The 72,089-nt window shown below is 36.2% G+C and overlaps 3 protein-coding genes and 1 non-coding gene across 10 annotated transcripts; 1 reads left to right on the top strand and 3 right to left on the bottom strand.

The window, feature by feature from the left end:
• Nucleotides 1-16,856: 16,856 nt before the first annotated feature.
• On the top strand, nucleotides 16,857-29,891 carry LOC122030263 (dynamin-2A-like). Its single transcript, XM_042589441.1, has 22 exons — nucleotides 16,857-17,311; nucleotides 17,405-17,455; nucleotides 17,548-17,668; nucleotides 17,833-17,940; nucleotides 18,047-18,108; nucleotides 18,208-18,325; nucleotides 18,474-18,816; nucleotides 19,862-20,009; nucleotides 21,614-21,715; nucleotides 21,821-21,940; nucleotides 22,341-22,424; nucleotides 22,516-22,643; nucleotides 23,128-23,212; nucleotides 23,323-23,461; nucleotides 24,119-24,195; nucleotides 24,289-24,345; nucleotides 25,529-25,670; nucleotides 25,862-26,022; nucleotides 27,627-27,740; nucleotides 27,819-27,886; nucleotides 28,550-28,722; nucleotides 29,305-29,891. Exons 1-22 carry the CDS (start codon nucleotides 17,171-17,173, stop codon nucleotides 29,547-29,549), a joined length of 2,787 nt encoding a protein of 928 aa, XP_042445375.1. The 5' UTR covers nucleotides 16,857-17,170; the 3' UTR covers nucleotides 29,550-29,891.
• A 5,284-nt stretch (nucleotides 29,892-35,175) lies between these two features.
• On the bottom strand, nucleotides 35,176-35,249 carry TRNAT-AGU. Its single transcript has one exon. It is a non-coding gene; the product is annotated as a tRNA-Thr (tRNA).
• Nucleotides 35,250-38,155: 2,906 nt separating this feature from the next.
• Nucleotides 38,156-42,572, bottom strand: LOC122030535. Its single transcript, XM_042589747.1, has 8 exons — nucleotides 42,473-42,572; nucleotides 42,284-42,382; nucleotides 42,087-42,167; nucleotides 41,816-41,992; nucleotides 40,950-41,063; nucleotides 40,567-40,776; nucleotides 40,331-40,419; nucleotides 38,156-39,084 (listed from the first exon to the last, which is right to left on the bottom strand). Exons 2-8 carry the CDS (start codon nucleotides 42,366-42,368, stop codon nucleotides 38,422-38,424), a joined length of 1,419 nt encoding a protein of 472 aa, XP_042445681.1. The 5' UTR covers nucleotides 42,369-42,382; nucleotides 42,473-42,572; the 3' UTR covers nucleotides 38,156-38,421.
• Nucleotides 42,573-45,068: 2,496 nt separating this feature from the next.
• Nucleotides 45,069-59,690, bottom strand: LOC122028817 (protein MODIFIER OF SNC1 1-like). 7 transcript variants are annotated; one of them, XM_042587744.1, is made up of 11 exons: nucleotides 59,527-59,690; nucleotides 57,892-57,970; nucleotides 53,234-53,308; nucleotides 53,079-53,123; nucleotides 52,561-52,972; nucleotides 52,316-52,406; nucleotides 50,477-50,554; nucleotides 50,371-50,396; nucleotides 48,901-50,289; nucleotides 45,494-47,910; nucleotides 45,069-45,420 (listed from the first exon to the last, which is right to left on the bottom strand). In XM_042587744.1, exons 2-10 carry the CDS (start codon nucleotides 57,921-57,923, stop codon nucleotides 45,508-45,510), a joined length of 4,551 nt encoding a protein of 1,516 aa, XP_042443678.1. In that variant the 5' UTR covers nucleotides 57,924-57,970; nucleotides 59,527-59,690; the 3' UTR covers nucleotides 45,069-45,420; nucleotides 45,494-45,507. The 7 variants fall into 7 exon arrangements, with proteins under 7 accessions (XP_042443678.1, XP_042443679.1, XP_042443680.1 ...); XM_042587745.1 differs by having other exon boundaries at nucleotides 50,477-50,551; XM_042587746.1 differs by having other exon boundaries at nucleotides 50,477-50,551; nucleotides 52,325-52,406.
• Between the last annotated feature and the right edge of the window lie 12,399 nt (nucleotides 59,691-72,089).

The raw sequence follows: 72,089 nt of genomic DNA, 5'->3' as shown, positions 1-72,089 counted from the left end.
CGACATCTTAAACACAGGGAGACTAACACACTCATAATAAGAAGGAGCTCAAAAATATAATTTGGGATTGGTGCGGTAGTTCAATAATAGTTCTCTAGTGGAATGAATTATTATTGATAAAATTAAGTTGTGTGTTCGGGGCGAACACGGGATGCTTAATTTTATCGGGAGACCAAAACCAATTCCTCCTCTTGGTCCCTATCGTAGCCTCTTATTTATAGAGTACTATACCCACCTATACCCACCTTCGTACCCATGATGTAGGGGTCGACCAAGCTAGCTTGTGGTTCAAGCTAGGGCCTGCCAAGCCTTGGTTCATGGGTGGTCGACCCTAGCTTGAACCCAAGCTTAGGTGGCCGGCCCCCATTAAATTTAAAAGAATTTTAATTTTAAATTTTTTTTATGTGAAAGATATAATTTATTGGAGAGATTAAAATTAAAATATCTCTTTTAAAAGGATCTACAAAAGATTAAAGAAAGATATTAGATCTCTTTCCTTATTTGTAGATTGGAAAGATATTTTATTTTTCTTCTTTATAAATTATTCACATGTAGAAAAATTAAAATTATAGAAATTTCTTTTTATCAACCATGAAGGGATTTTAAAGGGAAATTTTATTTTTTAAAAATTTTCGAAGACAAATAAGGAATTTTAATTATTGATTGAAATTGTCTTGTTTGCTCTTATTGAGGTGGCCGGCCATGATATAATTGATTAGGAAATTTTATTTAATTTTTCTTAATTAATTGTTGTCAAGGAAAGTTAAGAAAATTTTATTATAATTAAATTTCCTTATTTTCCAAAGCTAAGGAATATAAAAGAGGGGGTTGGGGTGCCTTCATGAGACACAACCTCTATTATTCTCTCCCTCTTTTTCCTTGGTGTTGTGGACGGCCATCCTCTCTCCCTCTCTTCCTCTTTGTGGTGGCCGAAACTCTTCCTTGCTTGGAGCTTTTGTGGTGGCCGGATACTACTTGGAGAAGAAGAAGAAGAAGGAGAGAAAGCTTGCATCCCTTGGAGCTTAGTTGGTGGAAAAAGTTCTTCATCCTTGGATTTTGGTGCTTGGCCGAAACTTGAAGGAAGAAGAAGAAGGTGCTAGGTGGTCCTCATCTTGGAAGATCGTTGCCCACACAACGTCCGAGGTTAGAAGAGGAATACGGTAGAATATCAAGAGGTCTTTCTAAAAGGTATAACTAGTATTTTTCCTTTCCGCATCATACTAGTTATTTTTGGAAATAATACCAAATACAAGAGGCATGCGATTCTAGTATTTCGAATTTGTTTTCGATGTTGTGTTCTTTTGTTTTTCTTTTCCTTGTGATTTGATTGTTCTTTTCGGTTGACCTAAAGTTATTTAAGGAAATTAAATATTAACTTTCCTTAAAAGGCTTTGTCTAGGCGGTGGTGGTTGTTCTCATATCCAAGAAGGTCATGTGCCTCGCCATGCAGTCCTGGAAGCCAATTTTGGAAACTAATATTTAATGAAATTAATAACTTAGGTGATTTGGATCGAACGTGTTAATTTCCGCAGGAGATCCGAGTCTAAACCTAAAAGAACAAATAGATTAAACTTTGGATCAAACGTGTTAAGTTCCGCAGGCGATCTAAGTTTAATTTAAAAGAACACATGGTAGTTAGGAAAATGTTCAGACCTTTGTACAAAATTTTTGTACAGTGGAACCATTATGTTTTCCGAGTAGCAACCAACAGATATGTACCCAACGCAGCACATGTTCTGTCAGATATATCAGTTCCCATTAAGCCTGACATTACCTACGATGAGGTTCCGATACGGATTCTGGACCACAAAGAGCGTCAGCTACGGAACAAAACTATCCAGCTGGTTAAAGTCGGATGACAGTATCATTTTAACGAGGAGGCTACTTGGGAGCTCGAGGATACGATCCTAGCTCAATACCCCATCTTTTTACATGAGGTATGTGGGTTAATTTTCGTTGTTGATGGTAATTAACGAAAATTTAGGGATCAAATTTTTATTAATGAGGGAGAGTGTAAAATACCAAACAAAATAGTAATAAAATAATATGGTTATTTGAGGAATAACCTTAACTGAATTTTTAGAATTTTTTGAGAATTTTTCGGAAGTCGTATGACGAGTTTAATGGGATCAATTATTGGGCTAAGGGAAAGTCTATTTAAGCTACCCCATTTAAACGAGGAAATGTTGAATTTCTTTAAATAATTTTTATTCTTTTTCTTTTCTTTTTCTCACCCATGCCCTACATCCTCACCCGCGCCATCTCCCTCCCCTCTCGCCCGACGCCGCCTCTCCCTCACGCGGCGCGCAACGCCTTCCTCTTCCCCGAGCCGATCCCTTCGTCTCTCCTCTCGCGATGCCTCTTCTCCCACGAGTACAAAAGCTTCGATCCCGAGCCTCCCCCTTGCATCGATTCCTTTTTCCTCCTCTCCCGACTCCTCTTCATCACCTGACGACGTCGCATTGATTATAGACAGCTAAATGTAGTGACCATCAGAAATAAGTACCCCTTACCATGGATCGAGGATTTATTTGATCAGCTCAGAGGTATATTAGTGTATTATAAGATTGATCTGCGGTCCGATATTATAAGTTGAGAGTCAAAGATTCAGATATTCAGAAGACAGCATTTCGCACCAGATACGGACATGCATTATGAGTTTTTGGTAATGTCATTTGAGCTTACCAATGCTCTAGCGATATTTATGGATTTGATAAATCGTGTCTTTTTGGAGTATCTAGATCAGTTCATTATCATTTTCATCGATGACATTTTGATCTACTTGCATTCCGAGAAGGAACATGCACAACATCTTCACATAGTCTTGGAGACTCTTCGACAACATCGTCTATATGCGAAGTTCAGCAAGTGTGCTTTCTGGCTATCCTCGATCGATTTTTTGGGACATGTGGTTTCTAGCCGAGGTATTTCCGTGGACCCTCAGATGATCGAGGCGGTCACCAGTTGAGAGATGCCGAAATCAGTTCAGGACATCCGTAGTTTCTTGGGATTGGCTAGATATTACAGACGATTCATTGAGGGTTTCTCTCGCATCGCTATGCCATTGACACGCCTGACCAGAAAATGCATGAAGTTCCAGAAGATGAAGCGAAGATTGGTGTCGACACCAGTTCTGGTTTTACCCTCTGGAGAGGACGAATTCGTACTCAACACCGACGCTTCTCTACAAGGTTTGGACGTTGTTTTGATGTAGCACGGCAGGGTAGTCTCCTATGCTTCTCATAAGTTGAAAGAGCATGAGAAGAACTACCCAGTACATGATTTGGAGCTAGCCGCTATTATCTTTATTTTAAAGATTTGGCGGCATCATCTTTATGGTATTACATTTGAGATTCTCACTGATCATAAGAGTCTCAAATATCTTTTCACTCATAATGAACTTAATCCCTGACAGAGGAGATGGATGGAGTTACTAAAGGATTATGACTGTACTATTAGCTACCACCCAGGAAAAACTAATATGGTTGCCGATGCACTTAGCCGGAAGTCTAGAGGGACTTTAGCTTGCCACCGAGCTTTAGTCATGGACTAGATTCAAGGTTTCTCCGAGTTGGGCCTTGAGGAGTAGGGACGGATAGAGCAGGGTATTCTGGTTACCATGGTTGCTCAGTCATCGATCAGGATGAGGATCCGAGAAGCCCAGGCTGATGATCAGCACTTACAGTCCATTGGCAGTCAGATAGCTTTCGGGCAGCAAACGGAGTTCACCCGAGGGGACGAGAGTGTTATTCATTTCCGAGGCAGGTTATGCGTACCTCAGTCTCACCCGGTCTTGGAGAAGCTACTTTAGGAGGCTCATCGCTCCCGATTTTCTATCCACCCAGGCAGGACTTGTTGGAGCAATCTAGGTGCCCTAGGTTTTGATGTTTGGACAAAGGTTTAAGTTAGGTTTATTGTTGTATTTGATATGCATTGTGAGTGTGCAGGATACAGGTACAACAAGGAAAGTCCAAGGGTGAGTCTTGGCGGTGTAAGTCCAAGCATGTAGTCTTGGCAACGTAAGTCCAAGTGTGATCTTGGCAAAGGAGGAAAGTCCAAGGATGAGTCTTGGCGGTGTAAGTCCAAGCATGTAGTCTTGGTAACGTAAGTCCAAGTGTGACTTGGCAATGGATGAAGTCCCGGAGGCGCGACCTCTTGGCAAAGGAAGACCCGACAACAATGACAAGGCCGATGGAAGCTCCAGAAGGCAAGACGTGAAGGATGGGAAGGCATCCGAGGGACGCAAGGCTGATGGAGGAGGCTAGAAGGCTAGGTCTAGGTTGGTCGGGCGAGAACGAGTGCTGAGTGAATGTACTCGGGGTAAAATCCAAAATTAGGGTTTACTGTAGCAGTCGACTGGTGGTTTCATCAGTCGACTGGTGCACTGTAGCTTGACTAGTAGAGAGCCGTTGAGAGAGCCGTTGGGCTGGCACCAGTCGACTGGTGCAAGGACCAGTCGACTGGTAACGGGAAAATCATCTTACTGATTTCTTCCAAGCTCTATAAGAAGGAGCTTGGGATGGTCGGCCAAGGTGACGAAATTGGACTTGGTTAAAGTCTAATTAGTAGTCTACTTGTGCTCAAGAGATCTTTGTGTGCCAAGAGATCTTGGTTGGAGTTGTGGTGAGGTTTCTCCACCCACAAGGAGGTTGAACTAGCCGGAGTTTGCCGGGGACTAATCCACCGACGGATTGAGGGATCGTCCACCTTACGGACACGCCGTGGAGTAGGAGCAAGTTATCTCCGAACCACGTAAACACCTTGTGTTAGGGTTTGTGTTCGGTTTGTTGTCTTTTTCTTTCTTGTTTTAGGTTAACTTTTGTATTTGTTAGTTTGTTTTTGTATTCCGCTGTGCACTAACATTATAGGAAGTAAAGTTTTGGGTGAGCCGCTATTCACCCCCCTCAAGCGGACGTCAAGGTCCCAACAAGTGGTATCAGAGCTAGGTGAGCTCTTGTTGGACTAATCGCCAAGAGAGCGGCTAGAGGAAGGAGATGGAGTCGGAGGGACCTCTCGGATGGGACATCCGAATCCCACCTCCATACGAGCGCGAGGACTTCGACTATTGGAGGAAGCGCATGGAGATGTGGTTCCAAATGAATTGGAACCAATGGATTGCGTTGGAGGAACCGTTTAAAGTTCCAACGGACAAGAAGGGAAAGCGTCTCCGACGTCGATATTGGACCGATGAGCAAAGGGAGCAATCGGAGACGGACAAGGAGGTAACTAGAATTTTAATTAATTTATTACCTCTTAATACGATATTGAATGTAGGTGAATACGAGAATGCAAGTGACCTTTGGAAAAAGGTAATTGCGCTTCATGAGAGTCATACACAAATCCAAGAAGAGGAGGAGCCCAAGGAGAAGGGCTCATTGGTCCAAGAGGAGAAGGACCAATCGAATGTTGACACGAGCTCAACATCCGAGGAGGAGAAGGAAGATGAGGAGGTATCATCCACATCTTCTAATGAAGATGAAGAAGAGCAATCCAAGGATGAGGAGATCTTGGAAGCTCAAACCTCCACCTCAACTACCAAGAAGAGCACAAAGGACCATATCAAATGCTTTGAGTGTGGTAAGATGGGGCACTACAAGAGTAGGTGTCCTTCGCTCAAGAAGGTAAAGGAGGTAAACCCTAAACTCACTAAAGTTAATTTAGAAACTAATGTGAGTTGTAGGAAGAAGAAGGAGAAGAAGCACATTAGGTGCTTTACATGTGGTGAGTGGGGTCACTACCACACAAAGTGCCCAAGGAGAGGAGAGCTCAAGAAATTGGCGCACTTGAGAAAGTGGGAGAAGAAAAGAGCTTCAAGGGTAAGGGAGGTAAACCCTAACTTGAATTCAAGTTCAAATTCAAATTCCTCCATGCATGTTAGAAATAATATGAATTATTTGCCCATGCATATTTATGGTTTTAGATATAATGATAGGAATAGGGTTAATGTAAGTGATAACCCTAGGAAATCATTTTCAAATGATAGACCTAAAAAGAAACAACCTATCTTTCCTAAGGAGAAGAAGGTGGTTGAAAACCTAAGCATTAATCCCAAGAAAAGGAGACATATGCCTAGGAAAGTGGGTAGGTCTAAGGATGTCCAAAGTGGACATGTTGACTCTAGGGTTAGAACCCTAGAATTAGAAAATCAAGCCTTGAAGGTAAGGCTTGAAGAAATGGAGAAAGTCCTAGAGAGGTTCATTATTGGACCTAAAGGACTTGACATGTATTTGAGTGGTCAAAGATCCAAAAATACCAAATTAGGTCCCTCCAAGACCAAAAGGAGGTCAAGTGCTAAGGTAGCACATGACATTGGTAAGGGAGGTGTGACCAAGGACAAGGGAGAGTCATCCAAGGCCAATAAGAAGGAATATGCTAGGGTGACATATAATTATGGCAAGGATGATGTGTCTAAGGTGAAGGGAAAGAAGAAACTAACCAAAGACAAGATGTCTAAGGTTAAGAAGGTGAGTTTTGTAGGCCAAGTGTCACCCGAGGTGCACCGAAGTGGCCTAGCCATAGTAGATGAGTCACCAAGGGAGGTGACTAAGGTTAAGAATCCTAAGGTTAGGAAGAACCTTTGGGACCCATGGTAGATGGGTTATCAAATGTGCTAAGTGATTTGGAGACGGACTTAAGTCTCTAACATAGTGGGTTGGCACAATTGAGTTGAGTTTCATGCATAGAAATATGAATTGGGTTCATATTGCATGAAAATTAGTTTTTGATGTATAGATGCCATATAAACTAATGCCAGTGATGCATTGTGGGTTGGTATGGGCAAATACATCAAAAGGAAGCCAAAACTAGGACTTTAGGTCAATGTTCAATTGAACTATTTAGCTAGTTTTGAATTTTGTGTCAATCTTGGGATCTGTGATAAATATATTTTTATATATATTTTTCCCAAGTAGACAAGGGTACAATAGACCTCTTCACAAAATTTGGGGATTTTTGGAGGTTTAGGGAATTTCTGGTGCATTTCTGAAGTTGGCCTGAAAAGGCTGATTTTTGTAAAAATAGGGTGCCAGTCGACTGGTGCAGATACCAGTCGACTGGTAACAGTAGATTTCGACCACAGAATGCTTCTGTAAGGTTCTGTCGAAGGGGCAGTCGACTGGTACCTAGTTCAGTCGACTGATACCAGCCTAAAAGTGTTTTTCAATGTTGTTCTTGACCGTGTCAACTCGTTTAAATGTATGAGACCTATGGGGGATAAATACATGAGTTTATGGTCAATTTGGATGACATGTTTTCAACAATTGGGATATTGTTGGAGCTCTTTTTGATGTATGGCAAAGGGGGAGAAGTCTAGGTTTAAGTGGGAAACCTATACACCTTTGCAAGAAATCCTAACTCGAGGGAGAGCTTAGGTGAAGGGGGAGCGATTGTTTAGGCAAAGGGGGAGAAGTTTACCTTTGCGGGAAATCCTAGCTCAAGGGGGAGCTTAGGTGAAGGGGGAGCCTAGGGATTTAGGTTCCATTATTTATGTATGAGTTTATTTGCATATTTATTTGCATATGTATTGCATTTATGTTTCCCTAACTTAAACAGGTTGCCAAACATCAAAAAGGGGGAGATTGTTGGAGCAATCTAGGTGCCCTAGGTTTTGATGTTTGGACAAAGGTTTAAGTTAGGTTTATTGTTGTATTTGATATGCATTGTGAGTGTGCAGGATACAGGTACAACAAGGAAAGTCCAAGGGTGAGTCTTGGCGGTGTAAGTCCAAGCATGTAGTCTTGGCAACGTAAGTCCAAGTGTGATCTTGGCAAAGGAGGAAAGTCCAAGGATGAGTCTTGGCGGTGTAAGTCCAAGCATGTAGTCTTGGTAACGTAAGTCCAAGTGTGACTTGGCAATGGATGAAGTCCCGGAGGCGCGACCTCTTGGCAAAGGAAGACCCGACAACAATGACAAGGCCGATGGAAGCTCCAGAAGGCAAGACGTGAAGGATGGGAAGGCATCCGAGGGACGCAAGGCTGATGGAGGAGGCTAGAAGGCTAGGTCTAGGTTGGTCGGGCGAGAACGAGTGTTGAGTGAATGTACTCGGGGTAAAATCCAAAATTAGGGTTTACTGTAGCAGTACTGTAGCAGTCGACTGGTGGTTTCATCAGTCGACTGGTGCACTGTAGCTTGACTAGTAGAGAGCCGTTGAGAGAGCCGTTGGGCTGGCACCAGTCGACTGGTGCAAGGACCAGTCGACTGGTAACGGGAAAATCATCTTACTGATTTCTTCCAAGCTCTATAAGAAGGAGCTTGGGATGGCCGGCCAAGGTGACGAAATTGGACTTGGTTAAAGTCTAATTAGTAGTCTACTTGTGCTCAAGAGATCTTTGTGTGCCAAGAGATCTTGGTTGGAGTTGTGGTGAGGTTTCTCCACCCACAAGGAGGTTGAGCTAGCCGGAGTTTGCCGGGGACTAATCCACCGACGGATTGAGGGATCGTCCACCTTACGGACACGCCGTGGAGTAGGAGCAAGTTATCTCCGAACCACGTAAACACCTTGTGTTAGGGTTTGTGTTCGGTTTGTTGTCTTTTTCTTTCTTGTTTTAGGTTAACTTTTGTATTTGTTAGTTTGTTTTTGTATTCCGCTGTGCACTAACATTATAGGAAGTAAAGTTTTGGGTGAGCCGCTATTCACCCCCCTCAAGCGGACGTCAAGGTCCCAACAGGACTCACATGTATCAAGATTTGAAGCGTTCATATTGGTGAAACGACATGAAGAAAGACATCGCGGAGTTTGTAGCTAGATGTCTAATCTGTCAGCAGGTGAAGGCTGAGCACCAAAGACCTGCCAGATTACTTCAGAGGATTCCTATTCCAGAGTGAAAATGGGAGTACTGAAGGGCGCTGGAATTCCGTTTTGTTTAAATTTCCCTGTACAAAAAAATTATACAAGAACAGAACTTTTCCTAGCAACTTGCATATTCGATCAAACATGTGTTTGATCAATCAAGCAAGTTCTTGCATGATCAAATCACACCTTGATCAAATTACAAGATCGTTGACCTCTTGTGTTGGTATTCAAAATTAGGGGTGTCAATTCGGGTGGGTCGGGTCGGATTGGGTCGGGTTGAGTTTTTTTTTTTTTTTAACCCAACTCGAACCCGACCTGAACCTGAGTTCAACCCAAAACACCTCAACCCGAACCCGAACCCGAACCCGACCAACCCGATCAACCCGAACCCGACCCATACAACCCGAAAATCTGATTCAAAACGACTTTTTTGAGCTATTTTCCTTATAATTCTTCACTTTTATCTCAATACTCCATCATTATCATACAAACATGATATTAATACACATAAAAACATCTAAATTTTTAAAATAAAATTTGATTTAACCCCCAAAAAACTCACAAAACCCTATATTTAAGTCAACCCGGGTAACCCGAACCCGACCTGACCCAACCTGAAACTTTTTTACTCTCCAATCCTCCAACTCGAACTCGACCCGAACCCAAAAATGCCCAACCCGAACCTGATTTTTTTCGGGTTGACTCGGGTTGGGTCGTCAGGTCGGGTTCATTTTTGACACCCCTATTCAAAATCGATATGCAAAATTGATACAAAGAAAAACGAAACTAGATACGCAGCAGAATTAAAGAACTAGTTGTACATTTTCTTTGTAGCTAAAGACCTCTTGATCTTCTGCCGTATTCCTCTCCTCTCCTTGGACGTCGTGTGAGTGACGATCTACCAAGAACAAAACTACCATCCTTCTCTTCTCTTCCAAATCCGCCGGTTATAAAAGGAGTCGCTAGGATGGGACACCTTCTAATCTTCTTCCTTCTCGTCTTCTTTCTCTTCTTCCTCTTCTTCCTCTTCTTGCTTTTCTTCCTCTTCTTCAAGCCGCCGCCCACAAGGAGGAGAAAGAGGGCTCCAGCCACAAAGAAGGAGGAGGAGAAGGGGAGCATCAGCCCTAGGAGGAGGAGAAGGGGCCCGACCCTTAGTGGAGGTGGCGCCGGCCATAAGGAGGAGAAGAAGGGGTTGTGCCGCTGCCCCTAGCAAGGTAAGAGGGGACGACAACCATAAGGAGAGAAGGGAGTTGTGGAATAATTAGAAGATTAGGTTTTAGGGGCCACATCCTACTCTTTTTTATAGATTTGCCGTTGGTTACAAGGAAAGAAAAATTAACAAAATTTTGTTTAGAAAAAATCTAAACAAACTATGTTAAACCAAACCAAGTTAAGTTAAACTAAACCAAGTTAAGTTAGACCAAACCAAGTTAAGTTAAACCAAACCAAGTTAAGTTAAACCAAACCAAGTTAACTAAAACCAAACCAAGTTAAACCAAACCCGGTTATGGATGGGTGGATGCGAGACTTTATATATAGAGGCTACAACAGGGACCTAGAGGAGGAATTGGTTTAGGTCTCCCGATATGCTTGGGTTTCCCGTGTTCGCCCCGAACACCCAACTCATGTCCATCAATAATAACTCATACAACTAAAGGGTTATTATTGAACTACCGCACCAATCCCATATTACAATATGGGCTCATTCTTATTATGAGTGCGTTAATCTTCCCGTGTTTAAGATATCATATGTCCGTTAATTAAATGAGTTACTGACAACTCAATTAATTAATATATGATTCCAAGAGTAGTATCACTCAACTTTATTATCATGTCAGACTAAGTCCACCTGTAGGATTTACATGATAATCCTTATGAGCTCCTCAAGGGGACATCATCAACCTAAATAATTAGAACACAGTTTCCTTCTATAATCAACAACACACCATATAAAAAGTATTATTTCCCAACTCATCGGGCATATTGATTTAACGAATAAATCTCACTCATTGATAAGTTAAAGAAATAAATACTAAGTATATGTGCTTGTTATTATATAGGGATTAAGAGAACGCACGTCCATAATAACAGAGGTTCTATTCTTTTATATAGTCAGTATAAATCGAACAACCTCAGATGATCCTGCTCAATACACACATAGTGTACTATTATAATTTTATAGTCAAGACAGACTAATACCAAATTACACTACAACCGTTGCAATGGTTTGTTCCAATCCATCTTGGTTGTGAGCTACTATTTATAATTTATAAGGAACCGATAACATAATCTTTTGTGTGACACCACACACCATGTTATCTACAATATAAATTAAATGGGCAACTGTATTAACATATATATAAATATAAAATGTAAATATTTGACCAAAGTGATCCTCATTTCAAGATATTTCAAAACAGATATTCATACAAAAGCTAGACTTATAGTATACATACCAACAAGCACATCACCATAGATTTTGTGGTGGGATTGCCTACGACACGATGAGGCCATGATGTAATTTGGATAATCGTTGATCGATTAACCAAATCCGTATATTTCTTAGCGATTCGGAAGACCGATTTGCTGGATCGATTGTTAGAGCTATATTGTTGGGAGATTATTAGATTGCATGGTATTCCCTCGAGTATTATATCGGATAGAGGCCCACGGTTCACATCCCAGTTTTGGCAGAGTCTGCAGCAGGCCTTGGGCACATAGCTCCGTTTCAGTACAGCATTCCATCCACAGATAGATGGACAGTCAGAGCGGACCATCCAGACATTAGAGGACTTGTTGAGGTCTTGCATTATGAATTTCAGAGGCAGTTGGGAGGATCACCTACCATTAGTAGAGTTCGCCTACAATAACAGCTATCATTCGGCTATTCAGATGGCACCGTTTAAAGCCTTGTATGGTAGACCTTGTCGGACATCCACCCTCTGGGAGGAGGTTGGGAAGGCCCAGCTGCTAAGACCTCAGAGAGCTCAGTAGGAGGCAGAGTTGGTCCGCACTATCAGACGGAGGATGTCCAAGGCGCAGGACCGTCAGAAGAATTATGCTGATCGGAGACGTAAACCCCTGGAGTTCGCTACAAACGACCATGTATTTTTGAGAGTCTCGCCCACAAAAGGGGTGAAGAGATTTGACCTCTGAGGTAAGCTAGCTCCACAATATATTGGGTCTTTCTAGATTTTGGAGAGGATTGGAGCGGTAGCTTACTGTCTAGCGCTACCACTAGCTCTGGCAGGCATTCATGATGTTTTTCATGTGTCAATGCCGAGGAGGTACGTACCCGACCCAACACATGTTCTGTCAGATATATTAGTTCCCATTCAGCCTGACGTTACCTACGAGAAGGTTCTGGTACGGATATTGGACAACAAAGAGCGTCACCTGTGGAACAAGACTATTCGGCTGGTTAAAGTCGGATGACAGTATCATTCTGACGAGGAGGCCACTTGGGAGCTCGAGCATACGATCCGAACTCGATATCCCCATCTTTTTTACTTGAGGTATGTGGGTTAGTTTTTCGTTCAACATTTAATTAGTTCTCTATTGTTAGTACTTGCTAATGGTAATTAACAAAAATTTGGGGACCAAATGTTTATTAATGGGGAGAATGTAAAATACGACAACAAAATAATAATTAAATAATAAGGTTATTTGAGAAAATAATCTTATTAGAATTTTTAATAATTTTCTGGGATTTAATCGGAGCTCGTATGACGTATTTGGAGGGGATGCATTTATGAGATTGGGAAAAGCCTGTTTGGAATACCAATAAGTGGGAGTTGATTGAGGAATGTACCTAGGGTTTGATTAAGCAAAACCTAAGTATATATTTATATAAGTATTTCCTTTTTCTCTCCTCTCACCGCCGCACACCCCTCTCGCCCGATGCCGCCTCTCCCTCACGCGACGCTGAGCCACCACCGCCTTCTTTCTCCCAATCTCCTCTCCCGACGCCGACGATCTCGTCATCTTCCTCAACCCGACGCGACTCCTCTCCTCCCATGCGGACAAAACCCCTCACACCCAAGCCCTCTTCCTCTGCCCTAGCGCCAACCGCCTCCCCTCTACCCTAGCTCCCGATCCACCGCCGATCGAGATATCTCCAATGTCACCTCCTCAGTCGACCACCATCCAGTGCCGAGCCTTCCTCTCCCGATGCTCTCGGTTTCTCCTCACCTCACACCCCTGATCCATGCCTTAGATCATTGATCGCTGCCTACCTATTCTTGGTCGTGCACACCAAGTGCTCACTGGGGCCACAGAAGCCACAAGGTTCCAACAGCAATTGGTTTCCAGCCACCACATCCCTGTTAGCCGGAAGTCTGCATCACCGGATCCTTGGTATTTACAGACAGTTAGGGAGGAAGAGGTAAGGTGCTCAAATTGTGATCAGTAACTAGGTCTGACTTCAGATGTTGGTTGTTCATTATGGATTGGGTATAATGCTCAATTGTGGTTGTGATGATTGTAATGTAGGGTACTTGTTTGGGGAAATCAGCGGATCCACCTAGCTCAGGCCAATAGTAGGTTTCTTCGGCTGCGAGTCCTACAGCAGAGCATTTAGATTTGGGTGAGTTTTGGTGTTGATGTGTTATGGTTATTTGGTTTAATTGATATAGATGGTAGTATGATCAATATTAGGATTATTGGATTGTTGTGGTGAATTGTTAGGGATGGAGTTATTACCCAATTGATATTGTGGATGAATTAAGTGTCTATTGAACGTAGAGGATTACCATGACTAAATTGATTAACTCATAAGTAGAGTTAATGTGAAAGAATCATGGATTGAGTTAAACTTAATTAGATTAATGAATTAGGTTAATTATTTCGATTGGGGATTTTTCCTAATTAATTTGGGTTTTGAATTTAGCTAGTTGTTGTGTGTATGATTAGCTAAAATGTATATCATGTATTATAGGACTTTGATTTGAGACGAGCGTCTCGACGTGAGATCTATTTTGGATACGATCTCCATTTTTTAGACGGGTACCTTTGACTTATCTCTTTTGATATTATCATTATGATATGTATAGTAATTTATAGCTAGCAGTAATGGTTGTGTTTTTAGCTACCATTGGTATGCTACTACTTGATACTTATAACATGCCTTTGTTTGTTATTATCTGTTATCCATTTAGACTTATATTCTTTTGTTCTTGTCATGTGTACTTATGATCATATAAGTAGTAACATACATTGTCTTACTGTGTACAAGACTAGTTACTAGACATACTTGACATGTGTACCTAGTTTCATGATACTTAATCCTTGTTGAATTTCTTTACATTTTGGTATATATTATGGAGGTGTCAAGATTTACATGTTGTAGTGTCATGTTCCATCTTGCATGATTGCATGCTGAATGATTGTCGACTTCATTATTGTTAAGCACATCGCCAATTACATGATCTGCACACACAACCACTCATGGGTTAGTAGTACATCAGGCAAAGTGTGTGCAGTTTGCTCTGTTAGGGCTCCGCTAGTCCACTTATGGGTAGCGATGACTGCAGCGTGTAGCGGGAAGGGATCCCTCCCCTTGACTATGATACAGGGAGATGAGAGCTTAGCCTCCTTCACTATGTTTGGGGTAGGAGGATAGATGTATTCTGACAGTATCATGTCCATTCGGTTACTCAGGAGTAGTGATGACAAAGTGCATATTTGTCATAGCCTAACCTACTCGGTCTCACCATCGTGTGTGAGATAACTGATTGCATCAGGGGTGACCATGTCATTTGCATCATATGCATGGATTGCATTTATTGCTTGTGATTGTTGCATATTGGGTGCTGCATTTCTGTGGTTGCATATAATTGACATGCATACAGAAGACATGATGGGTTTGGTCTGATGGCCTTTATGTCAGGATAAGAGGCCCAGGTGAGTACAACTTCTTTGCTTGTTCAGTCTTCGCATTTCCTATTTTTGATCAGACGACTGTACTCCATAATTATTACTGTTAGATATATCTTACTATGCATGTCAGCTTGATACTCGTTGAGTCGCTGAACTCACACCGTTGCTTTATTTTCCTATTTCAGGTTGAAGCCGTTAGGAGGTTCTAGTCGCTAGTCCTCCATTAGGTGTCGAGATGACTTTTTTGTTTCAGACTCTCTTTGTGTTCCTTGTTTTGTTATGTCTACATACTTATAATGTGTAGTTCTTGTACTTATGGATGTTTATATCGTGCTTCAGGTATGATGCCCATGTTTTCTGCTGCGAAGGTTTCCCATTGTGTTGTGTTTTTCCTCATTGTAGTGGAGTAGGTATTATTATAAACTGCGTGGTTGTGTAGTCAGCCGGAGACTGATTTATTATTAACTACGTGGATTGTTTTATTATTATATGGTATATGTTCCAGCCGTGTTGGCTAATAATTGTGAGCCCTGAGGGCTATGCAGTTAGGTCCCAGATTGTCATCCGTATATGGAAGATACTGTCGAAATTTTCTTTAACACAAACTCCCTGAGACGTGACACTAAGCCTACGATTAAAACAAAAAACAATTTATTTTTGGATTGTAATTCATATTTCAATCGATGTGAGAGTTTTGATTCTGTAACCTAATCATCTTTTGATTCTATTAAAATAATTTTAATCAAATTAACATAAATTTAAATATACTAAATTAATAAATAATATTTTAATAAAATAATACCTAATGTATTATATTTTTTTAATTATAATAACTATATTTTATAATAATATTAGAATAAAAATAATTAAAAAAATAAGATATCAGGGAAGGATCCATTATACACAGTCTTACCCTACTTTTTACAAGAAATTATTTTCAAAATTCAAATTTGTAACTTTTTGATCACAAAGTAAGAGCATCCACAGTGGGAGCTCCCAGACATGGCAAAATGAAAGAAGCTCCCTCCCATAATGGGAGGGAGCTTTTTCTCCATTGTCAAGAAGCGGTTCCATCTGTATGGAACCGCTTCTTCATCATTTTTTTTTTAATTAGAAATTATTTTTAAATTAGTAAAAAATATATATATGATTTGGAGGTTTAAAAAATGTGAGATCATGAAGTTTCATGTTAGCAATTTATAAATTTAAATTTTATAAAAATTTAATGATGTATAATGTAAAATATGGAAGAGAAATAAAAATTATATATAGTGAAAAGTGTCGACCCATGAAGGACTTGTTGAGAGGTTTTTTGATAGTGGAAAGAGATATGAGGTTTTTAACTTTTAATGTGGCGCAGACGTGGTAATGAAGGAGCTCTAACCATTGTGGATGCCCTAATAATTTTACCATTGTGTTATGACTCCCCCTTCTTTTACATAAATATATATATATATATATATATATTTATTTATAAAATTATTAGATATATTAAAAAATAATAAATTTTATATCGATATTAAAAATTAGACATGATATAATAACAACATTTTTTTTTTTTTTCAGTATATCGAAGTTTTTGATATATATATATATATATATATATATATATATATATATATATATATATATATATATATTCAAAAAATTTATATTTTACGTCTAATCAAAAATTTATATTTTTCCTCTCTGATTAGACGTATTCATTCTATTAAAAAGAATGTGTAAGCAAATTATTTTATCAATAATTATTTTATAATTAAAATAATTTGATAATTAAAAAATCATTTTGTCGAGCATCATTTTGTCAGCCACTAAAATTATATTTTTATTTTACAATATCACCCTTAATAGGAGGAGTACACGGAGAGCCGGACTCATTCCAAGAAAACGAAATAGCCTTTTTGCCCTTCCCACGGCTCGAATTCAACTTTGAATCCGCAAACATTCCCAAACTCGTCGCATCAGCCCGGTCCATTACCGGTTCAGCCGTTCGCTGGGTCGTCGCCTTCCTCCCAGGACACAAATCTAGCCATCCATATCTCAGTTCACGAATCGTGAAGCTACGTATCAACAAGTCGCACGACTCTCAAAGCTCACGGTTCAATTCAACGAGCCGGTAACTCCTACCTTTCCCATCTCCGGTCGGTTTGAGCGTCCCTTTTAAAGCATACCCCCCTCTCTTTCTGTCCTTTCCGATTCAACCATCGTCTCCAAGTCGAAGTCCGGCGACTGGGAGGGCAGCCTCCTCTCCGCCTCCTCCAAGATCCGATCTAGTGCCGCTTTCCGATACGAGGCGCCTCGGATCTCAGCCGACTCCTCTAAACTGCTTTCTCTGCCACGTATCGTTCGATCTGCTCCCGTGGTTTGAATTCGAACCCCAGATCCGGATCTCGTCGCCGCTGCTGATCGGGGTCCGTACCGGACTCTACCGCGGCATCTTCCAGTCTCGGTTAGGTTTTAACCATCACAGCTTTCGAGATCCGCTCTTTGTTGTCGCCGATGGAGGCTTTGGAGGAACTGAGCGAGCTCGCGGACTCGATGGTGCAGGCTTCCGCGCTCCTCGCAGATGAGGACGTCGACGAGGGGTCGACCAAGCGGAGGACCTCCACGTTTCTCAACGTCGTCGCTCTCGGCAACGTTGTAAGTGCTTCTAGAATAGGAATTGTGCAAGTCTAGTTTCAGATTTTTTATTTATTTTTTGTAGTTTGTTTATGTACCCGATTAATATCCCAGGGTGCTGGTAAATCAGCAGTGTTGAACAGCTTAATCGGACACCCGGTCCTGGTATGCAGTTTGGAATTGCATTTCTAATATGTTTTTTCCTCGTATGTTTTCTCTGGATTTATGCCAGTTAAATTGGTTTTAATTGCTTGCAGCCCACTGGAGAGAATGGTGCTACTCGAGCCCCTATCAGTATTGATCTGCAAAGAGATAGTTCACTTAGCACTAAATCAATTGTTTTGCAAATAGACAGCAAATCCCAACAAGTCTCTGCAAGTAAGAACATAAATCTATGCAATAGCATTTTTGATTTATCTACCATCACAATTTGCATCACTTGCATATTACCTGCTCATGGTCGGGCGTTCATTGATAACTCTTAACTATGTACTCTAGTATCTGGGTCTGGATGTAGTCCTTTGACACACGTGTGTTGTTAGGTGCTCTTAGGCACTCTCTTCAGGACAGGCTAAGTAAGGGAACTGGAGTTCAAGGGTCTGGAAAGGGCCGAGCAGATGAGATATATTTGAAACTCCGTACTAGTACAGGTTTTACCTTTTTCTTTTCCTATTTTTTCTTCTTGTTAGTGTGCAATTCGTTGTTCTTATTTATGATATTTTTGTTATACTCACGGTTTTTTTTTTCTCTCACCAGCTCCATCTTTAAAATTCATAGATCTTCCAGGTTTAGACCAGAGATCAATGGATGATTCTGTTGTAAGTTCCCATTTCTAATTGTGAAATTGCATTTAATATCAGTGCTATTTTTTTTCTCTATAATGTTCGGCTATGATGTTCTAAGTTTTCTTTCTTCAGGTCAGTGATTATGGTGCACGCAATGATGCAATATTGCTAGTTATTGTGCCGGCTGCTCAGGCACCCGAGATCTCTTCTTCTCGAGCTCTTAGACTGGCTAAGGAATTTGATTCAGAAGGTTTGTACTGCTTGTCAGAACATTTCCTCCATTTCAAACATCAAATTTTGAAGATGAAATTGCATGCATAGATCAATGGCAACTTGCATTTTTCTATTGATGTCCTGTCGTAGTTATTTTATACGTGCTATCTTCTCCTTTCATTTAGGAACTAGAACGATTGGTGTTATCAGCAAGATTGATCAAGCTGCTGGGGACCAGAAAAGTCTTGCAGCAGTTCAAGCTCTTCTTTTGTCTCAGGGGCCACCCTCTACTGCAGATATTCCTTGGGTTGCTCTGATTGGTCAATCTGTTTCTATTGCTTCGGCACAGGCTGGATCTATTGGATCTGAAAGTTCACTTGAAACAGCATGGAGAGCTGAGACTGAAAGTCTTAAAACTATACTTACTGGAGCTCCACAAAATAAGCTCGGAAGAGTAGCGTTAGTTGATACACTTTCCAAGCAAATCCGGAGTAGAATGAAGCTCAGACTGCCAAACCTTCTTTCAGGGTAAATTTTATTTTGATAAATTTTTTGTTGTTTTTACTTGAATACATGTATGTGAAAGTGGGCAAATTTTCCCCTTGTAATACACAAAATGGAAAGTTTTTATGGTGATGCTACTATTTTATCCAATGCACATCAAGGTTGCTTGTAAATCCTTTGAAGAGTAGTTTGGTGTGTCGAAGGAAGCAACTAAACCAATAAGGTCAAGATGCATATGGGTTTTGGCTAGAAGAGGTTTCCTTTTCTTATTAAATACTTTGAAGTCTTGAAACTTTGCCTGACAACTCTTGAACTGTAGATCCCTGGCTTGTTTCCTTGATTGTGACATGGAAACTGGGCTGGTTTTTTCTGCTTTTACAATTATTTCTTCACCGACATTGCTATGCAGTTTTCATTTTCTTTACTAGCAGTACGACCTTTGAGGTTGTGACTAGGCAAGAACTATATATGCCAAACTATTCTGACCTTGGGATCACCTGTCGCTCAACCACTTTCCTCTTCAGCATTACATGTAAAAAGCATGCTGAACTAGTTCAAACATGCTAAAGGAATAAACTAATATGGACAGATGAGCTAAATTTATAGATTGTTAGATTTAACTTTTAATGGGTTCTCTTTCTTATTTTTAGATCACATAAAGAAGATTTGTATCAAATTAAATTGTCATAATTTGTCACTTTCAATTCATAAATAAGAACTATATCATCTTTTGTGTGAATCGTGAATTTAATGATTATAACAAACTATGTCTGCTATGATAATCATCAGCTAATTAAGAAAGCTTGACTTAATTTGAACTTATTTGAGTTGCCCTCACTAGCTTTGACTTTGTTGGCCCTATACACTTTCTTCATATAGCTAGAAATGCTTGAGTTAAGAAGTAATGCTATATATTGGTTATTGTGCTTGTTAAGTGTCACTTGATGTATTGTTGCATCGATACATTTCTTCTATGTTATTGCTGTCATTGATACAATCTCTACTGTTTTATCTTTTTAATTTTTTACCATTTTTTCAATATTATTAATTTTGAATATGATACATGCAGATTACAAGGCAAGTCACAGATTGTGCAGGATGAGTTGTTTAGACTTGGTGAACAAATGGTGGAGAGTGCAGAAGGTACCAGGGCTATTGCCTTGGAGCTTTGTCGAGAATTTGAGGATAAATTTCTTCAACACGTTGCCACCGGTGAGGTCAGTAGGCTTCTTTTTCCTTTTATATTTTTATCTTCAGTTTGTTTTGTGCTAGGTTTAGTTCTGCTGTCTAATTAGGTTTTGATAGTGTTGCCACCAGACCCTCACCTAGGTGCTCATGTTTGTCCAAGGCTGAATGCCTCAATTGAAAACTATCTGCAACAAGGCATGTCTGAGGACCTTAGTTGACAAGTGCTCTTCAAAAATCTTAATATACGATATAGCTTGTTTCCTTCCATAACATCTAGAATTTAGGATTGCCCACAAATCTTTATAGCACATACAATGAGTTCCAGACTTCATCTGTCAATATTGCATCTTGCACACAACACACACATAGAAGTTGCTTAGCCAATCAAATATAGAAAGTTATAGATTTTTTATCTATGAGTTTGGTTGATTAAGTGTTTATGATCCTCATCATTATTGAGTCTGAATATGCACCCAATCTGTACTTGATCTATGATTATGCGTCCAATCTACATGGCTTGTGAGCTTCTGTTAAAGTGCATTATGATTTTTTAATTTAATCATATTTTTTGGTTTAGTTAGTGTTATTAGCTCTAAATATTTTTCTTGTTAACTGCCTTACTTTGCTGTGGCCTCAGCCCTCAAGCGATAAAAAGTCTCGGCATTTTAAATCAAAAACATGTGCAAGTTCTAAGGATGCTTTGAAGGCTGGCTCATCACTAAGAAACTTTCTTGGAATTTTGCAATGTTTTGAACGATGATGTTGATTCTATTTTCAAATTTCTTTGTACTTTCTGAAGCAAAATATGTTTGTGCCCTTATCATAATACCTTTAATGCGTATGTAACTTATTTGGAAAATTTTTCTGAATATCAAAATGAATAAAGCTGATAAGTTAATTCATTAACCACCTATTATTCAAATGTTGTAAACCTAAATTTTTCTTATTTTGAATAAGGTTACTTGGGGTTAAGCTGTCTGGATCAATCTTCTGGGAATGTAATTGTTAGGAACTACATTAACATGCCATATGTGTGCACAGAGGAAAACAATCTTATCTTTTCTCTCATTAACCCTCAATATGCATGGGGGAGGCACCTTGTTGAAAATGGTGAAGACATTTGATAGATAAATACCCCAGTCATTTAGAACGTGCCTTGATGACTATAAGAACTGAACCCTTTGATATAGCACTAATTGCTTACAAATGAATGTCTCACTGCCAATGGGTTTGACCATGATGTACTAATAATCCAATCATATTTAGTAACTGTATATATATAAAAGCCAAGCCCTTAAACAAATTTGGATATTAAAATTTTTTCCCCCCTATATTTCTCCTTGTGGGAGACAAGCCAAGGATGTAGAAGAGATGTAATGGGTGCCATCACTTGATCTTGTAGACTATGCCATGTAGGTGAATCCATTACCTCAATGGGACAAGTAAACAGGTTATGGCAGCCAAATCTTGTTGTGTACTTTACATACATTCAAACTTTCTCTAGTTACTGCAGTGCCTATTTAAAGTATATAATGACACTAATACAACAACATTAACAAAGCAACCAATTTATTTGAGGTCATTTTGTAGCATTGTTTGTTTGTTATATAGCACCGTCGTGTTTCTTTTACAGGGTGCAGGTTGGAAAATTGTTGCTACATTTGAAGGAAACTTCCCTAGCAGAATAAAACAACTTCCACTTGATAGACATTTCGATATCAACAATGTCAAAAGAGTATGCATACTTTTGTCATTACAGATTTTTTTTTTTTGTTGTTGTTGTTCAGTCCATGTGGTTAAGTTAATTTGTTGCTCTCCATCAATCCATCATATCTTCTAGATTGTGTTGGAGGCAGATGGTTATCAACCGTATTTGATATCTCCTGAGAAAGGTTTGCGATCTTTGATAAAGGGAGTACTAGAACTAGCAAAAGAACCATCACGGCTTTGTGTTGACGAGGTAAATGGTCCAGTATTTTATGCTTACCAAACTATTTTTTCATTGAATTGTATGAGCTTCTCACTTCTTGATACTATGTAATCAAAAAAACCAAAAATCATCCGTGTACTCAGAATTTTACCTTGTTTTCTAAGTATACTTTTACCTTTTTTGTCTTTCTGTTTTCAGTCTGCAGCATCTTTAAGTCTTTTTGATTTTCATACGCATCATGTTAGATTTAGGTGTCACTTTTTGAATGTTGTAACCTTGTCACAATTGCATGAGTTAATACAACAGACTTTTCAGCGACTTTGTTTATGATGTGACCTAGATGTTTTTATCACAATAGGCATCTATGCACCATTACAACTTTTTGTTGTAGTTTAATCTTATTCTTATTTCAAACTTCTTTATCAAATAGGTCCACCGTGTTCTGTTAGATATAGTTTCTGCTTCAGCGAATGCTACACCTGGACTAGGTCGATATCCTCCTTTTAAAAGAGAGGTAGACTACTATTGATGTTTCTTTATTTGTTGACCAAAATTATCTTGTTTGTTCTCTTCTTATTGCATGGTTTTTTTTTTCTCTGGAAAAGGTGATTGCTATTGCATCAACTGCATTAGAGAGCTTCAGAAATGAAGCCAAAAAAATGGTGGTTGCATTAGTTGATATGGAGCGTGCATTTGTTCCTCCGCAACATTTTATTCGTCTAGTTCAGCGGAGGTTTGTTTGTTTTTATATTGCTTGCAATTCTTGTATTTGGTCAAATGAATGAACCAATAAATGAAACATCTTGCTATTACTTTTAAGATTTTTTGAATTGGAGAGTATTAATTAAGGTTTCTGTATTCAACTGTTTTGTCAATGGAGATGCTTTTTGTTTGTAGTTAAGTTGTTAGGCTTTGAAGAATCATTGTTAGGTTCTAAAGTTTCAAATTCAATTTCTTATTGTTTTTATACTGACAACTCAAAAATAAAATTTGGCTCATCTTATTCTCAGTTTTTGGTTCTCATTTTTCCTAGTGTATATGATGTTTGTATTCACATGATAACTGAGAAGTGCAGTGATATAAACTCTTCTGATGGAAGTGAGCTCAGCTAGTCCTTGGAAGTTGGTAGATATGATATTTACAAGTCTAGATGTGTCTTAATCCACAATTACTGAATTGCAACTCCACTGTCTTCTAACGCAAGCGATTATTCGCAGAATGGAGAGGCAGCGTAGAGAGGATGAGCTGAAGAATCGATCATCGAAGAAAGCAAATGAAGCAGAGCAAGCCATTTCGAATAGAGTAATTTTAAAAATTTATTCTTTGAAGCATATTTTTGCAATGATGTAATGAGTTTTTCCATTTCAATTTCTTTTGGTCTTTGATCATTGGCTCCTTCTGCTGTAAGCCAGGCTTCGAGTCCTCAACCAGGAGCTCAAGGTGGTAGCTTGAAATCAATGAAAGAAAAACCTAATCAACAAGACAAAGAAACCAAAGAGGGTTCCACATCTACCTTGCAGGTTGCTGGACCTTCTGGAGAAATAACAGCAGGTTCATTTCCCAGTTTCCTAGATATTCTCCTTTATGATCTATACAAATTTTGCAATGAATTTCATGCAAAATGTTTTCACGTGCCCGAATTTATAATTAGCATAATTTCATGAGTGTCATGAGATAACTTTCAGCATTCCTTAATAGCATGTTTGGTTCATCTAGTGGAATTGGCAAGAAATGGAACAGGTATTCATGGGCAATGAGCAATGTAGAGTTAGAACTTGTTTCATTAGTTTGGTAGTCTCATTCCTATAACCAAAATATCCCTACAACTAAACTTCCAAAGGTGTTGTAAATGTGTTTCATTTGCTTGTCTAATTGTTAAAAAAATTTACTAGGAAGAACATCCTATTATCAGTTCATAGAGTTTCTTCTGTGAGCATTTCAATATATCTGACTTACAATGCTATACTTTCTAGCTTCTTTCAAAAAGTTCTAGCTCCTACCGCTTTCAAATTGTGCTGGATTTTTATTCATGTTTGAGCAATTTGGATTCACAATTAATGTTCTACCACATCTTTGTTCTAACAACTATATGATATTCATTTCTATGCACTTTTGTACAATAATCTTAATCCTGCACAAATTGAAGTTCTTTCTTCCTGATATTCACCTTTCTATGGAGTCATTTAATGTTTTGATTTTCTCAATTAGGATTCTTACTGAAGAAAAGTGCCAAGACTAATGGCTGGAGCAAGCGATGGTTTGTTCTCAATGAGAAAAGTGGAAAGGTAAATTCTACCATTTTTTATTACATATTTTGTAAATTACTTGGCATATTGGCAATTATTTATAAATTGTTCTCTGGATTGCTTCCATTTCAGCTTGGATACACAAAAAAGCAGGAGGAGAAGCATTTTCGTGGTGTCATCACTTTGGAGGTACTGATGTTTGCTTTTTCCTTCTTCAGTTTCACTTTCCATAACAAGTTTGTTGAACGTAACATATTCTTTTAGGGCTTGTTCACTGTAGAATATTAAATGAAAAGAAACTAGAGATAACAGAAATTAGGAAAGCTAATTGATTTTAAACATGAAATTAACTTGTTTCTTTCCTGCCATTTCTCAACTATTAAAGACACCCATATCGACATGCTATTTTGATGGTTAAGAAGATATACTTGTTTTAGGTCTGGAGTAATGTTTATTACTTCTTCAGTCAATTGTTTGTAACTTTGGAGCAAAAGGTGATATCGCTCACCCCAAGTGGCCCAGAATTGTTTGCAATTTTGGTTATAGTGAATCTGGTTATAACTTTTATATAAATGGAATGACATCTTGAGGGTTTTGTGCACTTTCTACTTTGTTAACAAAACTCTAAACATATTTCTACTTCTACTTGACTGCTAGTGATGTTGTTTGGTATTTGAGCTAATTAAACAATCTCCCTTCTCCCATTAAAATAACAAGAATATAAAAATGACATGGATATTTGAATATCCTTTTTAAGTACTATGGACATGTTTGGCAAAAATGAATAAGTTGAATACGTAGCGGTAGAAAGGGAATCAGATTTGGTTGTGTGGGACTAACAGCTATTGTGAAACTCCAACATGATTGTAAATACGGCTTTCTAGAGAAAATTTTCACATTATAGTTTAGCCAGAAACTAATGTTGAACAGCCTTCACAAAAAGCAACATATTGTAAAGAGCACAGTGAAACAGCATTATTTGCTGTGAGAAATTGTTACTTCATACAAAGTTGGTATCTTTATGTTTAGATAGGATAGAGGAGGTAATCTTAATGGTGGTTCCACTTGTTTTTATGGACAGCAGATTTCTACTTGAAGTTTATCTAACATTAGTTTTTTCCCCTCTGAAATGAATGCTTGCTAGTAAACCTGGATATAAAACTTTTTGCTAGTTATGTGTAGGATGTGATGCTATATGTGTTCTCGTTGTTTAAGAGCGATCCATCTTGATGATGAGTTCTATGATAACAAAAAATATAAATTAATCATCTGATGTTTAAGTCAAATCTGTTTATCCTGCAATAATTATTTTTAAGACAAATTCATTAATGGCCATGTATATCTAGTGAGTACTTATATTTTTTCCTTGCAGGAATGTAATCTTGAAGAGGTTCAAGATGAGGATGATCCACCTAAAAGTTCCAAGGACTCCAAAAAGGCAAATGGACCAGATAAAAGCCCAAGTCTTGTCTTTAAGATAACTAGTAAAATTGCATATAAAACAGTTCTAAAAGGTGACTTTCTTGTGCATACAATAACTAGTAAAGTTGCATATAAACAGTTCTAAAAGGTGACTTTCTTGTGCATACAATAATTAGGGGTAGCAATAACAATAATATGCAATGCCCCAAACTACATGGAAGATATTGAAAGTATTTTTGGCAGTATGCTTTTTCTTGTATCTGATTCATGAACATGCTTGCAGCTCACAGTGCTGTCATTTTAAAGGCTGAGAACATGGCTGAGAAAGTTGAGTGGATGGACAAGATAGGAAATATCACTGGTTCTTCAAAAGTTACTTCCTCAAAGGGTGCATCTGAATCTGGAGGTACTCCAATGAGACAAAGCCATTCAGATGGTTCACTTGTAAGTTCTGAAATATAAGTGATTCCATCTTCTTTATTTGCAGCATACACCATTATTCAGATAGATGAGAACAATAAACCCATATATATGAGGCTATAGCATAACTAGCATAACCACTAATAGAGAAATATCTGGAGACTCTACTATGTATTCTGGCACTTACACAGTCACACATATTGAAGCATGAATATGTGTTGATGCATGGCTTGTTATAAAAATCACAGTTTTTCTATTAGAAAAATACTTGGAGAGATATTTATTGTCATTGTCATATCTTTGTCACTGTCATCATCATAATTATAAAAGTTTTGTTTGTCTTAACTATGAGGTTGACTACAAAGAATGTTATCTCTTGATCGAGCTCTAAGCAAGACTTTATCATATGTAATATTCAGATTAATTAATCATTTTTTATTGGCCTCCTTTAATCCTTAGATATTCTACTTTAACAGATATCCATACCATCTCAACCTAATTTACTAAATTTTTATTGCCTACTGTAGTTACATTCAATTGTCTATGAATATCAATTTGTGGTAATCTACTGATTCATCATAATATTCTCATTTTTGCTACATTCATACATGTTACTTCCTAATAACCCAACAATATCATCCATGTATGATAAGCCATATCACAGGTTTGTAAAATATTACTTTTAGTCTAAGGGGATATGTTGACCACATAAGGCTCCAAAAGCTCCTCTGCATTTCGATGTCTCATTCTTTATTCTGTTAATGCTTTCTTCATCCTCTTCTTGTTGAATAATTATAATTTACACCATATCCTATATGTCTAAAACTCAGGGATTTTATGGATATAGATATTTATCCTCGTGTAAGAGAATCTTTACCATCATGAATTTCCTGTAGGTATTGGTTGATTCGGTGGTGGTTGGGAGACTTTTGGTATGATCGCGTATAGCTGTAGGTTAATGATATTCTGACTTGATTGATGCTTAAAAACAGTTAAATTTGTTAAAATCCCTAAGAAATAAAATCTTTGGATCCAGCTGCTTTGTTACCAAGTTAAAACTGAAGTAGGCTAGTGGGAAACTTCTGTGGGGCCGGGCCGACCATCTCAGGATTGGTCGAGCCGAAGGTTTGGATACCTGGTGCCAATTTTAAAAAAAGAAGAAATTAAAACTGAAGGAATGCTATTAAAAGAGAAATAGTACACATAGGACCATTACATGAAAATTAAATAACAGTCAACATCCCATGTTGGACGGAATTGATATATTCTAACACCTGGAATACTAAGCTTATTGAATAAAGTCACACAAGTGATTTTTAAGATTTTTATAATGTTAATAGAAAGTTCAATTTTCAAGGAAGTATTGTGGATAATGATACGGTCTACAATCAAGCAGATTATTGAATTTGAAGGTTCATATATCTTGTAATCACTATTCTTTCCTTTTAAAGATATGGATTATGATACACCTTTTCATTGCTTGTTGGCATGCTTGTGTCATTGTGTTAATGCTAGAATAGATGTGTGCTCACATGATCATGTTCTCCTATTATTATGTGCTTCAAATGCTTATGAGGTACTCTGATCGTGTTATGTTTGAGATCTCAAACTGACATAGTAAATTATAGGACACAATGGTTAGAAGGCCAGCTGATCCTGAAGAAGAACTTCGTTGGATGTCTCAAGAAGTTCGAGGTTATGTAGAGGCTGTCTTGAACAGTCTTGCTGCTAATGTACCGAAGGTAAATGCTGCCTATGAGTTGCTTTGTCTTCTTGTTTGACATGTTACAGCTCCTTGTATCTATTTTCTGATTGAACAGGCAGTGGTGCTATGCCAAGTTGAGAAAGCTAAGGAAGACATGTTGAATCAGCTGTATAGCTCAGTAAGGTTTGTTTCTTGCCATTCTTCAAACATATGCTTGCAAACTGTTAACGTATAAAAATTAAAAATTGATTATACCATTCGATACACCTGTAATATTGTCATTGAGTGGGTAAGTTGCCTTGCTTGTATCCAAGAGTAGGCAGGTAGGATACAGCTTTGGTTACGTATCTGTAAAGAAATAATCAGGCAGAAAGTTGGAAATTCTCACGCAGTTTTTTTGTTCATGATGGGTTTGTGGCGAAGATTGTCATGATCCAAATGAACCCATTTTATGGTGCATGATAATGGTCCGTTTACTTGTGTATATAGATAATGGAGCTTCATCTGTAATTTTGTGTCTCTTTCCTTTTCATATCTTCTAGTTTACCACACCTTACTTATGTAGTGCATGAGCAATTCATGTGCTAATATAGAAACATAGCAGAGTGCTTGTAATGTGTTGGCTGATTGGTTCTGATCATAAATCAGAGGTAGGCTCTAAGGTTTTAACTTTTAATACATTTTGTGAGCAAACATTTTACAAGTTGATATAATAATGGGTAAAACATGATCATTGTTATATTTTTTCTGAGTTTAATTTGATAGTTGGCTATCATCCTTGAGATTGTGTAGCAGGTACATTTTTTGAATGTAATCCTTTTCAACCATTTGTATTTTTTGGTCTAGTGGTCAAAGTAATGTGAAGATTGCAGAACTGCTCCAGGAAGATCAAAATGTGAAGCGTAGAAGAGAAAGGATTCAAAAGCAATCATCTCTCATATCTAAACTTACACGCCAACTAAGCATCCATGACAACCGAGCGGCTGCTGCTAGCTGGTCTGATGGCAGCACTGCAACAGGTAACATCCCATTATTGGTTTCTAAGGGCAGCAACTAACTCAGACTTCACTGAGTTAACATGGCATCTCTATTTTGATGTCACTTTTGCCCATACCAAACATTACTTGTAGTAAGTTTTATGTAAAGTTATACAATTCAGTTTCTATAAATATAAAAGATACTAAAATATATGTGCACTACACACTCAACCTTATTGATACTGAGATTCGCAATACATTTGTAATGAACTAATTCATCTTTACAACACAAGATACATATAGAGATTATAAAAATATTACTAAATCCTTGAAAATTATTAAATGAATCCATTCAACCCAGTATGTCTCTGCTTACAATGAGATTTTACCAACTCTTGTTCCTATAACTTTGGAATTTTGGATCTTAAGCATTAATTTGAACCGGCTTGGCATCCAGCTGTTTGGCTAGTTGATCTAATGAACTGTTTAATCTCGTCCTCATCAAGCAAGACTAAAAAGTCTAGTAGTTACCTTATTGACTTAATCTATAAGTTTGTTTCCTATAACAATCAACTTCTGGACATTGCACACTAGTGTTTGAGCATGTATTTGTACAAATTGCAGAAATTAGCCCAAGGACCAAAGGCTCTGGTGATGATTGGAGATCAGCATTTGATGCTGCGGCAAATGGATCAGTTGACAGCTCGTACACCGACTCGTCTAGGTCCAGAAGCAGCAGCAACCGGCGGCATGGCACTCCAACTCAGAATGGTGATGCAAGTTCAGGAGCAAACTCTGGTAGTCGTCGTACTCCAAACAGGTTGCCGCCCGCTCCACCACAAAGCACTTCAGCTACGTACAGATACTAGAGTCAATTGACGGATGCCTTTAGAGCAAGTATTCATCTGTTACTTGATTACTTCATCACCCTCAGATCTATATATATTTGAAGCGGAATCGAGACAGAGGAACAAAATGGATCTATAGAATTAATCCCCCATTTGCGGACAGATTGATTTATCTATTCAGTATTGTATGTGTGAAAGGGGATCAGTATACTGTGTGAATTTAGTGAGGTTTACCACCCTTATTTGCGATATCATATCCACCATCCTGTTGATGTGTAACAGCGTTTTGACAGTAGTAGATCATCGTACATTTCATTGTACCTAGAAACACCCTTGTATGTAAATTAGTGCTCCTTTAGATTTTTTTTTTGTGTTTTTGTTTTCTCATATCCCTTCAATGCAAGAGATTAAGTGAATCACTTTCGGTCTCGAATGGTTCTCCCGAAATGTGCCCAGCTACTTTCTGATCACAGTTGGAGTCCAGTGCAGGGCACCTGTACCTATGATATGCTACAGTGGGGAATTCTTTGTTGGGTAAGTGTTCATCCTCACAAAAGGTACGATGGTCTTTGCCTTGAGCCTTTCCCATGTAGAAGAGATGCCACTCTTTAGGTGGCCTCCTTGGGGCCTCTCTTTCCTGGGTAATCTAGTACTGCAAATCTTTGTCCCTTCATTCTAGTAGTTAGTGCATGCTGTGACATGAGGTCTGAGGTTCATGAAGTCTAGATTAATAGGTATGAAATATTCAGCTTGTGCAAATTAATTTTGAAATGATCAATTCAATCTTATAAAAATTTTGAAATGATCAATTTAATTTTATAAAAAAAATTTATCTATCAATAGGATAAATTAGAAAATATACAAACAATCTATTAGTCCAGAAATGTTTCAGTTACTCCTTAAAAAAAAAAAATTATTAATTTATCGAGATGGGACTCGATCTTTAATGTCTTATATAAGAACACTCACAATGGGGTGTTAAATGGGTGTTATAACACCCGTTTAACACCCTCTTTCCATTGTGAGTGGGTATTATAATGCTCACTCAGAGCATCCACATTGGTGGGTGTTATATCTCATCAAAAAGTGTAGGACCCACATGCCACATATACATCATATTAACATATCTGTTCTCTCACATTCGTTTTAACAACCACCTTCATTATTTATGGGATCCGCTGTTCATTCATCTTTATTTTTATTATAATTTCAATTATATTTACACAATTTAAATAATTATTATTTAAAATAATTAATAATATTATTTTAAAATATATTATTTATGTAAAATTAAAATATATTTATTTAAAATTAAAATAAATAATAATATTAATAATTTTATTTAAAATTAAAATATTAATATAAAATTGAAATGAAGGAGTACAACATAAAGTCGGACTAAACGGCTCATTTTTCGTCGGAGATGTAAAAGGCATACCGGTTGCATGTGGAATAGATGGATAATTTTGTGGATATGAATTATACGGATAATTTGGTGGATATGAATCGTATGGATTTGGTGGATATGGATTATGTGGATAATTTGGTGGATATGGAAAAAATGGGTAATTTAGTGGAATTTGTGAATTTTGAGGAGAAGGATTTTTTTCTAGCACATTTTGGTAATTCACAAAATTTCTAAAAAATTCTCGATTATTTTCATCCATTTCGGAGGAAAATAAGAGAAGAATTTTAGAGGGATTTAGGTGTTGAAAGATTGAAATAAGGTGATGACTATTTATAGATGAAATTTTATATTTTTTTAAAAAATTATCCGTTGAAATTTGAAATAGCCGTTGAAAATAAAAAACTATCCGTTGCGCCGTTGTTTCCCAATGTCTAATTGATTTTTTAAATTTTTTTAATAGATTATATATATTGTAGAATAAGTTTATGGTGGGCCATAGAGATAATAAGTTTGTGGTGGGCCATAGGGATTTTTTTTATTTTCCTCAACGTTATTTCCTCTCTCTAAAATGCTTGTGGTGGGCCATAGGTATTAAAAAAAAAGACATTGAACGCGTTCAATGAATTGAACGCGTTCATGCCTTTGTGTGGGCCCAACCCAATTAATTCTTGCGCTACACTGGTTTTAACGTTCATTGAACGTTATAACAGTCCATGAACGCACCAATGCAGGTGCTCTCACAAGAGAGAGGAGAGAGGGTGCTCAAAGGTTTGAACACCCTCTCTCTTAATTTTTTAATTTTTTTTTTAAATTATAAATCTTTTAATATTATTTAAAAAACTAATAAAATGGATAAATAAGTGGATGGTGGGGTCCATATTAATGTTAAAAGGGATGTGATTAAAAGAGATATGTTGTTATAATGAATATGTGGCAGTGAGCCCCATATCTTTTGATGAGGTGATGAATATTATAACGCATTAACGTTGGGATGCTTTAAGTAGTTTTCACTATAAGGCTGAGCGGAAATCAATTGTCCAATAGGTTAATCACACGAGAGACTAAGATAGTTATATATAAGTTGAATTTGTTATTGTAAAAATATATCAGAATATCTGTTACGCATCACCCGCGTAATAAGACTTATTAACCTATGTCGCTGTTTGTAATTATAATCCTTTTTTCCTCATTTTTTTAGGGTGCATATGGACCTGCGAGATATTATCCATCCACTTATTTGGTTGGCAATTTTGTTTTTATAGTTTTTAAAAAATAATGATCATTTATTATTAACTCTTTTACCCTTTTAAATTTATTTAGAAAATAATATTACTAGTTAAATTGAATTTTCAAGAAGAGTTTAATTTTTTTTTTATAATCAATCACCAGATAAATTGAGAAATATTCATGATGATAATATCCCTTAATTGTACACCTCATTTAAAGAAAAAGATTTTCTATAAATACATATATAATTAGGGATTGCATGACTAAGCTACATCATAATCTCAGAGCACATGACTAAGTTTGAGGGCAAGCTGATAAAATAGATCAGTCATTTCATTGAAGCGTAGGTTTAAAACTAGCTTTTTAAAAAATATTTAAACTTTTTGAAAGTGATGAACATTTATTTTCTTATAACTTTGTTTTTATTTTTTAAAAAAATTATAGATTAAAAAAACAACTTTCTAAACTTAAACAAATAATGCTCTTCTTTGTTTCTCAATTTGAGCGAAACAATGTTATGTGTGGAACAATGTTATGTTATGTGTGCCAATAATTTATCAGAAGCTACTAATGTAATAAAAAAATAATAAAAAGATTATAGTTCATAAAATTTTTACTATTTTCAACTTCAATTTTTAATAAAATCTTAAAATAAACTCATAAATGTTATTATTGACTCTTTGTTTTTTTGTTACACTCCTGCCCTGACTAAATCTAAAGTGTCAAATCAAAATAAAACATAATTAACCAATCAAGAAAAAATTATATCAATTTAACCTAATTAATTCTACCGAAATTAAAATTTTGTTTGATTAATTCAGGAATTCAATTTGTTTCTCCATTAAAATATCAATCATTTCGGTCAAATAGGTTTGATCTCATTTTAAAAATTTAAATTCAACTAAATTGATTAAACTGAATTCAGTTATATCTAAATCAGAATCAAAATTTTAAAATTCCTATTCTGTAATTCAAAACTTTCCTCACTTCTCGAGTCCCGATTCAATCAAAAGTTTGATTATTTTGATTTTCAACCAATGTAATTGATATTTTATTAATTTAATTTATTTAATTTTTATATTAAAATTTGGTTTTGATTATGTTAAAAAAAAAATCAATTTAGTCAGTTTCTATTTAAACGATTCATCCTACGTGATCAGAATTGATTAGGGCTAGAAATATGTGATTCATGAGTTAGGTGATTACAAAAATATCGATTGAGAGAGTGGAATGACTACATGTAAGTTCGTCAAGGTAGCACTTGCATGATTGAAACAATAGGACTGATTGATAGATTTTCAAATCTTACATATTATGTGTGATTCATGAGTTAGGTGATTACAAAAATGCCGATTGAGAGAGTCGAATGACTACACTAACTAATTAAGTTCGTCAAGGGGTAGCCCTTCCATGATTGAATCAATAGGACTAATTGATAGACTTTCTTCATCTGTACTTTCTTTATCATTCCTAAAGATTCTATCAGGGGGAACACAACAAAAGCTACCAACACCAACTATCTGCATTCTTGCACTTTGTGACGGCATGTAATACTTACAAACTGTAAATAGCTTTAATTTATTTTCTTAGTTAGTTATTAACAAACTCATAGATTCAACTTGTTAAAGTAATTACGAGGATCACTCCAATTACCATTATTTTCTTTCAGCCAAATAACAACAGTTTTCTAACTGATTTTCCTTATATCACTTTTCACAAGTTTTCTTCTCGAATTATATGCGGAAGGGAATATAGTCCCATATTTTGAATTTACATTTCACTTTTATAAAGTTCACTTGTAAAATTTAAATAATCGAAGTTTTGATTATGAGTGATGAATAATAGAATTAAAAATTAAACTCTTGATTCTGATGTAGGTATAATTGAAATCGGTTTAATTGATAACCAATTTTTAAAGTGAGAGTGATGAATTATAGAATTAGAAATTAAACTCTTGATTCTGGTTTAAATATAATTAAAATCGGTTTAATTGTAAACTTAATTTAGATTTTTAAGACTAATATTTAATCAAAATAATTCACATATAAAATTGAAATAACCGAAGTTTCTGTTATAAGTGATGAATTACAGAATTAAAAATTAAACTCTCGATTCCAATTTAGAGAAATCGATTTAATCATAAATCGAATTTAGATTTTTAAAACTGAGACTAAACTGATTTATCAAAATAATTAATATTTAAAAACAACTAAATTTTCAATACTTTGAATGGAAATAGGTTTAATTATAAATCGAATTTAGATTTTTAAATTAAGAATGGCGAATTACAGAATTAAAAATTAAACTCTTAATTTCGATTAGAGCATATCGAAATTAGTTTAATCGTAAATTGAATTTAAATTTTTAAAACTGAGATAAACTGATTTATCAAAATAATTAATATTAAAAAAAACTAAATTTTTAACGCTTTAGAATCAATATGTTTAATTTTAAACCGAATTTAGATTTTTAAATTTAAAATGACGAATTACATAATTAGAAATTAAATTCTTTTCTTATTTAATCATTTTTAAAATTGAGATTTGATCAAAATAATTAATATTTTAAGAAAAATAAACACAATTAAATACTCAATGCTTTCCTTGAGAATCAAAATAGGTTTAATTGTAAATCTAGTTTAGATTTTTAAATTGAGAGTAATGAATTATAAAATTAAAAATTAAACTCTTATTCCAATTTGAGCATAATCAGAATCGGTTTAATTGAAACCAAATTTAGATTTTTAAAACTACTAAAATGATTTATCAAAATAATTAATATTTTAAAAAACTAAATTTTCAATGCTTTATTGAGAATTGAAATAGGTTTAATTGTAAATTGAATTTAGATTTTTAAGTGATTTTCAGCTTATAATAAATATTGAGAAAATATTTCCTTTTAATTGTCAACTATCAAATATATCAAAAAAAAAAATATTATGAAATTAATATTAACCAAATTAATTGAGATTGGATTAAAATAGTTAATATTTTAAGAAAAATAAAATTTTATTGCTTTCATTGAGATTTGAACTCAAGACCTCCCGCTTACTAAACGGGTGCTCTAACCAACTGAGCTATGAAAGCTACTTAATTTAATTGTTTAACTATATAAAATATATTATTATTAATTCATAATCTTAGTGTTTTTTTTATATTTTTTTCATTCTCAATACTAATAGGGTTCACATACGACTCTAAAATTTTAAGTGGGGTTATATATGTAGACGTGTGAGTAAAACATTAAAGATTTCGTGACTTTTTTTATAAGGATTTGAATATTATTAATACAGGATAATAAACTCTTATATTATTTTTTTCAATATTATTGAATACAAAACTATATTTGGGAGATCGAATTTAAATGGCAAAGTCATCTCATCTCATACGATGAGACAAAGTCATCCCATGACCCTAGAGCTGTAGTAGGGTATATATATGTTGTGGATTGATAAATATTTTTATTTTGAAACTGATAATTTCAATGTCAAATATTAAATTGATTGATACTGATATTGTAATTGTGTGGATTTAAATGTAGTTACTGATATTATTCTAATTGGTGTGATATTATAATTTAATTTGTACCGATTTCTATATATATTAACTAGTATTTATTATATTAAAATTATGTTAAAAAAGAACCCTAATTTTAAACTTTCTATATATATTAACTAGTATTTATTATATTAAAATTATGTTAAAAAAGAACCCTAATTTTAAAATCGAATTTAAATTTGATATCAAAATATTAAATATTAATATGTTAATTTAGAGACCGAATTTATATTCGGTCGTTAAATTAGCAATCAATTTAAATTCAGTCATTAAATTTAAAGATTGATTTTATGTATCTAAATTTAGATATTAAATTTAATATTTCTGTCACTAAAAAATTTACTGGTTTTAAATTGCTCTCTTGCTTACAGCTATCTTTCTTATTTTGAATAAACATGTCATTTATGTGCTAAGTAAAAATGAATTAGCTTTATTTTAAATATATATCTCAGTTAAACCCCAGACTTCACCTCATCTGCTTTGATGATCTTTCACATTTCCATCTATTGTCGGAGTGAGCATTTTATTTAAACCAAATTAACCTTTTTAAAAAATGCTACCAATTCTCCACTTGATAAATTTTATATATTTTTTAAAATATTTTTAATAAGAAGAATATTTTTAAAAAAATGTCCTTTTAATGTATGTGGTGTAACTTTTGATTTTTTTTAAATATGCATGAGGTTTTGGTAAATTGTTTAATTTTAAAAATGAAATTTGATCTGTTATAAAGGAATGTGAACTTTTTAAATATAATTTATTTTTTAAATAAGTATAAACGATATTTTTCCTAACAATTTACTTGATTCATTCGCTACTTATTGCTAAAAATAATAATTCCTTACTACTTGATCAATTATAAATTACTCCAAATTTTATCTCTATAAAAAACACTATATAATCATTTTTACCTCATTCAATTTTTTTTTTTAAATAGGTTATAGTTCATAAAATGTTTACTATTTCATCTTCTATTTTTAGTAAAATAAACCCCTAACTAAATCCAAAGGTGTCAAATCACAAGTCAATAATAAATATTTTTTTAATCTTTCTTTCAATTTTTAAATGTTAATTTCTGAAAAATCTAATTTAAAAATAAAATATTTAAGGAAAATTTATATAGTAAAAATCGAATAATCTTAGTTTATATATATTTGAGTAAAACCGTTGATATTGCTTATTCCAGTATTCACATAAGAGACAGTGGTATAGTTAGAATTTTTAACCAGAAGAATTAAATTTAATAAATTAAAATAATTAATACAATATAAAATCGAATTATCCAACTCTAAAAATCCAAAGATAATTTAAAATATAAGATGAAATTTTTTAAAATTTTAAATATTTATGTAAGTCAATTTTCATAATCAAAAGCCTAAATTTTAAATGAAAATGACTTTAAATTTAAAATTTTCAAGTTCGCTGGAAAAAATAAAAGAAAAATCGTTACTTTTGAGAAAAAATAAAGATTCTTCATTAACAATCTCGACTAGTTTCGATGGACTCGACAACAACACAAAAAGAGTAAATCAAGATAAAATAGGATTATTCTTACCGTGTCGATAAAATCCTACAAAACATGAAAAGAGAAAGAAGATGCGAGATCATCTCTTGTTATCGAAAGAGGGCAACAACTGATGATGGGTTTCTTGCTTGCTGGAGAAAAGAGAACTCTTATGCTCGAGAAGAGGGGAGAAAAAAAATTACAAATTTATGTAGTTGGAGAAAAGGAGTAGAAAGAAATTGACAAGAAGAGGAAACGAAAAAAAAAAAAGAAAGGAATGGACGAAGGCATGACGATGACATATGGCACGATGGGGACGGTTTGTAATTATGGAGAAAAAATGAAGAGAAGTGTCCTTGAAAATACTCTAATTCATTTTAAAATGATTAAACTCATTTAAATCTTAAACTTAGTTTGATCATAATTGGGTCAAATTAATCTCAATTTGAACCAATATAATCCTTATTGTCACACCAACCCATTGAATTTAGTTTGAATCCTATCCTATTTTAATTTAGTGCCCTCATTCCGTGTTCTACGATTTAATTCATCCATTTATTGTTATATATTTTATTTTTTAAAAATTCAATGCTTAACCTTCCTTAACATTCCAAGTCATGATATTTCCTCATAAAAGTTATACGAATGGATAACTTAGGTTGAGAGCTTTCCAAATATATAATCAATTTCAATTTTTTGGCGATGAGGGGCTTGCACCCCCCATCCTGCCACTGCAGGCAGGTAAAACACGGGGGACATTTTTGCCCTAGTGTAATGGTCCTTTACATGAGGGAGATTAGATACTCAACGAAGCATTTTACACCTACTGAGAATTAACCCTAAGATATATTAGAGCAACTACTCATGCATATACCAACTGCGCCAACCCGTAGGGGCTAGTTTGTATATATAATCAATATGAAGCAATTCATTTCAAACTCTAATGAGAATTTTGTTCAAATTTCAAATCAATAATCTATCTGTTATTGATTCCAGTTTCAATATCTCTATAGTTTCCTTCTCCAGCCATCACATATATCCTAAAACTTCAGCTTGCATTCAGCTGACTATTTCCAAAACAAAAAATAAAAAATAAAAATAAGCATCAAGAGAACATTGTAGGAACACTGACCTTGATAGTCATTGCGACACCCCATTGCGATTGGCACGGTGTCGAAGACTGGATTGATCATTGTTTCAATCTTTATAGTAACTCGATTCCTGTACTGCACCAAACACAATCTCTACTGTCATCTCAGAGATTGGTTCACAGTAAGTTTGTGGAGGGTCACCATGTTTCCTAGACGACTCCTCCACCTTGTTGGGTCCACTACCAGATTCCTGTACTGCACCAAACACAATCTCTTCTGTCATCTTAGAGCTTGGTTCATAGTAGGTTTCTGAACCCGAAGAATGCTGTTGACGCTTCTGCAGATGTTGCTGTGAGTGTGGCACTCTGCTCCATCCATCGAAATATGTTGTATCATGCCGCAGTTGCTGGAGCTTCTCTGGATTATTCAACATGAATGCAGACGTCTTGTACGGGATGTGTGTATGCCTTTCCAGTGGAGGTGGTTCATCATAAGCTGCAAAACTTTCCTGCAAAGGCTGCACATTCTCCTCATATTGCTCCTGTTGAGTTCCGTCGTCACTCAGTGTCCGTCTACTTGATAAGATTTGACTAAAGATTTGAGTGAGAGAGGATGCAGAAGATGCAATGAGCTCCTTGAGCAAGGTGAAGAACCCTTCTTCTTCCTGCCTGCCTGTTTCAGTTCCAGGTGGGATTAATGGTGGTCTGAGTGATGATTTGATTGGCTGCTGATGAGGACTTGTTGAAGATCTTGTGATGGTTTTTCGATCCTGAAAGAATCAACTCGAGCATTACAAATTAATAACAGATGCATAATAAAGAACTGAAATGTAACATTATCAAAACAAAGTGTAATTCAATCTTCATATAATTTATGTAAGTACAAGATGTGCAAAAAAGAACTGAAACTTAAAAGAAGGAAAGCACGATCGGTATGATTCATTAAGTTTGAATTTCGACATGACTTAATATTGGTAAACTTCATAGCCGCCTGAATTATTATGCATGGCTACCACATATACAATCCTCAGCTAGAACAGAGTGAATGCAGGTTGATCCACAGTAGGCAAAACCAATCATAGTTGGCACATGGCTCGTAAGCATATTGCGTAGTGCTTACCTTAATGGTCTATTAAGCAGGGGAACATTATAGTTACTAGAACATTTTTTTAAAAAACTTTTTGTAGGTTTTTTTTAGATGCTAGCAGAAAGGCCATGAGAGCTTTTTGCAAGCTTCAACATGGTCGAGCAGCTTTAGCAGGTTGCAAAGTGCGAGAGAGACAAAAGGAGCCACGCCCCCTTAAATGTTCCCTCCTTGGAAGCAAAGACAACACCTCAGCCAAGATTACTTCCACCTCGAGCAAACATACCTTCGACTGAACCAATGTGCATTCACCATAGTGAGCCATGACGTATATTAACTTGTATCTGAACTACAGTTACTCTGAACAGACTACATAAGCTGAACTCTCTACTCATCCTTTTATGTCCTTGAGTTGTGGTCCAGACAAAAAAGGTGTATTTGGCAGACTACTTTTAATATGTTACAAAAACAATCATAACAATTCTATAGTTGTATGGTTGTTGAACTGGAGGGTTGGATCCTATATGACAAAGATAAGTCCATGGAGTATGATTCCCTAACAATGTATATAGCATGCTCGACAAAAAAAGGAAGTTATCATTCACAGAGAAAATGTCTTGTTCTCGGCATTCAACCTGATATCATCAACCAAAAGCATGTATCAAAAGTATGCTGTGTACATGCTTGAATATACCTTATGTGTGAGCTAGAAAGTTCCATTAGTTCAGCAAGCGAGTTTAAAAATTGTTGAAATGATTGAACACCATCAAGGAATTCAAGAAACTTGTACCCTTCTCTCCTTTCTAAGGTAATCTGGCCGATTTTTTTTTTCGAAATTTGGCACACAAGTCACTGGTGATTCATACTAACAAGTAACATCTTGTATCCATATCCATAATTCATATATTCATAGTTAAGAAATGCTAACATACATTAGATGGAGATGCCACAACAGTCCGTGGCCGATGCAACAATGCAAGCATGTAACCAAAGAAAGCAGCAGCAAACAGCACTGCGATTCCTGCAACAAATTTAGTTATCACCAAGTCATCCTGACAAAGCCAAACTCTCCATGTTCCATACGAATTTCATGGATAGAGTGAGTACTTCTACTGTTCTACATACAATCATTATGCAAAGAGGAAAAAGATGACAATTAAAAATCTACCTAGAGAAAGCCGAGCTCCATACTGGTCAGGACAATCGTCTAAATTCAATTGGATCTCTCTGATTGCCTGATTTCCTCTGTCAACCACCAGAAGAGAGCAGCTACTACTGACATACACTACCTCAAAATCATCAGAGAACATTGCATCTTCAATTTGCAGAGTTATACGACCCACTCTATATGACTGCCCTGCTGCTATTGTCGTGACACCTTTCCAGACATACAATCCACTGTTCGTTAATATGTAGTTTAACTCTTACTTCTAATTGTCGCTCTTGTTTATTTTTTAGTAGAACTCTAATTTTTTAACGAAATCCTCAACTCACCAGTATCACTGATTTTCCTAATTGCTTTGTTCTTTGTGTCAGAAACATAAATGTTACCCTTGCTATCGACTGTGAGCCCTGTTGGATGGTTCATCCTTGCTTCACATGGTTTGCCATCAACATGACCGCTCCAACCTTTAGCTGAACCAGCAACAAGCTTAGGCCTGTTGTCTATCCAAAAAATTCACAGTGGAAGTCAGTGATAATATCACAGTGGAACCAGCAACAAACCACAATAAGAGCGCATTTAGAACAATCATATTCAAGAATGTATCTGGAACAAATGCTTAAAAGATTAACTAAATTAAAAGATTAAAAATACAATGTCATATTTAAAGTGCCAACATCAGCATAGAAATTCTGGAATCAAACACATCGTGTTAACTTATTAGCAGTTATCTTCTTTGGCCCCTTTCTAATGGAAGACAATCACAAAATTGGATCATCATGGTATCAGAACAGTGAAACCATCATCACCAACCAGCAACTATTGCTGATATTTTTCAGAACAACTTAGGCTGCTCCTCTAGACCATCACTTGGCTTCACATCCAGTAACTTTAAGAACACTCAAATATTCCACTGTCAAGATATCAATCTCATATCGGACAAAATCAAACAAGTTTCATGGAGGAAGTATCAGTCATAAGTCCCTGGGACTAATAGATTCAGTAACTATTTTACAGAAACCATCTAACACCTTTAACATCTTTAATTCATATTTCACATCAATAGAAAGTTTGAATGTCTACTTAGAGCATTGAACATGGATATTGAGGAGATAGATGAAGAGTCTAAGCATTAAAATCCTTATGAAATTGCACATTGTAGGCTTCATTCATGGTGTTTCATGTGGTATCATTGGTTATATTTGTGTCATGCAAATGGACACTTCGATCTTTATGAGAGGATAAACACACTCACATTTAGACAAGGGCAAAGAAACCTTGTAGATGTTACTGTTCTTGGAATCCAGTACCAGAAGCTCCCCTCCCGGAGTGACTTCGACCGAGAACGGCTCGATTCCATGCTTACTCCCATCGAAAACAGTCTCGATGCTGTATCCACTCTCAATCCTCACAATCGAGGGGCTCAAGATCGCTGATTAATCCAAAACACCAAATCAACTAAACAAAAAGAAGAGAGAGAGAGAGAGAGAGAGAGAGAGAGAGGGAAATCAATCTTCGAGTCTTACCAATCCTCGAATCCAACGTCGCCGACCATAGCCGCCGCAGAAGGGCAGAAAAGAGATTGAAGAACAACACGCTTACCAGCCCTAAAAAAAGAGTAAAACAGAACGATCAAAGCTCAACAGGGAACCCGTGAAACCCACAGCCTCTCCCCTCCCTCACACTCGCGCACACACACACAAACATCAAAATCCGAGCTCACTAGCTGGGGATGCAGCAGATACGCAGCAAAACACCGCGAAAAATAGGAACAAAAGGAGCAACACCACCATCTTCTTCCGCCTCATCACTTCCGATTCACCTCAAGAAATATAGATAAGAAAAAAAAATAAATCAAAACTTGCAGCGACGATGAATCAGAGGACGCACTCCAACACGAATCCATCGGTACCTGTTGCCGATCCGCCTACTCCATCACTAGCTTTTGGGAAAAGAGACGAGGGAAGAGCGAGACGACGGATCGAGGAGAGATTGAGAGGAAGAATCTGTGCATTTTAAGCTGGTAATGAATGAGAAGTTAATGGCGAAAATAATTTGAAGGGAAGAGAATGCACAATTTTTAAAATACTCCCAAATCGTTTATAATAGTTTTCAAAAAAATACCATTTTAAAACTTTATTTTATTTTTCGCAAGACAAATGCATTTAAATGAAAAACAGAATAAATATTATTATTTATATTTTTTTTGATAAATTATTTTAAAATTCCAGATCATAATTTCAACTTTGCTTAGTCCTCAAAACATTTATTCTCACTTTTTAACTAAACATAATAGATATCAATTTATTTAATTATTCTTATTTTTCTATAGATATAAACAATTTAAAAGGAGATATAATTCCTCCTAAATTCAACATCATTTAAAAAAATCTAATATATTTTTTATTCAATTGTACATAATTCAACCAATCGATTGAGAATTATATTAATCGATTGACTTAAGAGCATTTACATCAGTGACCCTATCTAAAGATTTTATTTTAAATTTTGAATAGGATAACTAAAAAATCTTTACATCAGCTACCCTATTCATTATTAAAATTTAGATTCGATGAATAATGATTCTCTAAATTTAGGGAATGAAACTTCTACCCTAAAAATTAAATAATATTTTTTTAATCTCTCATTCCACTCATTCTTTTCAATCTCTCTCCTTCTACTCATTCCATAAATATAATAATAAAAATAGAAAAAAGAGAAGAAAATAATAAAACATTAAAGATGATGATAATTTTAGAATGATTGATGTAGTATGTAATGAAAAGTTATTGTCTAAATTTAATAAAGTAAATTATTTATCTTAAATTTTAGATATAGTGATAAGAAAATTGATGTGGATGCTCTAAGCTAAATCGAAGTATGACTACTAATTGATTGGTAAAAAGAATCGTGCTTAATTTAATAGAAATTATATTAAATTCTAATTTAAATATGTTAAATTTTAGAATAATTATATCTTATTTTATTTTTTTTAACTATAAAAAATAAAGAATAATTAAATAAATTGGCGTGCATTCAGAAGTTGCATGTAAAAAAATGCATGAACAAACTTTTCCTGAACGAAACAAATTGAAATATATATCCATTTATGTTCCTAAAATTAAGTTCCATCTTTTTAAAATTATGTTTTAAAGTTTTGGCCAAATATCATGCACATGCTACTTTTAATTTTAACATATTTTATCATAAAATTATAATAAACCTATCACGCTATTTTTTTCCCATTTGTATTTCTAAGTTAAGGCACCATAATGATATTAGGGGAAACCCAATCCTAATTTGTTAGTTCTCATTTTATACACAATTGACATAGAAAAAAAATAATTCGGTGTACGAAGCTCCCGCTATGTAAGATCCCAAGGAAAAATTTATTGTACACAGACTTATTCTACTTTTTACAAAATATTATTTTCAGACAATTGACATAAACAACATGATTTTTTTGATTATCATAATTTTACTATTTACATTAGGCCACTATTTTAATTATAGTAATAGGCATGAAGTATTACTATTTTGGTAAAAAATGTTTAATTCCAAGTGATAGCTTTATAATATTGTAAAATAAGCATTTTTTTAGCATATAAAAGGGGAGTGTTACGGTAATATACATAAGATAAAAGGGGAGGATTACGTTAATGATAAAATTTAATCCGATTTCGAGGTCCTAATAAGGCAAGTAAAAGTATGTATAATAAATTCAATGTAATCCAACTCGTTTTGAGACGAAAACATCATGCACTGAGCTTCCTTTACAATTTTTATACCAGGTACGCATTACACTTTACCCTTTATGTTTTTTTTTTAATAATTCATATATTCGAATCGATTACTCAAGCTATCCAATCCCATCCCACAGATTTTCCCATCCACCATGGAGATACCCTTTTGTAATTTACTCATCTAAATGACACTTTGTACTTTACTCATCTAAACTACTACTCTATGTTAATTCTACCCTTTTGTACTTGTCTAATTTTTTTTTTTAAGTTGATACTAGATATCTAATTTAATTTATATTGACTAATTCTCCACCAATTCAGTCCCACTAAAAGTATTCATCAATCATCAAAATAAATAAAAAAACGCTCACAATAGCTCATCAACAAAATCATCCATTAATATATGGAAACTAAAACTCAAATCTTAAATACTTAAAAAAAAACACTCAACCGTTGCAGGCGATAGCTCTATCCTATTGGCATTGAGTATTGCAAGCCACAATTTAATAATATTGACTGTTGGCCTCTCTAGAAAGTAGATTACCTACTGTACCAAGGCCTCTCCCCACAGCCAAATAAAATGGCATAAAGATGAACCATCTTGGCAAATGTCTTCTGTTGGAACCCACACAAATATTTTGGTCATACTCACCGACCAAGATGGTAAGGTTTCAGTCTGTCTGATTACTCATATGGTCCACTTTAATCGCTGCCGGTCTGACCGAATCCATTCGGCCCAAAGAGATATAAGAAGTTGAGAAAACAAGGGGAAAATGCAACGACATGGATAGGAAAAGTCCAATATCTGTACAAAGTTCCACACAGGGCACACGGCTAGGAGCAAGTCTTTAACAAATGTGTAAGGTAACATATTGAGATTACACCTCGTGGAAATAAACATTTGTTACCTCATACCATATTCGAAGAAGGCAAGTCATCATGGCAAAACCCCACACGTCGTTGATGGTCAACGGAGGATACAGAAAGCAAGTAGCTACATTCTCAAAATCCATGAACTCCTTTCGGTTGGATTTTACTATGCCTTAGCATGCAGATACTGAAATAACAGACTGAATCTTCCGCTACAACTATTTCCTCCTCTCGTAATGCTTGATTGCTGCCAAGTATATATCAGTGGAAAGTTTTAAAACCTAATCAGTTGGTAACAAGCAAAGTACCAGTGTAAGCACCTGTATAGCATGTTTCATTCTTCACCATTGTGAGAATCATCAACATGAGAAGTAGCGCTACGGATGAAGCGTCCTGGGTTTCTCGTTTGAGTATGATAACGTTCCTTGTACTTCTGCCTGGAAGCATGGTGACCTTGTGCCTCTTGATCAATGCTTGAGTTTGGCTGGCGATATGCATTGCTTGGCTTACTGTGAGAATCAACTGGCTGGTATTCAAAATGTGGAGTATTCTTATGTTGATCTTCGATTCGCTGAGCATTTGATTTTCCAGAAGTATGCATAAAATCCCGACCCCGATATGTTGCCTCCTGCCCTCTGTTAACACGCCCATTGCGTTGTCCATATTGGTGTGGTGGAGAAACTTGATTTTCACGCTGAGGACTCATATCTACAACTGGTCTTCTGCTATGCATTTGCTCCACTGATGAAGCAGAGTTACGAGACTGATCTTTCTGGTTCAGGGTATTGCTAGTCTCATTGCTTGGGTGGTTACTCCCAGCACCAGGGTAACCGAACTTCTCAGGCCTAGCATCATGATAGAAGTTTCTTTGCCCTCCAGTGCCCCTACCTTGCTGAATTTGAGACTTTGGTTTCCAGTGAGAGTGAGACCTAACGTGCTCACCAACAACATTCTTACCATTATCATTTATGAAAATTTTCACATCATTCTCACTTGTATCTAAATTGAGAGGATTGACACCATTTTTTTCGTTTGTTTTGTTCTTGGAATTATGATCGTCAGTTCCATAATTGCTTCCTGTAACTCTCTGAGCTTGTTGATGTTTTTGCATGCTTCTGATCCCCTGATCTTTAGTCTGGATAGGAGCCGCATCTGAATTTTTCTGCACGAGACTGTCACCACCCTCCCAGCCATCAGATCTTACCTGTTCTGGCAATGGTAGGTGCTGATTGGAAGGCTTGTCAAAAGTTTCGGTAGCATCAGAAGGTTGCACATTTTCATTTGAAGCCTGTGAAGGAAGAACAGTATCAGCTGAATTCCTCTGACGCCAAGAGGCTTGAACTCTACCACGCCTACCAGGCTTATTGTCCTCTGTCTTCTTTGTATCAGCACCAAATTCAGATGAGCCATCAAATTTACCTGGCCCAAATTTGGAATCCAAATAAGGTTTCTCAGGCATCTCATCTGAAGTCAATTGACTGAGATGGGTTGAAGACTTTTGAGTGTACTCCTGCTGCAAGTGCTCTTTGGCGACAGGTTTAGGAACATATCTCTCTATCTCAGCCCTCTTTGTTTTTGTGCCACTGATATCATTCCCAATCTGTAACGAAGAATCAGAGAAATTTCCTATTATACTATTCTGCTTGATTTCCTCCAGTTGCTCGATCTTATTTGCAGGCCTTACAGGTGCCCAGATGACCATCTCACTTCCATGAACCTTGTCGGTAGGCTTAATTGCCTGATGGTTTCTTGCCATCTTTCTAGATGGCTGAGGCTTCCGATGGTTGTTCATCCTGCCTTGTCCTTCGTCAACAACTTTAGAAGACCCTTGGCAAGAGTGTACTATGCCATCCCCACACTCCTGACCACTACCATGGTCAGAAGAAATTAGGGCAGGAACTGATGAAGTTTCCAGAACTGGTGGTGCAGGGTTGAGCTTAGAACTTTCGCTTGGGTATTCTTCAATCTTTTCATTTGAATGTGTTGAATTGCTAGAGCCAAACAAAGTATCATCCTTGTTCCTATTCTTCACGTTTCTATGATTTTTTTTCTTCTGTTGCAGAGAAGGATCCCCATTATGCGACAATATATCAACACTTGATGCAGGTGCATTGACTTCAACAAGCTTTTGTGAGTTCTGATTCTTTTCGCTGATGAAGTGCATTTCATCTGATTTGCTCTCATGGGCAATCTCATCAAGAAACTTCGAACCTGTATTTTCCCTCATCGCTGACTTCTCACCTGGGTTTTTCTCCTGTGGAACCTTCTGCCTTCTTCGGTTTCCCACCGGTCTATGCTTAGAACCACTGGAAGCATTAAACTGTGAACCTTCATGGGCCGCAACTTCTGTAGTGTTTGTATGATGCTCCATTGAAAGAGTAGGTATACTACCAGATCTAGAATCTTGGGCAACTGTTTCTGGAGTCTGAGAAACATAATCACAAGGCAAAGAGACTACTGGTCCAACTTTGTTATACTCATTTGCTTGTAGAGGCATATCTACTGCAGAGAGGGTAACATTTGAAGCTATATCTGCTCCAGGATCTTCTTGCTGCTGTGGATTATGACTAAGGGATGATACCTCATTTGACTTAGGTTTCATGCTCAATGCTGCTGAGCGTTTATTCAATTCTTCCAGCTTTGCGAGAGCTTTTGCTTTTTGCTCCCTCGTTCTCTCCTCCTCCTGTTTCTGTAACTGCTTTGCACGTTGAGCAGCCAACTCTTTCATTTTAGCACGCTAGCAGACAAGCCAGGAAAACGACATCAAAAACATTTATCAACACATGTATACCATTTTTAGAGACAGAATATTGGTGTTTATCAAGATTCAATGAACATTGTATTCTTTCATACATAAAATATCTAATATCATCTGGTACTTCTCATAACTCATAAACCTACCAATTCATTTAGATCTTCTGGAGTACATTAGATTTACCTTGCAAAAGTTTAGGAGACACATAGGAACAAGATGAATATAAGCTTAGTTACGGTTAATAAAAATGGAACAAAAGCTAGTGAATTTATCAAAATGAATTTCATCCAAAAACAACATACTCAAGATGTAATGATGTGTTCCATCAATAGTTGCAGCTTATATTTTTGCTAATACTTTTTATTTCATACAGGATTTCAAATATATACACACACCAGAACTGAATTCATACTTGCTCTATCAATTCAGTCATAATATAAGTAACAAAAAATGATCTTGACATGGGCATGACTTCTATGCTCACATATATTTTAAATCATTAAAAGCCATTGGAAGGAGTGATTAACACAATTTTAGTGTACAGATAATAACAGCATTTGCATGAGGAGAATTATATATTCAAATATGTGTATCTATTAAAAAAACAATCTTTCACACAAAATTCATTAAGAACAAACCTTATACACTTCATAGTAATTTTATCTATTTTCTGTTGAAATCACAGGTGCTGAATTATATCTGTATGTCATTCAAAAATCAAGCAGAAATCATCCAGAGCTGATGAAAGTCAAAATTTGTATATGGCATCTAACTTGTACCTATCAATTCCAAAAATTTAAAAACAAAAAAGAACAAGAAAGATGCACTATCTGCGGGAAGCAATCAGCAGTTATTTGTCAACTAACTGTAATATACATTACTTGGAACTCATAGTTAGAACTTTGATAAATGCACTATCTATCCCCTAGTTTTGCAATCACAACATTTACCAAATTAGAGGTCTACACTGACCTGGTCTTTGTGATCAAGTGAATCTGAATAGGCATCTTCAGTAACAGTTTTTTCCATGGGAACAACAAAAGGCCCTTTTTCAGAAGATTCTCTTGTCAGCTCGCCATCAGTTTGATTATCTAACCTCGAGTTGGACGAATAATCACCCCTGCCAAGTGCAGAGGGGGCTCCTTTTGAAACACAAGAACCTGATTCAATTGGAATAAAATCCATGGAGTCTGACTGTCCAGAAACAACTGTTGAATCAATGGTGTGTGTGTCCAAAGAATATCCCTCAAAAGAACTTGGGATAGCAATACCCCTAGCTTTGGTAAAATGTCCAGGTCTTGCATTGGCAACTTTTGGTTGTTTTAATCTCTCTTGTTTTGACGACAATCCTCCAACTATGCTGTGGTTTTCAGCGCTCCGAACTTTGTTATTTAAGCCTTCTATTTTTTCGATCAGTGCAACATTCTTTCTAGTAACTGAATTAGGCTTCCAATCATAAACCGGTTGAATTGAAATATTTGGTCCTCTCTTAAGTATGCCTTCAGATGTCCTATTGGAATTTACTTCCAAGTTAGAGATAATAGGATTTGAAAGCTGACACATACCATCACCAGCTACCTTCAGTGATGCTCGGTGATCGCTTACCAGATTCATGTCATTGGCAATTTCATTCTTTCTGCTACCTGCAGACTGCTCACTCTCCTTAGATATGGATGCTTCAGGTTTACTTTCAACATGACTTTGTGTTGAAGTAGGTGATGAAGATCCACTATGGGTCTTTGCTTGTGTAACTTTATATGCTAAGTCACCTTGTGGTTTTAGCAAGACCTTATAGGGCCCTGGAAAAGGAGCCTGAGCTCTGTCAGATGGTACTTGCACTTCCACCTTTTGTGTGACATCCCCACCAAGACTATTTGGAAATTCATCTGAGGTAATGTTACCACTGGAGTTAGGAGATTGTTTATAGACACTCGGTTGAATAGCCACTCCTGAAGGCATGTGTTGTTCACCAGAACTGCAAAAACTTGCTTGTTGATAGCCATAATATCCATCATAAGGAACAGGTGTATGGTAGGGCCCAGGCATGGTAGGAATAACAGGGTGGCTAGAAAACATGTATGGATTAGGCAGCACTTGGGGGCGATATACCTCTCCAGTTGTAGGGTGGTACTGAACAGGCCCAGCACTTGGTCTCAAGGCAGCCTCTGAGTTGGGTGGAAACGGACGGGGATAGCACAAAAATGGATCAACAGGAAAACTACCAGGGGGCCCTGCTGGTCGATATGGACCGACTAGAGCCCCTCCTCTATACCAAATTTTGTCAGGAGAGTGCATTGCAGAACCATGCCAAGAATCAAACTGACTAGGTGTCATATTCAAGCTATTGTGTGGTTGTGCCTGCTGCAAATTATTATTCAATTCTGGGTTATGTGAGACAGCACCTCCAGAAGATAAGTTTCTCTCAGTTCTAGGAACACTTACATCCTCTTGATCCTTGCAGATATCTCCTGAATTCACAAAGCATATCTTGAGTCCTATTAGGAAAAGAAAATTTAAAAACCGAGCTAGCTAATTCATCTTCACTCACCACTAGAAGATTTTAGGTTTTCATTGGATCTGAGAATACCAGAAGATGCATCAGAATGCTCTTGTAAAGTGTGACCTGCTAATCCGAGTTGTAAAGGATAATCAGAGTAAATGTTGCTAGTAAAATATACAAATCTTATTTACATTCATATTCAATTGTATTTTTACATGAAACTAGGTTTGAATATTGAAGAGAAAAATAAAGGTGAATCTGCTATCACCCAACAACGGAATTCAATTTTTTTTTGTTTTTTAATAAAAAGGTGTTTTTTATCAGACAAAAAACAGAATACCACATGATTAACTATGACAACCTAATCTATGAGCTACAAGATATTCCAGTTATTTGCTTGAGTCAATGAAAGAGATATCCTGTTAGAATGTCAAGGCATTATCATCGTGAGTCTTTGTAACATTATGGAAATCGAACAGACCCAATAAAAAGTCCCCTACAAACAAGCACATATATATATAAAAAATTAAAATTTATTTTCAGCATGTCAATGATATCAATAACTGGGTCGGCATGGTCCTGGAGTGTTTAAAGTTTCAGACCAACACCAATCTCAATGATCTGGGGGATAGGTAAGGTATGGATAATGTGCTACAGAAACACTAGGTAAGGTCAAATGAAAGGCCATAACATTGTGACGACAGAGTACATCCAACCACAAAGCATTAGATCCAGACTGCATCTTGCAATCACTGCACAATCCTATCAGCAAGAACTTCCTAATCAACAATAAAGGATTACTATTAACCAAGAACAAACTAACGAATTTCATTTATCCATCAACTGTTAGCCTGTTGCACTTTAAACCTACATGATAAACAAGGATTGAGAAAGATTCAATTATGCCAACCACTTCATGTACTTCCTCTTCTCCTTCATTATCTTCTTCTGCTATACTAATTGCTAACACACAAAGCAACAAAATGGAAATAAGGTGTCATTGTACTTTTCTTGTCCATTGGACAGGGGAAACATAAAGACTGACCATGATGATTTTTGTTGATGGGGGCTAAACTTCAAGGTTACTGGAGAAGGATGATGCCTGGAGACACTAACCTCAAGAAAATCTACACTTCTATCATTCAATTTTAGATCAATTATTCCTTTTATTACATTCACTTCTGCTAAAGCTTCAACAAGCCACAAACCAAGTAAATATTTATTTAATTATCCTGGTAATTGGAAGCTGAACATCAGCTTTATTAATCCATTGAGTAAAAATCACTTGGAAGCTCTGGAACTACCAGTCAGAAATGAGCCATAAATCACCTAGATTGCACCGCATTGCAGAATGTAGCATGAATATTATGATATAATTTTTTTAACAAAATGCTAATTTTCTATTGAATTTGATTAGCATATGGCTGACAATGTAATCTAAATGCTGTGGCTATTAAAAAAAATAAAGTTATATATTTATATTCTTGTTACTCCATCTTTATATGCAGGTGGGCAACACATGAACTATGGAGTATATTTTGACTTTGGACAAACACAAAATAGTCACAACTAGCACAATTAACTACATAGATCTTCTCCCTCAATTAAAATCTATGCAGGTACAATCATCATCATCTATGTGTATTTGTCCCAACTATTTGAGTTTGGCTAGAAGAATATTGTCTCCATTTTATGCAAGGATATATTATGGATATCCTAAATCACATAATTTCATTGGCCATTAGCCAATGGCCAACCATTTGTCTATCGAGCATGAACTGGGAAAAAAATCTTTTGCCACATGAACTGGGAAAAAACAATATATTTATATTATTAAAAAATAGGTTTATGAGATTTAAAGATGGAGCATACAAAAAATATAGTCACCTTGCTGACCTTCAATTCTTTTCTCCGAGCCAAGTGTTGGAAAGTCTCCAGAAGTGAGAGAAAATTCGTGATTTATTGCTGATGCAATACCCTAACCCATACAAAATCAACTTAAATACCAGAAAAAAAAAATTTCAGAAAAAGAAAAAATTACGTATTTTAGACCATATTAAAGAGGCACAAGTGCATGTACCACAAGGCGTACTAGAAACGTGTGCAAAACAGATTTGAAGATAGGGAAATACCAATTTGTCAGCAGTTTTCGGAGACCCCCATGCAACTGCAGGGTCTGCTACATTTTCTGCAAATCGAGACAATTGAGAGCTACCTGGCCTTGTTTCTGCACTTCGCGGACGAGCTGCAATGATTGGCCTTGTTTCTGCACTCCTAGGACGAGATGCAAGCACTGGTGCCTGGTTTGAGGGTAATAATCCAGATGCAGTTGATGGGCGTGAATTTGAACCCCATGCATTTGAGTCTTGGGATCTATCACTGCCTGCTGTCGATGGCCTCGTTCCACTTCCACCGGATGATGGACGACCACTATTATGACATGGTGAACCAGTACCTCCATCAGTTTTAGGGGATAATAGAGTTGATGAACCCCACACATTCGAAGTTGCTGAACAAGGTCGACTTCCCCAAGTAAGGGTGCCCCTAAATATCAATCAGCAATCATCATGCAAGCAGAATAAACTATGCACCATCCTACAGCAGCAGTATATAATAGAAAACCAAAAATTCAAGGAAACAATAAGCTCACTTTGGAACAATTTCCACATTTGGATCTAGACCATTGTTCTCCGACCTTCAAAAATGGTCAATATTTAAGTACATAAATCTATCAAAATTTAAGGACACAAACTTAACTGAGATACATAATTAAAATTATGGATTAACGTGATACCACGTTGTTACCTTTGACTAGGTAAATTAATGGGTTTTGGAACTTTGCCCAAGATAGTCATGCCTGACTTTCGTGCAGAAGCCCATCTGAGAAATAACCATTAAAAAAACAATGATTAATGAAAAATACCAAATCACAAGAATGTTTAAGTAAATAAGATCACAAGATTATATTGGTTACCAAGACAAAACTACAAACAAGACTTGGACAAGTGTGGCATATATGTTATGGTCGATGGTTTCACCTAGTACCCTTCACTCTCCATAGTATTTCAAAGAGACTAAAGGCTCAAACTTTTCAGATAGTGAAGACAACGAGTAAATTTAGGTGGCTGTCTTCCTATCAACCCTGGAACCAGAAGAAAGCACAAGGAGGTTGGAGGAGAAAATTAGGGAAACATAGAAAGGAAAGAAAGAAAGAGGATAAGTTATTGGGAGAAGATTCATTATCTCAAAATTTACCACTTAGAATTATGATAAATATTTAATGAATAGATTCATTAAACTAGTGTGCTAATGCCATGGTTTAAAGTGTTCTGCCGAGATGGTCGAAACGGGCGAAACATCTCGTTCCGCTCGACGGCGACCGACACTGGCACGACCCCGGCACCAGACCCACGACAGCTGCGACGTGTCGCTTGACCTCGTGGCTGCAACGGAGGGGTCGACACGACCCCGACACCAGACTCACGATGGTTGCAACGTGTTGCGCGACCCTGTGGCCGCAACGGAAGGGTCGACCTCGCAACAACATCAGAGGGGTCGCATAACCCTTTCGCTACAGCCACAAAAACGTTGTGCGACCCTATGGCCGCTGCAGAGGGGTCGCACGACCACCATGGTCGCGCCGGAGGAGTCACGCGAACCGCGCGGCCATGGCTGAGGGGTCGCGAACTCCACGACACCGCCGAAGTAGTGCGAGCTCGCGAGTGGTGTCGGATTTCAGATTTTTTTTAATTATACTTAGGTTAATTATTTTAATCAACTCCTAATTATGATGGAGATAATCTAAATAGGCTTTATTCAAACCTCATAAAATTTTTATTTATTTATTATCTATTTTCATATCTTTTTCTTTTTTAAAAGATTATTTTTTATATTTTTTAAATATTTATGTTAAATATTTTATTTTTTAATTAATATATTTTATATTTAAAAAATACCGAAACTATATCGACACAATACAATACGATACCGAAACTGTATCATTCTAATCCAGGACCGAAACATCAGTATGGGTCAAAATTTTAAACCTTAGCTAATGCTAAGTTGTTCTCCGGAAAGGACGCGTTGCAGGGTCCGACTGTAACGTCTCGACAAGGACCGCTACATCTCCAGAACTCAGGTGTAATGTCAAATATGCAAGAGTTCATGTTACAGGGTCCAATTATAACGTATCGGCAAAGACCGCTATATCTTCAGGAGAATTTAGGTGTAGTGTTAAATAGCACGAGTTCTCATACCATAGGTTAGATAAAAATAAATATGATAAGAAAACTAATAATCTAAAATTTGAAATATAAGAACCCTTACTGGTAAATCAATGGAGGTAGTAGATACGATAATTAAGAGAAGAATTAGTATTTTGTGTGTACAAGATACAAAATTAATAGACGAGAAGACAAAGATGATAGAGCACTCGGATTTTAAGTTATGACACAAGAAAAAGTAAAGCAAAAAATGAAGTGGATTGTTGATAATAGTGGCAAAAAAACTATGAACATAATTAATGTATATGCACTGCAAGTAGAATTAGATGAAACTATCAAATCAAGATTTTGCGACTCCTAATATTACAAAACATTTTGCCAAATGAAATGATTTTAATAGGTGATCTAAATGAGCATGAGTGAAAAATAAGGAATATAAGAGTTATGAGTTTTGGAACGAGAAATAAGGAAGAGAAAACTATATTAGATTTTGCGATAACATAAGACCTTATATTAGCTAATACGTTTTTTAAGAAAAGAGAAGAACATTTAGTCACGTTCAAAAATGAGAATAATTAATCACAAATTGACTTTCTTAGGGTTAGGAAAAAGGATAGAAAGATTTGTAAAGATTGCAAAGTCATCCCTGGAGAAAGCTTAACCCCCTAACATAGTTTAGTAGTATTGGATATAAGCCTCAAATATAGTATCAATAGAATGAAAATATATACGACTCCTAAAATTAAATGATGGAAGTTAAAAGATGAGAAGCAAAATATATTTAAGTAGAAAGTAGAAGTACAAGCATTTGATGAAATATACAGTGACTCTAATACGACATGAGATAAGATGGTATCAAAGTTGAAAATAATAACTAAGAGTATACTTGGTGAGTCAAAGGGGCATGTCCCACTAAATAAGAAATCTTTGTGGTAGAATAAGCAAGTACCAGAGAAAGTAAAGGAAAAACGAATAACTTATAAGGAATTATATATTTGTAAAAACAAGGAAAAATATATAATAACTAAGAAAATAGTGAATGAAATAAAGAATGAAACTTTTAAACGATTATATTAAAAATTGATACAAAAGAAGAGGAAAAAGACATTTATAAAATAACTAAAGTGAGAAAAAAGAAAAATAAGAGATCTTATCTAAATAAAATGTATTAAAGATGAATGTAATAGAGTACTAAGTAAAATAAAAGAGTGGTGGAAGAGATATTTTCATCAACTTTTAATGAAGGTTTAGATGACCAACTTAACTTAGGTAATTTAAGTAGGTCAAATGAGCATACAAATTTAAAATTTTATCGTAGAATTCAAACTTCAGAAGTAGAATAAACTTAAAATGGGATGCACAATCGAAAAGTCGTTGAACCATATGATATTCCGATAGAGGTATGGAAGTGCACAACGAAACAAGGTATTGAATGACTTACAAAATTATTTAACATGATATTAAAAACGAAAAAAAGTCTAATGAGGAAAAGTACTCTAGTTTCCTTATATAAGAATAAGGGAGACGTACAAAATTATACAAACTATAAGGGTATTAAACTAACGAGTCATACCATGAAATTTTGGGAAAAATTAATAAAAAAAATTAAGGAAACATCGATGACTGAAAATCAATTTGGATTCATGCTCAGAAGGTTAATAATAAAAATTATACATCTTCTTAGATAATTAATTGCAAAATATCAGAGAAAAACAAGATTTACACATGGTATCCATTAACTTAGAAAAAGCTTATGATGGAGTCCTAAGAGAAATTATATAAAAAATTCTAGAAAAGAGATGTGTTCACGTAACATATATTAAACAAATTAAGGATATGTGTGAGGATGTAACGACTAAAGTGAAGACTTCAGGCAGAATAACTAAAACATTTCCAAAAAATATAAGGTTACATCAAAGATCAATTTTAAGTCTATCTTTTTACACTAATTAGGGACGAACTCACTACTCACATTCAACACAGTACCGTGTACATGTTGTTTGCAGATGATATTATTTTGGTAGATGAGACATGCGAAGAGGTATATGTTAAACTAGAATCTTAGCGGGAAACGCTAGAAGGGAAAAACATAATATATGAAATTTTAAATTTAGCAATATTAGACGTAATAAGACAATTGTTAAAATAGAAGATAATGAATTGTCCAGAATCAAGAGTTTTAAATATTTAGGATCATTTTTGCAAAACAATGAAGGGATTGAGAGAGATGTCTTACATATAATACAAGCATGATAGTTGAAATGGAGGAGAACGTCAGGTGTTTTATGTGATCGTAAAGTACCTCTAAAACTTTAAAAAAGGTTCTACAAAACCGCAATTAGACCTGCTATGTTATATGGAGCTGAATGACTCGAGTATATGAGCAAAAGATGAGAATTACAGAGATGAGGATGTTAAGATGAGTGTGTGGGCATACGAGGATAAACAGAATAAGAAATGAGAATATTAGAGAAATGAGGATGTTAAGATGAGCGTGTAGACATACGAAAATAAACAGAATAAGAAATGAGAATATTAAAGAGAATCAGAATTGTATCTATTGAGGGAAAATTCCGAAAGACATGTTTAAGATGGTACGAGCATGTACTTAGACGACTAATAAATGCTTCAATTAGGTGATATGAAATTATGACAAACACACATATCAAACAAGGAAGAGAAAGACCAAAAAAGACTTACTTAGCAATAATAAAATAAGATAAAATTTATTTAATTATAAATGATGATATAGTCAGAGATAGAGCTCAATGATGTAAAAGGATCTATATAGCCGACCCCATCTAGTGAGATAAGGCTTGGTTGGTGTAAACATTACTTAACTACATCCTAAGTCCAATGAATAAACAATCAAAAGAAAAGGAAAATAATGTAAAAGGCAAACACCATGACAAGAAAACATCCTAAGACCAGATTAATGCTCTGAACTACATAAGATTTCTCTTCAAATAGAGTATAACTTTGCATTACATTTACAACTATGACCATTGACAAAGCATTGAGACCATAACGAGGCCTACTGCTGTCTTCAATGTTCCAAAGAGATGCATCTAGTAAAATGAAGTTACATTTACATAACAGTTATAATTTTCTCTTCTTCACGATAATTGCAAAAAAAAAATAAATAAATAACGATGCAAAAAATGTAAAACAAATGTTTGAACTTGAAAAAAGGAACATGTAATCAAGAATAAAGGTTGAACTAAAATCAGAATGATCAACCTTCGATCTCCTGATGAAATATTTGAAGCCATATGGTACTCGACACTCCTGGATCATCAATATATATGCCAATGACTACCTGAAAGCCAGATATCCAAACATAAACACTTATGCTAAAGAAACTAAAATGGCCTAATTCTTTAAGGAAATTAGTCAAAGCTAACAGTTTTTTTGGAAAGTCATCCAGAAATTAACAGGGGATATTAAAAATATATTTGAACAAAGTAAGCCCATATATGATGATGTGATATCGAAAAGTTTCTATATCATGACCAACTGAAATTCAACTCAGAAAGACACTGGTGTACCATACTTCTGTTATGCAAGCCTAAAACAACACTAAAATCACTGTTATGACCAGAAGATGGATAACCAGAAAAGGACGGTCCAGTTCTCTATGTTTGCTCTTCTACCAAAGAACAATAATATCATGACCATCAAGTCATGATTGTCCTAACAATTTGGGGCCTGCAACATGAATCTCATCCCCCCTCAGCTCTCCCTCTACCCCCTAAATTCCAAATTGATTCAACTTTATTAATTATAGAAACTGCTAAATACAACCAGCACCTCTCAAAAAAAAAAAGCTCTATTTCACATAATTTCAATACAAGATCTTCAAGTACAACCAAGCCTATCTGCAAAGAAAATTGACATAATGAAACCACTTCAAAAATGGTTATCCTAACCTCACAAAATCCCATAAATTCTAAAAATTAGGAAACTAAGTAAGAGCTACAAGGATTTTGTGAACTTTTGCATTGGCTTATAATATAGCCAATTGTTGTAGTCACTTAAAATAGTCATGTATTACAAAGGTAAAATTTCTCATTCATCATCTCCCTACCCATGATCCATGTACAGATAAGCACCTAGTAATCTAGGATCCCTTCCTATACAGATCAAAGAAAAGAACACAAGCAAAACCTATAACAAAAGGGGTTCATGTATGGTTTAAGGATTACACAGACAAATGAATTGTTTATCTATATCATATAATCCTAGGTAGGATCCAGTAATAATAGACATAAAAAAAAATTATAAATACAGAAGCAAACAAAACTGCAATTAGAAAACGAGCAAGATGTATTAAATCTCATAGTCTCAACTATGATTTTGCTAAATCTTTCTCTACCAAAGAGATCAACATTATAGGATAACGGTCCAATGCAAATTTTGGTGATTCGTTGAACTGATACTATCACATATTGAATGCATGGGAGTGGCATACTATACAGTACCTCAGGTGCCCACACACAAATCACACAAATTGAGCGTCTACAGCGTGTAAGCAACCATGCTAAACTTGTTGAATTCGGACATCAGACAGGTAACCTTCTACTCTTGAGGAAATGGCCTTTCTGATACATAACTGAAATTACTAGTCACAGATCAACCCGAGAAAAAATAGATGCACAGATCAACCCGAGAAAAAATAGATGCACGTATTAAACCCATCTCTCACACATCGACCCGCTTCTCGATAAGTTGAACAAGGCTTCAATAACAAATTCGAGAAGAAAGAAGGTAGATCGAGGATCACAACCATAAAATACTCCGATCTTCCAAAATCGTAAACGTACCAAAGTATCTTTGGTTTTAACCCTAGATTCGAAGAAGCGTCGCGATTGATACCTCCTCCGCGTGACGGAGTGCGGCGAGAGCCTAGTGCGTTGGTTTCCAGACGATCGGGGCGGCACGGGAACGACGGGGCCTCAGAGGGCGGCGAAAATCGGCAAAAGGTGGAAGGGGAGAGAGAGAAGAGGGAAGGGGAGACGAGTGGAGAAGACGGTCGAGAAGAGGAGAAGGGGGACGGGTAGGGTAGAGAATAATATAAAGTGAATGGTCGACGTGGGGTGTTTCTATTGGTTGAAATCCTGTTTGATGTAATGCGCGTGACAGGTAAACGTAAAGTTGTGTTCTTTGTGTCGACGCACGGGATGTGCATGTTTTGCGCATCCTACGGGCCTCGTAACTCGCCACGTGGCCTAGTTGGTGGAAACGTTTTAATTTTAACTTCTCTTCTTATTTTTTTTCTTCCGATTATTGATTTGAAGGAAATATTCCGTGGCTCTTTATTTTCTCATAATTGGTATTTTCAAAAAGGCCCACAAAATATTTTCTAATTATATATATTGATAAATTTATTTTTCATATTTTATTTTTATTATTGTGTCAAAAAGGCCCACAAAAATTCTCCCCCCCCCCTGTGAAACGATATAGATATTTAAGGATCTCCAAGATATCATGAATTATTTATGGATTGGAGCTTGTTTATGCTCTTTGATGGAAAAATATGGAACACAATATGAAATATGATTATCCATGGATTTCATTGGCGGATCATGCATGATTCTCATTTGTGAAAAGTAATCTATAAAGATTGGCTACCGCCTACCGATATCTAATAACATAAGTACATTTAAGATTTATTTTAATGATCACTTCTAAAATTAATTAATTCAAATGTTTTGATACTCATTATTTCACTCTCATAATTTATTTCCTCCCTCTAATTAAAAATATTTAAATTTAATAAGCAAATAATCATATATTTGTTTAGTTTGTTGATATACAAATTATTTATCAAATACCAAAGCCACTTACAAAACAAATAAATTTTAAATTATTAAAATTTTAAATATCAAACATACTCAAATTACGAATTTAATAATATCTAAACAAACTAAAAATTTGAAGCTAAGCTTATACATAGTGCAAATAAAGTTCAACTCGATTATTTTTTAAATAATATATAATTTGATTCAACTTAACTGGGTAGACCGATCAAAACGCAAAAGGTCAAAGAAATCTTGATAACTTCGCCAAGTAATAATGATATATGTTGACTAATGTTCTAGCAAGGATATGAATATTTTTGTTTTTTTTCTGAAAAAAAACAAAAGTGTTTGGATTTTGGAAAAAGATAGGATATTTATAGGGTATTAAAATAATAATATACAAAAAAAAACTCTTTATTTTTTTAATATTAATAATACTTTTATTTCAAAATATAGGGTAAAATATAGTTAAAAAATATTTTAATTTAATTAACTTACTATTGAAATATTATTATATTAAAATATAATTTGTTAATTTGATTAAAATTATTTTAATATTATTATAACTACTAATTATGATACGATACCATCCCGGGATTGATGAACCAGTTAGTGTGATTTCACTCATCCCAAGTATTTCTTATTGTTGGCCCTACAATGAGATGAAGGGAGGTAAATCATAATATCGAGAGGTCTTATAGGTGGGGGGACATTTAATCCTTAGAGAAATAAATCCTGCGGGAATCTATCCTTGCCCAATAATGCAACTCTGTCACCCAAATATTAATTCGGTTGAGCCCGTGGGGGCAACCCGCCTTAAAACTTGGTGTGATGATACGAGGCAGGGGCATTTCTTATGCAATTAGGATTCAATTACATAGGGCACACCTATGCCGATTGAGCTACTAGTGAAGTTGGGTGCCACGTCAGAAGTTATTGTGCTTTCTGAATTTATTTGGTAGCGAAATATGGGACTGGACAGTCTACCCAAAATTAATTGGGTTATATAAATACACTCGGGGTGATATGGCGCTCACCCCCATATGTGTGACACCATCCGCTCATGAGGGGCAAGCGTCCACATGGGCCCCCAACTACCTCAGTCGCGGATGACGAATGCTAACGAGGGTGACTATCATATCACCCCCTATATATAGAGAGAGTCTTGATACCCTACTTATCTTATAGTGCTCATCTTGTGAGCACCATGTACATGTTGGATTGTAAGAGTTCGATAGAGGGGGATGAATATCGATTAAAACTTTCGTTCGAAAAGAGTTAAGCGCACAGTGGAAATAGAATAAAGACAAAGTAAGAAAGCAAGGCAAGGCTAACACAGTTTGGTTTTACTTGGTTTGAAGCCTGTGTCGACTCCTACTCTAAGGCCCGCACTCGTCGAGTGCTTTCGTTGGACAATCCACTAGCAGTTCGAATATTTGATTACAGAAAGTTAAGTACAGAAGTGCTAATGAAAATAAAACAAAGCTTATACCGACAAAGGAGGAAATTAAAAGAACAGGAGCGAGTTGTCGGAGCTTCGTTAGCGTCGCTGGAGTGTAGAGTAGTAGAGTAAGCAGTCTGAGAATTCTGAGTTGTGTTTTGTGCTCAGCCTTTGACCCTCCTTATATAGGAGGCTCGGGGCGCCTAGATCCCTTCCGGGCGCCCTAGTGGGACGTGGCAGGTCCAACCAGCAAGCTCCACGTGGCGACGCGCGATCAGGATGAGTTTTGCCTCCCGAGCGCCCGGATCCCTCCCGGGCGCCCGGACCTCCAGGCGTCCGGACCTCTGGGCGCCCGGACCACCTTGAGTCCGGACGCCCGGACCACCTTGCTCCAGGAACCAGCTTTCCTGCAAGACACGGTTAGTCCGAGGCAAATAAATGGTGTATATCCTGTAAAACAAAGTGTTAGCACAGTTTATAAGTTTGACATAAAAAGTATGACTTAGATTCCGTCTTTCCGAGACCGGAATCTAGTCACGATCTCGACTTAGATATCCTAAATGGATCTAAGTCAGATCGACGCCTAATGTCCCCTTCCCGGGAGCGCGTCCTCACAGTCACTCCCCTCCAGTGACTTACCTTACTTACCTGTCAGACGTCCGATCAGCCCTTCGACCCGTCTAGACTTCTCGTCAGCTATCCGGTCAGCCCGTCGACCTAGCTGGACTTCTTGCCAGCTATCCAGTCAGCCCGTCAACCTAGCTGGACTTCGTGTCAGACATCCGGTCAGCCCGTCGACTTGTCTGGACTTCGTTTGCACACTCGGTCAGAGTGTTAGATCACGACAAGCCTAACTTAACCTGATTTGTCATTTATCAAAACCTGAGTTAGACCGTTAGTGCTAACTGCACCAACAATCTCCCCCTTTTTGATGGAATGACAACCTGGTTAAGTTAGTAAAAATATGCGAGTAAAAAGGTTAAACATTTTGTTCTAGCATGAGGTTAAGTTAGTTTTAAATTTTATTTTATTTTTCTAACTTAACCATCTATCCCTCCCCCTTTGGCATTCATCAAACAAGGATATAAGTCAAGTAATATCGGAAGGCAGACAAAGTAAAACTTGCAAAAAAAATGTCAAGGTAACTTGGAGGAGTTTAAATAGTAATTTAGCTTTTGTTTCTTAACTTTTGTAAAATAACTAAGTTTTGAAAATAGCTAATTTAGCAACATAACTTAGTATTTTGAAAGATAATTTTTGAAAGATTAATTAACTTTTCAAATTTAAGAATAACTTAGTTTAGATATTCTAATTTCTAAACATAAGGTTATAAGTTACAAATAAGTAAGTTTCAACTTTAAAACAATTTTCAAACACGAGTTTTTAAAACTAAAATTTCAAGGTTTAAATTTTCAAAATAAGTTTTAATTTTGAAACGTTTTTCAACCATGAGTTTTCAGAATCAAAGTTTTAAAACTGAGTTTGAAAAAATTTACTTTTTAAGACTAAGTTTGCAAAATCCAGATTTTCAAAATGAAGTGAAGTTTAATTTTCACATCACACTTTAAAGCTAGATCCAATTATTGGAATTTTCAAAATAAGCTTGTAAAGTTAAAACACCTTTTTAAACATAAGTTTTATAGAGATAATTTTGCAAAAGTAAGATTTTCAAAACCAAGTTTATCAAATTAGATTTTACAAAGATAAGTCAGATTTGTTAAACAGATTTAAAATATTTTTAAGAAAGTATTTTTCAAAAACTAATTTTAAAATATTTTTAGTAAAGGAAAAATAAATATGAGACTAATTAATCCTCCCCCTGAACCTGACATCATTTTAGAATATTTTTTTTAAAAAAAAATATTCATAGAAAAGTATTTAAAGTGAGATTTTTAATGTATAATTTTTTTTAATTGAGGTAGGATTTTCTAAAGAGATTTAAATAGAAATTTGATAAAAATAAAAAATTGAACCCCCTGAATTTGTTACTCCCCTTAATTTAATATCTCCCCCTTAAGTTAATACTAAGGTTCGACTATATTAAATTTTACAGCCTCAATACATTTTTGTACCTAAGTGTTAGTAACACTTATGTTTATCGAGTATATTATTTATATAAGTATTTTTATATACTTGGTATAGTTTTTTGATAATAATAAGATTATTGAAATTAATGAATAATCAATTATTCTTAATAATAAGTAATAAGTAATTTATTGCAAACTTAGTAATAGTTAATCATTATCAATAATTTATTGATTAATTTTTATTTTACTTGACTTATCTGATTAAATTTCGTATTAATTGTCTTAATATCAATGGATAATAGTTATAATTTATCTTTTGTTTTTCATTTACTTAGTATTTAAGTTTTGATTAAGTAACCTAAGTTACGTTTAATTAGGATTACTTAAGTTAGGTTTATTTTGACTAACGTTAATATTAAGATTGATTAAGTTAAATTAAGGTTTAATTAGTTTATATATATATATAAATAAATAAATAAATAAATATATATATATATATATATATATATATATATATATATATATATATATATATATATATATATATATATATATATATATATATATGAAGATACCTGCGGTGCTTATGCTGCGGCATCGGTGCGGTATATTCCTGATCGGTCTCTGGACCGATCAGGGAACCTCCTGATCGGTTCTACAGACCGATCAGGGAATATCCTGATCGGTCAGGGAACCTCCTGTCCGATCAGGGAGGCAACCGCACCAAAATCGCAAGAAATGCACCGCAGGAGATTATTTCTCTCTCTATATATATATATAAAATATCGTATCTAATTTAAAGTACAATTGACTACAGTTAAAGTTTTTTACTTTAATTATTTACTGGTTAAAATTTCAGTTTTAAGTTTCATTTTTAATTTAAGCATTAAATTTTATTTTAAGTTTTAATTTTAAGTTATAATTTAAGTTTTAAAGTTTTAATTAACTTAAATGTCTTAGTTTTAGAATGACTTTTAATGTCTTTTAATTTTTTTTAAAAGGATTTTTAAAATAGTTTTTAAAAGAATTTTTAAAGATTTTTTTTAATTAGTTTTTAAAGAAATTTTAAAATATTTTTTTTAAAAGAATTTTTAAAATAGTTTTTAAAAGGATTTTTAAAAGAGTTTTTAAAAGAATTTTTAAAATAGTTTTAAAAAAAAAAATTTAACTAATTTTTAAAGAATTTTAAAATAGTTTTTTAAATAATTTTTAAAATAAATTTTAAAGAATTTTTAAACTAATTTTTAAATAATTTTTTAAAATAATTTTTAAAGAATTTTTAAACTAATTTTTAATGAAAATTTTGAAATAATTTTTAAAGAATTTTTAAAATAGTTTTTAATGAATTTTTTAAAATAGTTTTTTTTAAAGAATTTTAAAAATAGTTTTTAATGAATTTTCTAAAATAGTTTTTTTAAAAGAATTTTTAAAATAGTTTTTAAAGAATTTTTAAAATAATTTTTAAAGAATTTTTAAAATAGTTTTTAATGAATTTTTTAAAATAGTTTTTTTTAAAGAATTTTTAAAATAGTTTTTTTTTAAAGAATTTTTAAAATAGTTTTTAAAGAATTTTTAAATTAATTTTTAAAGAATTTTTAAACTAATTTTTAAAGAAATTTTTGAAATAATATTTAAACTAATTTTTAAAGAAATTTTTGAAATAATTTTTAAAGAATTTTTAAGTAATTTTTAAAGAATTTTTAAAATATTTTTTTTAAAAGAATTTTTAAAATAGTTTTAAATGAATTTTTTGAATTAATTTTTAAAGAATTTTTTAAAATAATTTTTAAAGAATTTTTAAAATAAGTTTTTAAAGTTTTTAAAATAATTGTTAAAAGAATTTGTAGTTAAAATAATTTATTAAGTTAAACTAATTTAAGTTTAATTTTTAAAATAAATTTTTAAGTTAAAAAAATTAACATGTTAATTTAATTGATTTAATTTTAATTAATTTAATTTAATTTTTAAAAAAAAAAAGAAATTGTTGATATAATTTTTAAAGAATTTTTGAAATAATTTTTAATGAATTTTTTAAAATAGTTTTTTTAAAATAATTTTTAAAATAGTTTTTAAAGAATTTTTAAAATAAATTTTAAAATTGTTTTTAAAGAAATTTTTGAAGTAATTTTTAAAGAAGTTTTAAAATAGTTTTTAATGAATATTTTAAAATAGTTTTTTTAAAAAGAATTTTTAAAATAGTTTTTAAAGAATTTTTAAAATAATTTTTAAAGAATTTTTTAAAATAATTTTTAAAAGAATTTTTAAAATAAGTTTTAAAAGTTTTTAAAATAATTGTTAAAAGAATTTGTAGTTAAAATAATTTATTAAGTTAAACTAATTTAAGTTTAATTTTTAAAATAAATTTTTAAGTTAAAAAAAATTAACATGTTAATTTAATTGATTTAATTTTAATTAATTTAATTTAATTTAGTTTAATTTTAATTAATTTAATTAATTTTTTAGGTTTTAGTCATCTCACCCGATCTATGTTTTCAATCAGGGAATCCTATAATTTTGTGAGATGAATTAGGTTCAATTTTAGGGTTTGTTTTTAACTTGTGTTAGATTCAGGTTTAACTTTGAGTTCAACAAATAGACGTTCTCTGGATAAACTTCTGGGCTATGGTGAGTCGCTTGGACATCATTAAAGTAACCATGCCTTCGAGGTTTTCCAAATAGTCCTATCCACTAGACTTAGTACAAATCCTCGGTCTAACTGGTTAGGATTCATAAAGGGTAGCTTCGGTCAGTTCCACTTAGGCAAATGCACCAGGTCATGTTGGTTGCTACTCGGAAAGCCTAACGGTTCCACTGTACAAAAATTTTTGTACAAAGGTCTGAACATTTTCCTAGCTACCATGTGTTCTTTTAAATTAAACTTGGATCGCCTGCGGAACTTTACACGTTTGATCCTAAATTTAATTTATTTGTTCTTTTAGGTTTAGACTTTGATCTCCTACGGAACTTAACACATTTGATCCAAATCTCCCTATGTTATTAATTCCATTAAATTTTAATTTCCAAAATTGACTTCCAGGACTGCATGGCGAGACACATGGCCTTCTTGGATATGGGAGCAACTACCACCGCCTAGACAAAGCCTTTTAAGGAAAGCTAATATTTAATTTCCTTAAATAACTCTAGGTTAACCAAAAGGAACAATCGAATCACAAGGAAAAGAAAAATAAAAGAACACAACATCGAAAACTAATTCGAAAAACTAGAATTGCATGCCTCTTGTATTTGGTATTTTTACAAAGAAATAAAATTAGTATGATGCAGAAATTAAATACTAGTATATCTTTTCTTTTGTAAGCAAAAATCTCTAGGTCTTCTACCGTATTCCTTTTCTAACCTCGGACGTTGTGTGGGCAACGATCTTCCGAGATGAGAAACCACCAAAGCACCTTCTTCTCCTCCTTGCAAGGTTCGGCCACAACATGAGCACCTCCAAAGATGAAGAGATTCAATCACCACCAATGCTCCAAGGGATGCTAGAAAAGAGGCTTCTTTTCTCTCCTTCTTCTCCTTCTTAGATCCGGCCACCAAAGCTATCTCCACCAAGAGAAGGTTTCGGCCACACAAAGGAGAGGAGAGGAAAAGGAGGGGCCGGCCACACCCAAGGAGAAAAGAGAGGAAAAATAGAATAGAGATCTTCCTCCATGAAGGCACCTCTATCCCCTCTTTTATAATCCTTGGTCTTAGCAAATAAGGAAAATTTAATAAAAAATTTCCTTAATTCCTTTGCCATGAAAAAGAAAATTTAATTAATTAAAATCAAATTCCTTTTCTCACATATCATGGTCGGCCACATTTAAATCTCCAAGCAAATAAAAATTTTAAACACAAATTAAAATTTTCTTATTTGCTTCCGGAAATTTATAAAAATTTCTCCCATAGTTTTTCCCTTCATAGTGGATTATAAAAAGGAAATTAAAATCTTTCTTTTAAACATGTGGATAAAAAGAAAGTTATCTCTAAAAATTAAAATATCTTTTAATATACAAATAAGGAAAGATATCAAATCTTTTCTTAATCTTTGGTAGAAACTTATAAAAGAGAATATTTAATTTTTTAAACTCTTTTTTAAATCATGAACATGATTAAAAGGAAAGTTTTTACCAAAATTAAAATCAACCTTTTAATCTACAAATAAGGAAAGAGATTTAGCTCTTCTCTTAATCTTTTGTAGAATCTTATAAAAGGAAAATTTTAAATTTTTAAACTCTCTTTTAAATCATGTTATCCACATAAGAAAAATTTTAAAATTAAAATTCCTTTTTATTTTAATAGGGCCGGCCACCTAAGCTTGAGTTCAAGCTAGGGTCGACCACATGAATTCACCCATGAAGTAAGTCATGGCCGGCCCTAGCTTGGTCTCCAAGCTAGCTTGGCCGGCCCCTATAGGATGGGTAAGAAGGTGGGTATAGGTGGGTATAGTACTCTATAATTAAGAGGCTACGATAGGGACCGAGAGGAGGAATTGGTTTTGGTCTCCCGATAAAAGTAAGCATCCCGTGTTCGCCCCGAACACACAACTTAATTTTATGAATAATAATTCATTCCACTAGAGAATTATTATTGAACTACCGCACTAATCCCAAATTACATTTTTGGGCTCCTTCTTATTATGAGTGTATTAGTCTCCTTGTGTGATCCTGTCCGAATGCTGAATCGACGGACGCTGGGGACGTGACGCTCTCTGCTGGCTCCTCGCGCGCTCCGAAGCGCTAAACAGGTCTCCGGCGAACCTGCAAGGAAGCCGGGCCGAGGAGGGGTCCCCGGCGACGGCCCTCCGACGCTCAAGTCAGGTAAGCAGATGGTGGAAAAAGTAGCTCCAAAGGCCTTGAACGCGTACCTCCGGCGAAGTCTGCGGCTCTTTATATAGAGCGGTGAAAGAGCTTCTACACGCCCACCGAGGCGCGTACATGTCTGCAGCCCATGCTTCGGTATGTGTTTGTCAGAAAGCTTACCTGACGCCATTACTGCAACAGTTCCATCGCGCCTTCGATAGGACAACAGGACACCCCGTTGTCAGACTAGGAGTATGGCTTAGCCATACGACTTGACGGCTATCAGCAGATGTTCCTGTCCCTATTTACCCACCACCGGCCAGGACATCCGTCCGGCCGGCTAGACGAAGAGCGCCGTCCGGAAGGCTTTAATTCCCTGCGCCAGCCGGGCGGCGCGCCCATTACGTCCTGCCTTCTCTTAGGCCTTCCGCTCGGTCATTATTTACTGTTTCATTGAGCGTCGGAACCCCGACTCCCCCGTCGGGCTGTCTTTGATTCCGCTCGGATCCGTTCGGCCAGTCGCCCCAATATTTATCCGCTCGGCCAATCCTCTGGTTGACCTTTTACTCTTCAACCTTCCCGTGGTGTTGACTCTATTAAATGTGGTCCTCCATTCTTACTGCCGGATCACTTGCCTCCCCTTCAAGTCTAGTCGAAGGAGGCGAGGTCCGACTGACTGGACTGCCGGTCAGACTGAGTAACGGCCGCTGCATTAGTCCGCTCGGCTTAGGGATACACATCCGTTCGGCTGTGTCTTGCCCGTGCCTTGTATTCCCTTCCAAGTACATTTGATAAAGGAGTCGCTCGGCCCCATGCTCTCTTTATTCTTGCCTCATCAGCACGCCCGACCTGAGGTCGGCCTTTACAACCGAGTAGGATCACGCAGAGAGCTACCCGTCCTGCGACTTTATAGGCTCCGGTTGCCCGCCTTTTAACGTCGATTTTTACCGTCGAGGCTCGACGATCTTCCGCTCGGCGAGTTTATAGACGCCGGCTCGTCTCTCGATATTTAACGTCGGAGCTCGACGGTCTTCCGCTCGGAGGGTTTATAGACGCCGACTCGTCTCTCGATATTTAACGTCGGAGCTCGACGGTCTTCCGCTCGGGAGTTTATAGACGCCGACTCGTCTCTCGATATTTAACGTCGGAGCTCGATGGTCTTCCGCTCGGGAGTTTATAGACGCCGGCTCGTCTCTCGATATTTAACGTCGGATCTCGACGGTCTTCCGCTCGGGAGTTTATAGACGCCGGCTCGTCTCTCGATATTTAACGTCGGAGCTCGACGGTATTCCGCTCGGGAGTTTATAGACGCCGGCTCGTCTCTTGATATTTAACGTCGGAGCTCGACGGTCTTCCGCTCGGAGGGTTTATAGACGTCGGCTCGTCTATCGATATTTAACGTCGGAGCTTGACGGTCTTCCGCTCGGGAGTTTATAGACGCCGGCTCGTCTCTCGATATTTAACATCGGAGCTCGACGGTCTTCCGCTCGGGAGTTTATAGACGCCGGCTCGTCTCTCGATATTTAACGTCGGAGCTCGACGGTCTTCCTCTCGGAGGGTTTTTAGACGCCGGCTCGTCTCTCGATATTTAACGTCGGAGCTCGACGGTCTTCCGCTCGGAGGGTTTATAGACGTCGGCTCGTCTCTCGATATTTAACATCGGAGCTCGACGGTCTTCTGCTCGGAGGGTTTATAGACATCGGCTCGTCTCTCGATATTTAACGTCGGAGCTCGACGGTCTTCCGCTCGGAGGGTTTATAGACGCCAGCTCGTCTCTCGATATTTAACGTCGGAGCTCGACGGTCTTCCGCTCGGAGGGTTTATAGACGCCGGCTCATATCTCGATATTTAACGTCAGAGCTCGACGGGCTTTTAAGCCTAATTTGGACGAGGTCTTCAGTTTCGAGCGTGGGTATTATACCTCCGGCCGAACGGCACGGGGCCTTCGTTTCCGAGTCTCTGACTCTGATAATGTACCTCCGGCCGAACGGCTCGGAGCCTTCGTCTTCGAGCGCTTGGCTCGGATAATTTACCTCCGGCCGAACGACACTGGGCCTTCGTTTTCGAGCGCTTGGCTCGGATAATTTACCTCCGGCCGAACGGCACGGGGCCTACGTCATCGAGCCTGTGGCTCGGCTAATTAACCTCCGGCCGAACGGCTCGGGGCCTTCGTTCGTCGAGCGCTTGGCTCGGCTAATTAACCTCCGGCCGAATGGCTCGGGGCCTTCGTCATCGAGCGCTTGGCTCGGATAATTTACCTCCGGCCGAACGGCTCGGGGCTTTCGTCATCGAGCCTGTGGCTTGGCTAATTAACCTCCGGCCGAACGGCTCGGGGCCTTCGTTCGTCGAGCGCTTGGCTCGGCTAATTAAGCTCCGGCCGAATGGCTCGGGGCCTTCGTCATCAAGCGCTTGGCTCGGATAATTTACCTCCGGCCGAACGGCTCGGGGCCTTCGTCATCAAGCCTGTGGCTCGGATAATTTACCTCCGGCCGAACGACACGGGGCCTTCGTTTTCGAGCGCTTGGCTCGGATAATTTACCTCCGGCCGAACGGCACGGGGCCTTCATTCGAGGAACTGCAATTCTATGACCGAAATAATATATAGCTGGAAAACTAACCTGCCGACCAGCAGAGGATCTGATTCAGTTTCTCGACTCCCGAATACCCGTGGAGTGAGGATACGATGTACTCATCGAAACCCATCAAGGCCATGAGGATGGCAGAATTTTCCAGGTCGCCCGTCTTTGCGTTCCAAATAATGGGAACCCGAGCGGAGTTTCTCGATGACTTTGGAGGGGCCCGCTCAAGGAGTCTTCAACTTGCTCATCTCTTCCAACCGGCTTTGCCTTTTTCCATACTAGGTTGCCGACCTGTAATGCCCTTGGGCAAGTGGTGCTTCCCCTTGGCTGCCGACCGAACCTTTGTCTCGACCACATGTTGAGATATTTTTCGGTCGGAGATGTACTTCCGCTCGGCCTAATGATGCTGTCGTCGCCTGTTGCTCGAGGCGTTCGGCTTGCGCTTTTCGTTTCTGCTGCTCCACGGGCTTAGCTGCTCTTGCCTTGATTAGAGCGTCCAATCCCTCTTGAGAGAGTGCCACGGTGTGTGGTCGTCCAGCTTCGTCCATCTCTTCCACTCGGATGCAGGCGCGTTCCCACAGACGGCGACAATTTGATCCTGTCCGAATGCTGAATCGACGGACGCTGGGGACGTGGCGCTCTCTGCTGGCTCCTCGCGCGCTCCGAAGCGCTAAACAGGTCTCCGACGAACCTGCAAGGAAGCCGGGCCGGGGAGGGGTCCCCGGCGACGGCCCTCCGACGCTCAAGTCAGGCAAGCAGATGGTGGAAAAAGTAGCTCCAAAGGCCTTGAACGCGTA

This window comes from Zingiber officinale, chromosome 10B (genome assembly GCF_018446385.1).
Source record: "Zingiber officinale cultivar Zhangliang chromosome 10B, Zo_v1.1, whole genome shotgun sequence".
Lineage (NCBI taxonomy): Eukaryota > Viridiplantae > Streptophyta > Magnoliopsida > Zingiberales > Zingiberaceae > Zingiber > Zingiber officinale.
Note: the sequence above shows the minus strand (reverse complement) of the source record. Positions and strands in the feature narration are given on the sequence as shown.

What these genes read in the sequence shown, in the direction of transcription:
- LOC122030263 (XM_042589441.1), top strand. Translation starts at nt 17,171, where the DNA reads ATGGAGGCTTTGGAGGAACTGAGCGAGCTCGCGGACTCGATGGTGCAG. An exon ending in ATCCTCCTTTTAAAAGAGAG is followed by an intron (nt 22,425 to 22,515) that starts GTAGACTACTAT and finishes TCTCTGGAAAAG; the next exon opens with GTGATTGCTATTGCATCAAC. An exon ending in AGCAAGCCATTTCGAATAGA is followed by an intron (nt 23,213 to 23,322) that starts GTAATTTTAAAA and finishes GCTGTAAGCCAG; the next exon opens with GCTTCGAGTCCTCAACCAGG.
- LOC122030535 (XM_042589747.1), bottom strand. Translation starts at nt 42,368, where the DNA reads ATGAGGCGGAAGAAGATGGTGGTGTTGCTCCTTTTGTTCCTATTTTTC. An exon ending in GCTCACAGTCGATAGCAAGG is followed by an intron (nt 40,777 to 40,949) that starts GTAACATTTATG and finishes ATGTCTGGAAAG; the next exon opens with GTGTCACGACAATAGCAGCA. An exon ending in TTGTGGCATCTCCATCTAAT is followed by an intron (nt 39,085 to 40,330) that starts GTATGTTAGCAT and finishes TGATTCTTTCAG; the next exon opens with GATCGAAAAACCATCACAAG.
- LOC122028817 (XM_042587740.1), bottom strand. Translation starts at nt 57,923, where the DNA reads ATGGCTTCAAATATTTCATCAGGAGATCGAAG. An exon ending in AATGTGGAAATTGTTCCAAA is followed by an intron (nt 52,973 to 53,078) that starts GTGAGCTTATTG and finishes ATTGATATTTAG; the next exon opens with GGGCACCCTTACTTGGGGAA. An exon ending in CGAAAACTGCTGACAAATTG is followed by an intron (nt 52,407 to 52,560) that starts GTATTTCCCTAT and finishes TGTATGGGTTAG; the next exon opens with GGTATTGCATCAGCAATAAA.